The 60,441-nt window shown below is 41.2% G+C and overlaps 4 protein-coding genes across 7 annotated transcripts; 2 read left to right on the forward strand and 2 right to left on the reverse strand.

Annotated features, from left to right (window-relative positions):
* Nucleotides 1-789: 789 nt before the first annotated feature.
* On the forward strand, nt 790-55,587 carry LOC117582173 (dual 3',5'-cyclic-AMP and -GMP phosphodiesterase 11). Of its 3 annotated transcripts, none has more exons than XM_034269775.1 (17): nt 790-1,915; nt 9,442-9,527; nt 43,724-44,183; nt 46,008-46,154; nt 46,218-46,686; nt 47,032-47,171; nt 48,290-48,440; nt 49,694-49,849; nt 50,214-50,735; nt 50,801-50,977; nt 52,020-52,106; nt 52,172-52,339; nt 52,394-52,503; nt 52,563-52,751; nt 52,814-53,030; nt 53,091-53,174; nt 53,245-55,587. In XM_034269775.1, the coding sequence occupies exons 2-17, from the start codon at nt 9,467-9,469 to the stop codon at nt 54,355-54,357; spliced, it is 4,251 nt and encodes a 1,416-aa protein (XP_034125666.1). In that variant the 5' UTR covers nt 790-1,915; nt 9,442-9,466; the 3' UTR covers nt 54,358-55,587. The 3 variants fall into 3 exon arrangements, with proteins under 3 accessions (XP_034125666.1, XP_034125665.1, XP_034125667.1); XM_034269776.1 differs by lacking the exons at nt 790-1,915; nt 9,442-9,527 and adding an exon at nt 39,586-40,035 and having other exon boundaries at nt 53,245-53,472; nt 53,556-53,713; XM_034269774.1 differs by lacking the exons at nt 790-1,915; nt 9,442-9,527 and adding an exon at nt 39,585-40,035.
* On the reverse strand, nt 6,471-7,046 carry LOC117582178 (mitochondrial import receptor subunit TOM20 homolog B-like). Its single transcript, XM_034269781.1, has one exon. The coding sequence runs from the start codon at nt 7,029-7,031 to the stop codon at nt 6,486-6,488; it is 546 nt and encodes a 181-aa protein (XP_034125672.1). The 5' UTR covers nt 7,032-7,046; the 3' UTR covers nt 6,471-6,485.
* Nucleotides 12,586-17,157, reverse strand: LOC117581720 (ATP-binding cassette sub-family A member 3-like). Its single transcript, XM_034269100.1, is given in 8 exon segments — nt 12,586-12,946; nt 13,003-13,068; nt 13,132-13,718; nt 14,424-15,153; nt 15,215-16,142; nt 16,145-16,588; nt 16,925-17,093; nt 17,146-17,157. Coding segments are annotated over 8 exon segments (3,222 nt in total). The 3' UTR covers nt 12,586-12,660.
* A 159-nt stretch (nt 55,588-55,746) lies between the features above and the next one.
* LOC117582175 lies at nt 55,747-59,456 on the forward strand. Of its 2 annotated transcripts, none has more exons than XM_034269778.1 (4): nt 55,747-55,857; nt 55,908-55,983; nt 56,037-57,800; nt 57,854-59,456. In XM_034269778.1, the coding sequence occupies exons 3-4, from the start codon at nt 56,079-56,081 to the stop codon at nt 59,426-59,428; spliced, it is 3,297 nt and encodes a 1,098-aa protein (XP_034125669.1). In that variant the 5' UTR covers nt 55,747-55,857; nt 55,908-55,983; nt 56,037-56,078; the 3' UTR covers nt 59,429-59,456. The 2 variants fall into 2 exon arrangements, with proteins under 2 accessions (XP_034125669.1, XP_034125670.1); XM_034269779.1 differs by having other exon boundaries at nt 55,916-55,983.
* Nucleotides 59,457-60,441: the final 985 nt, after the last annotated feature.

Here is a 60,441-nt window from a genome sequence, read left to right on the forward strand (position 1 = left end):
TTAACCCATTGGCTTTCTATTCCCTCACTCACTAATCTTACCCGTCAAACATCCCGCATGCTGGGGCGGGGAATGGAAATGCAAAGCAGAGTGCGCAATGCGAGAATTAGTTTCAGTTAGCAGCAGCCACCAATGCTTTTGGCCAAGGGGAGGGGCAAAGCGAACTTGTCAAACAAGGCACTGCAGTGGTGCCGGGTGGGGGGGATGACGGCGTGGAGGTGTGAAGGCAAACGGCAAACTGGATGCAATGTGATTGCCACATCCCGAATACCTTTGCTCTTCCCCCTGCCCCGCAGCCCCTGGAAGATTGAGCTCGGGTTGCACTCGTTCAGTGGAAAGTGGACTTTGAACCTTTTACTTGCCAAAAAGACGGGCGGTGGTGGTCCAGTAGGAAGCACTGGCACGGAGAAGGGTTAAGCCTAATAAGAACATTTTACAACGTGGAAGCCAAGTGCTAGAGATAGAGAGGGAATGATCTGCCTCGCTCTTTTCTATAGCGTGGTGCTAGTGCTCTCTGGCAATCACTGGACTGCTCTCTCAATTACTCTCTCTGCAGCTGTCAAGCACAAAGGTGCGTTGATATTAGGTGAGGCTTTCTCTTCGCACTAAAACTACCGTATAGTTTGGTATAAGCATTTGGGACCGTGGTGAGCGCGCTCTCACCTTACACGAGCCTACCCTGCACAGTGCAACAACAACGCTTATGATCCAACGCCGCTGGCGACGCTGCCGACTCTCCACGAGATTCACCAGCCACAAACCGAGCGCCAAACGTTGCCGCCGATCCGCTGTGCTTTCAGTTCTTCGCGCGCACAGTTCAGTTCGGTCGTTTTTTCTCGCCGAAAGTGGAATCCAAAGCAAAAGCAAAGCAAAGCGAGACGAAGAGAGCGAGAAAACAGAATACACAGAATACGGAAAGTCACGTCGCGTCGCCCTCGCCCTCTGCCTTTGGCCTGTCTGGCTGCCTGGATGTGGATTATATATAGTATTCTTGGGATCAAGATAATGATGATCCGATTCGATCAGGCTGAGCAGTGTTTTGCGTGTCGCTGAAAACGAAAGAAATTGTAAATTGTTAAGAGTTTCTTTGCGGACCCTACGAAATAACTGTGAAGTGTCTTGTATTTTATTGTATTGTGGATCAAAGCGAGAGAGCGGAGCCAGATAGAGAGAGAGCAGAGCAGCGAAATAAGCATAAAACGAAGCAGAATTTACCAATTCCAGAGTCTGTGTGATTTATAGCTGCGAAATCTGTGAGTGTGTATGTGTTGGCCCAAATCAAGACCCAAATCCCCCAAAAGAGAATCCAAGAAATAAACAAAATAAAATACAACAAAACATGCTATGCAAAATATACAAAACATACGAAAATAAGTCCTAGAAGTTCGTAAAAGAAACCCAATAAAAGTCACATAAATATACAAAATATACTCAAAAAAGTAGAATCCTAATCAATGCTAAAAATTTACACTTAAAGAATAACATTTAATAAGCAACAAATTATTTCCGTGCATCTTTTAATTTATTATTCCTCATAGTGACAGTTTTTGTTTCTTTATTTCGTGTTTGCTTGAATTTCATTTCGTCTGAGAAAGAGAAAGAGAGCAAGAAGCAAAGGGTAAAAACCACAAAAAAATAAATAAAAAGTTAATCACGCGATTCGATTGTTTCAAATGAAAGTTGAAGCCAGAGTTGAGTGAATTAATGATATATACCATAAAAATATTGTATATACGAATACATAAATAATTACACACACACATGTATGGAATGATACATTAAATAACCTTTCAATAAAAGTAAATTTATTTCAATTCAACAAATCAACAAGTGAAAACAATTGAGGAAAGGTTGTTATTTACAATAACATTTTGGGATTAATTGAGAAACAGCAACGTCAGGCGTTTTAATTGTTGTAAGTTTTCTAGAGCTTAAGTGCGGAAGCTGATAAAAATATTGATTATTACTCAAACTATAATGTTCTCGCATCTGAAAGGTGTACATTTATTAGCTGTTCAGTAGATGGTTTTTCTAGAATTCTTTTGCTTTAAAATTCTTGTAAAAAATAAAATGCATATTTCTCTTGGGCGGCCAACTGATTTCAGCGTTCAATCACCCTTGAATGAATCTATTTATAGTGGTCCCCTGGTCTCTGTATTTACTCCCTCTAGCATCTATCTTCTGCCCTCAGCGTTCATTAGTACTCTGTACTCTGTTTTCGTATAAGTACATCTTTAGTTTTCTTGTCTGTTGGAAATTAAATGTTTTACAGAAGTGTTACAAGTGCTACTAGGAACCATGTGTTCTTGTCTGACAAATAACCAATATAATTAAATAAATAAATTTCTTATTTTAATAAAAAATATACCCTGTTCAATCAATTTTTTCTAACTCACCAAAATAGTTTTACTTTTTCTATTATTTATTTATGGTTTCTCCAATAAATTTCCATTTTCCCCCCATAGCCACTTGCTCTAATTTCTTTTTTCTCTCTTTGCGATCCCTCTTTTAATTGCATTTTATGCTTTCTTAAGCATTTTTGTACTGCTTCTGCTGCCATGAAGTGCCGGTGCTTGAGACTGTCAAAAAAAGCAGCAAAAAACGAGGCAAGAGATTTTTTTCTGCTCGTTTTTTTTGTTGTTTGTTGTGTTTGGCGAAGCTCGTTAGCCGAATAACTGTAAAGGTAAAGATGGCAAAGAGGGGCAAGAGAAGAGATACAATTGGCGGTAGAAAACGGGGTACATTTTGAGGCAAAGCAAATGGTAAAGATACATTTGTGTGGCAGAAGAGCTACCATGTTATATGTATGTGGTCATAAGATAAGACAATTGCCAGACAGCAATTGAGGTTTATGGAGGCATGCCCCTTGCTGCTGAAAAATCAGTTAAAATCTCCTTTACGTTTAATGAATGACAAACCCTGCTTGCTGTCTGCTGTCAGATCATCTTGGTTTTTACAGTTGGCTTGGCTAATTAAAAGGAGTGGAGTGGTTTTTTTTTTTATTTAACTCCCATAAAAAGCACGGACACACACAACAGACCACACACCACACACAACACAGTTTCTGCGATAAGTATGCGTGCACCCTGAATCAAACACTTGGACACACAATAAATCGTGCAATGACTTCCCGACAACTGTTCGCCGGGTTCGCTTCTTCCTGTTCCAAAATCAATCACGGAATCACGCATTAAGGTCTACCGCTTGATATTTTTCCTACTCTTTGCAGTAACCTAAACGTGTTTGGCATTCTAAATGTCTTATTAAATCATGTTTCATTCTAGAATCTAGATATGTACATGTATTCTCTCATTCTTCACATAGAAACGACCTGTAATTAACTTTTAGATGAGAGATATGCAGATACAGATACACAGATACAGATAGATACTCGCATGATGTTGATGTGGATGATGATCATGATGATGTGGGGGAACGTGTGTGGGCTTTATGAACATTTGTCCAGCTGTCAGATAATTAGAGCAGCCGCTTCATTATCTACTGTTTTTCGGAGCCACGTGAATCAGATAAGCGGGAAATATTTGTTACCTTTTTCACCGTTCCTCCGTCTGTTCGTTCATTTGTTTGCTTTTGTTTATCAAATGATGATTGCTTGGAATATACTTGTAAATATTTAAAATTTGTTGCATGAGTAATTAGAGAGTTGCAAGTGTGTTGCATAGAATGCGAGATTTATTTCGTTGTGTATCTTCGCAGTAATTTCCATTCCATGACTCTGATTTCTCTGTAGACAAATTCTCTGTATTCTATGACTATTTTTCACATGAACCATATTTGTACTTATCTAACAATGCTCAATAACCACAAAAACTTTCCAACTACATACGAAATTTGAATGTTAGATTCTACATTTTCTTGGAAAAAATGTGCCATGGAGAGTACCACTTTATTTGTTTACAGTTTCCTCTGCATTCCTCTTTATTTTCATAGCCCTAATACTCGTACGACTATTTTCTGTTTGTGTACTTTACGTATATTTGGTTCTTTTGGTAAATTGTTTGGCTTAAACATAACAAACTTAAACTTGAATCATGGACTGTTGCTCTAACTGAATACCTGCAACTCTCTGGGAGACACTAGAACTTTCATTCTTTCTCAACAAGAGAAACAGACACTCTGCTCCGTCATAAAGGAGTGTTTCTGGGGTGTTTTACTCCATAGGTTTGTGGAGTTTTACCTGCCGTTTAATGCGTCGTTTAAATGCCTGACATGCATGTCATGCGTTAGATAAGATATCATATAGCATATACAATTTATAATATAGTAGATATTCCCATGGTACGAGTACATGTGCGTGTTATTTGAGCAGATTTGTTGCCCCCTACTGCTGATAAGTGTAGAGCGGCTCGCGGTCTACGTTTTGTCCGGATATCAGAAGGTGGCAAAGGGGTGGTATGGCCCGCCGGCACCTGGGAACCCATCAAAAAAATGCTAAAAGCCACGCGTATTTCAAATTAACATTATCGTGCTGATTAGACGAGTCAATTCCCGTGCACCTTTCAACACTTTTGAGGTGGGGTTGTGGGGGTTTCTGAAAGTGGAACTCCCTTTGTTGCCACCTGCTGGAAAAGTGCTCCCAATATTGAAAATGTGACTGTGATTCATCTGCTGGCGACACATCTCGCTCTCTATCACTCAAGTCTTTTGTTAATTAACAATTTCATGCAAAAAAGCCAAATCTTTCCATAACACACGCTCTCCGTGACGTGGTAAGAGCCAGCAGGTGACGCAAACATCAGCTCTGACGCTGTCTTTTGCTTCGATTCGAGTTATTTCTGGTCAGTGTCTGGGTGTACTATATGGGTATGGGCATGTTCTGGCTTGAAGTGATAACCAATGAATGAATGATTGATGCACTTCTGATGTTTGAGTCACAGAAGTGTAATGTACCTCACAGTACAGGCTTTCCATCGAAGTGCAGGGCGTGCGAGTGGTGAAAGATATACAATGTTACATCTAAAGATTGATAAGATTGCAAGTTTGTATCTTTGAGTCTCGCTTTGAAACGATTCACTGCATTCATTCGTAGCATTCTTCCTATTCACCATTAATCGAACATTTATTTAACTGTTCTGCAACATTAATTCTTCATTTATGCAAAGTTATTGAACCTTATAATGTCTGTTCATTAATATTCATGATTTCATCAAACATTTTATTAAATTAAATTATTTAGTTATATTTAACAAAATGATAAATGATCTTTTCTAATTATTATTCTTAATTCTAATTCTAAATTTCGGAATTTCCAACAGATGATAATTAAATAGTTAAATCAAACCATCGGATCATTCTTTCTTTATTGTAGTTTTAATATTAATATTCATATAGTTTTCTGTTGCAATTAACATTTAAATTAATTTACATTGCTAAAAACTGCAATGAACTGGCTGAAACTAAGAAATCTAACCATTTTAACTAGTTAAATGATGGAATGAACTGGTACTAAATTATCTGGAACTGGTGCTTTACTTTGTCACTCGACTTGTTTAAGGGACTTTCCTGAAGTTTAGGGCCTTTATAGGGCCTTTCCCATTGTTCAACTTACACAAAAAAACCAGCAGTAGTGACAGCACTTTATAATATGCAAATTTAAATAGACCGAACTTAGACAGAACTACTTAATTTGGTGGTTATTTTCCTAGAGACAAGTTTATTCCCTACAAAAAACACTGCCCTGACAACTCTACAGAATTTCGCCATAAAGTTCGAATTTAAAATGGCAAAAACATATTTTTTTTTTGGGTCAGTGCAGACAAAATATATAATATTAAATATGCGAAACAGGTCTGCGTTTTTTTGTTATCGCTGATTGATTTGTTGCCTGTCGGATGGAGCCTTGGGTGGAGCCCCAATGATTATGGGTGGGAGTATCTTCGAGGGTGTGTGGGAGTATCTCACCTAGATTTCCATAACGCTTCTCCTTCCAGGTTTTCTGTTGCCTTTTACTGTTTGCCAAAGCAGTTCGTGCCGCTCCAAGCTGTTTCATGACGCTCCCAGACGCTTCAAGCCCTGTTTATGCCGCATAGTTACCCCCACCAACCGACCAGCTGCTTTTTGCAACAATAATTTCTGTTGATGTTTACGGTTTCTGGCGGTATACGAACTCTCTGGCATTGTACGTGAATTGTTATTATTGTTATTTAGATGATTACGCATTTAATAGTCGCACAAACAAAACAACAGCAAAAACCCACAACTTTTCGTGATGTGCGTTTTATATTAATTATGAATTTTTTGCCGATTTTCTGATAGTACTAGTAAAGTGTTTTTTTTGGGGCATTCTGTGGGTCTTTCAATGACAATTGCAAGGGCACTGTTTTAATTGAAGAACAATTTGGGATTTAATGAGAGATTGAAGGCAGGTTGGGGGTAAAGTTTTCGGTTTATTTTACCAAATGCAAAGACAAATTTTGTATCCATCTACAAAGACTCGTTGGCCACTGGGAGAAGCTAGGGTTAGATCACCATGCTTTGCCATTGCTAATCCCCTCGTCAGCATCACTAGAAGAGAACAACTTTAGCATCTCGCGGTACTGTCGATTCTCCTCCAGAAACTCTGACACTCGTATGATCAGCGGCTGGAGCAACGCTTTTGGCATGGTCGCTTGGAGGTTATGCAGAGGGATGGCTGGCTGCCTGCACAGCATAATGGCTTTGGCCAAGTGCGTTAGACCCTTGCTTAGGTGACCTTTATGCATAAGTTGATCCCCCAGCTCCAGCTCCGAATGAAACAACTGCTTGAGGACCGTCGGATGGGCCAGACATTTGACGGCAGGCATCCAAATAAACAGCTCCAACTGGAGACGGTGCTGAACATGCTGCTGCCTCACTGTCTGCTCATGTACCGATATCTGAGAATCCTTCTGTTCTACAACCCTCCGTAGACGACGCTCGTGCAGCTTCCTTTTGTACTGCGGATCGCTCAAACGTTTTCGGTCATAGTAGATGCATAATCCCAATAAGCTCACGCCGGTTGTAATCAATAAAAAGAATTTTGTCGATGACATTTTGCAGGAATTTAATATTTTTACTTGGAAAAAAAAGTTATGCCTTGACGAAAATCAGAAATTTTGAGTGTAATCTTTAAATGTAGAACTGCTCTAAATACGAGTTTTAACAGAAAAATCCAATTGAAATTTTTCCATCTGTTGTCACACTTTTTGTCGCAACTGTTTTGCAGTCCATAAACTATAGAAAATAGTAAAAAGTTACCTAATAATTGTGCCTCCCATGTGCTTGCCAATTCTCTAAACAATTTCCACTCTCTCATCTGGTTTGGGGGTTATCTAATGACTTTTTTTGCCGTGTGTTTGCATTTCATTTTGTTTCAGTTTTTCCATTGTCTTCCACTAATTGCAAATACATTTTGTGCGCAGTTATAATCGGGTGGAACCTAACCCTATCATCAGCCCCCCTCATCAGCCACTATCTGTTGTGGCTGCTCAGCGTGCCTCAGCAAAAGATTAACCTCTTGGACAGCAACGCAATTGACATGGCGCCCTGCAGTCGACGAAGGGGATTCCATGGCGTCAAAAATGACAGCCCAATAAATAAGAAATAAAATAAAATGTTGCTAAATATTTAATATATTTTCAATACCCTCTGGGAGTAAAGAAAAAGGGGTCTGCTCTTTTTGTAGAAATTTCTATTCTATCTTATGCTTTTCAAATTCCAAGTTTCTATACTTTCCTCTATGAAACGTTTGCAATATTAATAGGGAAAATTCAGTTGCAAATCTGTGTACATAGCTGGGTAATATTTAATTCTCATTTAATTTTCTTTCAGCAGGCACTTTATGTGTTATGGATTTTCATGAAATTTTAAAGCAAAAAGCGTGCCCCTTAATTAGGTTTAATGGAATTCTGCTGCGGCTGTGCTCTTGAATTTTATTAGGAATCAAAAACTGAAATCTGAATAAAAAAACGAGACCTTCTAGAGAGCCGAGCTGCTGCTATACAATTGTTCTGTGCTTCTTGTGGTTCATTGACTCCTATGGCCACGGTCCGCGTTTTGAGTGGAAATGAAAAGAAGATTGAAAGGCGCCTACCACTAATTTTTGAGATATAAAGTCAAGGTCGGTCCCTGATAAGACGACAATCGCTGAAGGCAGCAGCAGTAGCAGCAACAGCTGATAAGAAACATGAGGCAGCAGTGAGAGAGAAAGAAAGAGAGAGCGAGAGAGCGGGAGAGTACCCATAAAAGTGAACAATCTAAAAGTTTATAATGATGAAAGCTCTGGGCATTATAGAGGTGCCGAATTATTTATTATTGTTTGTTTTTTTCCTTGGGAGATATAAAATCTATTCGTTTATTGAGGAATTTCATTCAACAAATGTTTGTAGATTATGCCTACTGGCTGGAATATTATTATTGTTCTCCAACTTTGTTTATGGCCAAATTTGCCCAAGGCTTATGGCCATTTGTTAGTTTATCAACTTCCTTTCAAGATTTTTCTGTGTGCCTTTTGTTTATTTAGTGAATAATTATTGATTACTGTCAGGGGTTTCCATAATCCGCTTAGCAATAAAAATATGCAAAAACTTTAAGAAGATATTGTGGAAAATTACTCAATATTTCATGGGGGACTCAATCGAATTCGAATTTGAATTCTCTGAATATATTCAGAGCTTATTGGAATGAAAGAAAGATTGATATTGATAAGATCGTTGCAAGTGCGAGACCATTTGACGTCTCAATTTTTATTTTATCCTTGAGGCCTTGAAAACATTCTTTGAGGAACAAAGAATTTTGGCCAAGATATCCATTGTCTGTCTAGACTTCAGGGCTTTCCCAGCTTATCAGTTGAGTGTGACTATTCGTGCCCATCTCTCCAACAATCTATCAGCTAGCTCTCGGTCGATGAGAGTCACACTTGAAATAAGTATCTCCCTCACCAAAAATCTCCTTTGAAAGTTGAAATTCAATTGCCAAGCATCAGTAAACGTTCACTCATTTCGCAACATAATTTTTCCTCCCCAGACACATGTGTCACGATATTATTTATGACGGAAAAATACTTGTACTTGACCAAAAAAAAAGGCACACTTTTTTCATATTTTGGCGCAAAAAACCAAGATTCATAAATAGTCTAATGATGTTGCTGCTCTGCGAATCGCGACTCCATTAATCAAAGCTTGTCATTCAGTCATTCACCCAAGCATTCATTCATTCTTAGGCGTTTTTGCTGGCGGATGTATCTTTTGGTATTTTGGCATTATTTGGGGAATTCAATGTTGAATGTTATCTCAAGGTTTGCTCGAGGGTTTTTCCAACAAAATGCGGACCATGTTCCCATTTGGAACGGCGCGGCGACTCAATCAATCAGGCAATTAATAAATTTCTGTGTAAAATAATCTCAGTGGTAGATAATTATATTTTGTCTGCGTTTCTTTAATAGTTGATTTCATACAATTGCAGATTCGATTGAACTTTGAACTGCGGAATGGCTTCGTCACCCAACAATGCGGCTCCGCCTGTCCTGTGGCGTGCTCGGCGAAAGATTGGTAAGTTTCTTCACAGAAATCTGAGCTCCTTTTTCATGGCTCACTTTTGAGAACTCAAACAAAAAGCGTCTCTAAAGTTCAATGCCATTCATTGTTCTGCAATTTGTGGCATGTTTTAGCGTTTATTCATTCTTTCCTTCCCAAGAAACGGAATCTGACTATCTGTCTGTGTCTCATTAGCGCCATGCTTGGACCATCAAATTTTAATGAGACTTGCTTGAGAAATGTTTGCTAAGTGGCAGAAAATTGAAATGTTGTCGAAATCATAAGGCAAGAAATTTGTCTTATGAATTTTTAACGTATCTGAAAGAGAGGTTTCAATTAGGTTATTCATGGGTTATTGATGTGCTAAGGGGTAAATGCACTGCCGCAGATGATAATTCGAAATGTCCTTAAAGAAGGATTCCAATCTAAGAACACCAAATACCCCTTTACACTTTTTACTTACTCCCCCAATCGATGCTAAAATCGATTTGAATATGAAAACAATGTAATCGAAACCCCAAAAAGATGAATGATGAACCCCTCAAGTGGGGTTCCAAGGCTGGTTCGGTTTCCACAGTGAGTGGCGTTTCTATTGAGATTGGTTTATGGTGGTTGTAGTGGGTGCTGGCTGTGGGTGTTCCGAAAACGTGTGGATGGGCTAAAAAACAATCACATAAACTTTTAATTAATTTCAAACAAACGGCACGGACAAACAAACAGCGGGGCAAAGGCAAACAAACAAACCAGAAACAGAACAGAAACAGCAAGAGCAACGAAATGGAGGAGTCAACCAGGCGGACGATGAGAACTAGGAGAGAACTTTACACAATTTATGGCCCAGATCCCCCTACTTTACTTTCGCGGAACCACGCTCTAAGAGTCCCCTATTTCAAGTACAGTAAAGACAGGCTATGGCGGGTTCTATGTTTATCTTTGTAATGGCAACAAGCAGAGGGGGAATGCGAAAGAGAAGGTCCTCTCGCGGGTTGGAAGATGCTTTTTGGCACGCTTTGTCAACACTTTCCCACAAAGGAAGCCAAAGCCAGAAGTGGCGCTGCTGATGTCGTTGCTGGTGTCACGCTCTGCTCCTCCATGTGATGTGGTTTATGGAGGCATAAGTACACACAGACAGAGCCACAAACACCACAGCACACTCACATACTGAGCGGCCGTTACATTTCACTTGTGTGTGCCGTCATTGCCGTTTCCGTTTCAAGAAAACAAAACAGAAACTCTAACAAATAGAGGGGTCCAAAAGAAAAAGACCAATGAACAGAAAAAATATTATCAGCAAAAATAGCGAGTAAAATACAAACAATCTTTGTTCAAGTTTAATATCGAAAGAAACTTATTGAATAATATTTTGTAAGCTATTCTCATTCTTGTCTTTTAATTCTGTTTTGCCTTACTATTTTTGCTTTTGGTTTACTTTATTTCCTTGCTTTTGCTTTGCTCTATTTTCCGCTTTACTCCAATGTTCATAGCCGGCATTTTGGCATTGAGCAGAAGAGACTCAAACAGCAAATTGAATATCGTAAGGGGAAATGAGAGAACAAGCTTTTTGCGCGCAAAGTCAGAGCTTTGGTCGGGGTAAAAGAGTATCGAAAGTTTATCTGAAAAGAGCAAACTTTTGAGTGGGTTTTTTGTGCTGCTGCTACCGCTTTTTGCTGCTCTTTTGGCTCGAGTCTGTTTTCTGTTTCTGGTTTGCTCAAAAAGCCGGTTCTTTTTGGCCAACTGACGTGAGTGCAAACACATACTCTCTTGTGCTTGTATTTTTCCTTATTTTGGACATGAAAGATAACTAACGGTGCATTTCTCGATACGATACATTCGACGCGTTTCGGTCTCTGTCTTGAGTCATGCCACAGAAATGCTTTTTGTTCCTTACTTTTTTGTTTTTCGAAAAGAAGAAGCGAAGGAAAACAGCTGTTGGCTTTGTTTGATTCCAATATTTAACTCAATATCGCCCGAACCAAGAAACAGACTTCCAAAAGCAATTGAGAAACAGAGTTTAAGTAAACTTCAGCTGAAGATTACAACTTTGGTTCTGTTTTCCATTGTCTCCCATGCATTTTAAGCTACTTCATTAAGTGGAGCTTTGTAGTAAATTAGTCATAACTAGTTCAGATGGTCAGAATAAGAATTTTATGCATTTGTTAGTTTTTTAATTCGAACACAAAAATTAAGAAAAGTCTACCTAATATGTCTTGACACTATTAAAAAATTATTTGTTGCTTTGCTATCTCTAAGATAAGTAGCTTATGACGGTAAAGTAATGTACTGTAGATGCCATTTTGTGTCATGTGAACTGCATGTAACTGCAGGCGCATGCCCTCTTTTTCTATTGCACCCGTAAGCCTCTTGGAGCAGAAACTTTGACGCTTCATGTGGCGCTACTGTCGCCACTGCCGTTGCCACTGCCGAAACTGTTGCTGTTGCTGTTGCGTCGGCTGCTGCTGCTGCTGTTCCATCAATTCATTAGGCTATCGGCAGCAGGCAGGCGGCAATCAATTACGGCCATGGTCACGTTAGCGTTAACAGCAGCAGCAGCAGCAGCAGCAGCTACAGTAACGCAACCGACACCTAACGGCAAGCAAAAGTCGGCCATTTCCCAGGTCACAGACACACACCGACACAGTGGCGCACACACATCGAGAGACACAATTTATTTACGCCTGATAAGAAAAATCTGACAAAAGCATAGCAAAAGAAAAACGAAAAGCAGCAAGAGGAAAGAGGGTGAAAGAAAAATTGTGAGCTATCAACAAGTTGAATGCGAATGCCTGGGTGAAGGCAACCAAGAGCGAGAGAGAACGAATGGAAAAACTACAAAAGACAACAAACAGCAAAGACAAAGACAGGAGGCAGACGCAGAGAGAGGTATATAGATGGTAGAGAGAGAGAGAGAGAGAGAGAGAGCAACCCATTGAGAGTGAGAGTATAGTAGAGCAAAGCCAAGCTAAAGTTCATTAGTCGCTCGCAACAAACTAAAAAAAAAGAAGAGCGGACGACACTAGCACAATGGCAGAGAGGCCTCACAAGAAATCACTCCAACAAAAACACTCGTGTATCATACATTTGGAGTGGAATTTCTTCGCTTTGTTTATTTTAGGCGAATTCGCATCTCACCCACTGAATTGCTACAGGCCTATGGCTTGGTCAACCTAGTGGCGCGGCCATTATCCTTACTTGATTTGGCGGATTCCTTCTTGGTAGGACGACTCTTTGGTTGGCTGTTTTGAATATTTTGTTGTGTTTTTTCCTGCGCGCTCTTCTTTGCAATGTCCAGAAAGACATCTTCCACCGACGGCTGCGACAGAGAGTAGTCCAATAACTTCCAAGGGCTGCGATTCCTCTCAACGTATGAGAATACCCGCGACCATCTCAGTTTGGCAGTGGGTATGTGGTAGGTGAGCCTTCCTCCAAACTCTTCCCTAAGTGATCATTCATTTCGAGTGAGTGTGTTTGGTGGGTCAAGAATGCAACTTACTGTAGCGATGACTTGGGAAAGTCCGATGCCATTTGATTCTTTACTTTCTCCACAGTGTACGCTAGGCTGTGTGGGTGGGTGGGTTAGAGGGTTTCAGGGTTTATCTCTGTACGTCTGGGATGGTCTCACCTTTCCAGATTTCCGGTCTCTACATGTAACTTGAGCACCAGACTCTCGGCAAATTTATTCTTGATGCGCTGCTGCGATCCGAGGCAATGAATTTTCCCATCCACAATAATTTCCAATTGCGAGCAGAGGGCCTCCACCTCCTCCATGCTGTGAGAGCTAAGCAGCACCGCCTTGCCCTTGTCACGCAGCGAGGAGAGGACAGTCCACACGTGGCGCCGGGACGCCGGATCGACCCCGGAGCTGGGCTCGTCCAGACAAAGGAGCGATGAGCCCTCGGCAGCCACCGCTGCGTTTAACTTTCGCTTAGTGCCGCCACTGTAGGCCTTGACCTTTTTGTCGAGGTGCGCAAGAAAGCCTAAGTCGGTGGCCAGCTTTTCGGACATTTCTCTGAGGAGATTCCGGCGTGTGCCGCGCAGCAAAAGGAAGATCCTGAGTGTTTGACGGCCAGTGCAAAAGTCGAAGAGCGTGTCGTGCTGGGGGCAGTAGCCGAGCTGCTTCCTCGCTGCCCTGGGACGGAATTGTAGGCTCCAGCCTCTGACATGAATTTTGCCTGCCGTCAGTAGACCAGTAGACCAAAGCACACGCCCCTGCATTAAATTGGTGTTTTAGTTACAGTCATTAATGCACATTAATCACTACTCACGGTTTGACAGCGAAAGATATGCCACCCACGGCGGAAAAGGTGCAGAATCTTTTCGAGACATTGTTCAGGACCAAAGCTTGCTCCTTGCGATCCGCGCTCGACATTTTGCTAACCCTACGGACATTCTTATCCTATCTTCAAAATGGCGCATACACCAGATTTTCGACCTTTTGTGGGGGCGTGGCGCAATTTTGAAATACACTTTTAACAGTGTGATGTCACAGCAGTATCGATGCAATATTTGGATGCTGTAGCTTTTGTGGCCTCTGAGATCGAGGCGCTCATCAAGACGGACAGACGGATGGACGGACAGACCTTCTGTACCCTATTTTCATACATACCCCGGCAAGGGCACACTTGTGGGAGACTTGATGATAGTCCTGGGGTTAGTCCAGGAGTACAATGCAATTTAAATAAATCTTCCATTTCTTCAAGTAGATATTTGCAATATTTAATCCTTATAAAACAGTTTGTTACCCCAAATGTGCCAGTAAATATAGGATAAAGGTAAAATATGTTAATCAGCGGACTGATAGCACCCCTATGTGTCATGGACCATATGCCCATCATCATAAAGGCAACGACCGTACCTACGTGAGAAGGAGAAACGGGTGGAGTTACATTTAAATGTTTCAGTTTGAAAACTGACGTTGAAAATACTACCGACTATAATGTGAATGTTGATAATTACAGCCAAGGCTGAGCCAGCACTTCGGAAACAGCATGCCAATATATAGGTAAAGGGAAGCCCCGCCGCTCCGATGATCATGAGTATTGACAGCATGTCCCAGGGATTGCACAAATCGTGCACCGCCAGTGTCAGTGCCAGGGAAAACACAAAGTAGAGGGTCAAATCCACGATATAATGGGTCAGCCAGTAGGTGGCCAGGTTCACACCGGACACCTGCTGCTGCATCCGTATCTGCGATACCTTCTCCTGCACCACTGAGATGGCGAATATCGGCAGGACAATGGCCAGATAAATCATTATGCACATGCACACGGTCACATATACCGTTAAGTTTTGCTCAAGGGAGGACGATTTTTCGTAGGGGGCATTGGTTACCTCTATGCTCGCCTCGGGACCGACCATCGCTTTCGCCATGGCGTTGAACGCTAGGTTGAGCGAAAGAGGATCGCTATGAATGAAGTGTAGAGATCTACACCAGACGATCGTCTCTTTGTCGAAGGTGGCTGCTGCTAAAAGACGGCGCTTCATTTCGTATAATCTCGCTGGCGTGTCTTGCACCGATGGGCCGACGAAGTCCTTAAAATTCTGGCTAAGTCTTTGGACGGTGCAGTGCTGCTTTGCCAATTCTTGGTAGGCATTGGCTATATCACGCGCAGGGCGAGTGTCCGATGTCGATTGCAGTATTACTCTCACGTCATCGCTTTTATAATCAGCCAGTGTTATCGGTAGCCTGGACAGAAGTGGGCTACCTGAAAGACATATGAATAAGAACTACCACGTAGGCGATAATGGGCAGCAGCAGGATGAACAGAAACAACCACTTCGTATCATATATGTGGAGGAGCTTCTTCAGCATCATGGCCTCGCACTGGGCCAGGTAGCGCTGGAACAAGTTAAGATAACGGCTCTGTTCTTGGCTTTGTCTCTGACTTTGACTTTGACTCTGTACCGGCCTCTGCTGATCCGATCCGCCGCCGCCGCCGCCGCTGCTAGTGCGACCCCGACCACCACCACCACCGAGATCTTCCGCACCGTGCGACATAAATATTTCTGTAAGACTCGTGGAGCTAAGGCCAAATCCGACCACATCCAGCTGATCCTGCTGTTGTTCCAAGTCGTTGAAGAGTGAGCCAAAGGAACCCAAAAAGCGGTGCGGCAATCGATAGGACACGTCTGATCCAATGTTACTATGAGGACGCGTAATGGGCACGTGGCTCGCGATCAGTTGGGTCAACCTGGACACATTGCAGTTGGGGCCCTTCTCGCAGGTGAGCAGGTAGCTGGTTTCGTTCTGTTTCTTGAGGAACGCCAATGTGCCTAGGCACCGGAGCCGTCCATCGCTTATGATGGCAATGCGGTCGGCCAACACCTCGCCCTCGTCCATATGGTGGGTGGTAAGCAGAATGGTGCGTCCCCGCTTCTCATCCAGCAACAGCTTCCACAGGTCGTGCCGTGAGCTGGGATACAGACCCGTACTGGGCTCGTCGCAGAACAGGACCTTGACGTGGCCGCACAGGGCACAGGCCAACGCAAGCCGACGCTGTGTCCCCCCAGAGAGACGACGGGCCGAGGTGCCCGCCTTTTCTTTGAGGTTCAGCTTCTGCAAGTATTTATTCACTTCCTGCTTGACCGCTGCCCCCTTTAGACCCCTGAGGCGGCTGTAGAATCGAAGAGACCAGCCACACTTAAACCAGAGAAGAAGACGCTTTTCTGTGGACAAAAGCCCAAGGATCGACGGGCATGGAGGTGTTCGGTTTGTATGTCGTAGCCGTTGATGATCGCTGTGCCGGAGCTGGGTTGAATGGTGCCCGTCAACATTTGTATGGTCGTGGTCTTGCCTGCTCCATTGTGTCCCAGGAGCACCATGATCTCGTTCTCATACATATCGAATCTGAGGCCATCGACCACCTGTCGCTTGCCAAAGCTTTTGCTGAGATTCTGTATCTGTACACCAGCGCTTTTACCTTTGGCTCTGGCATCCACATACTTGGAGGTCTTACGGTCCGAAGAATTATCCGAAGGTCGCTCCTCGTCGCTGGGTCGGACAGGGAACAGCCTGTGTGGGGATAGTGACTTGGTCGGACACCAGAAGCGCTTGGTGCACGGGAAATTCCTGTCCCGGGCTCACGACGTCTCAAAAAGATTGCTCCATTGCAGGCCCAAACCCGCATCTTCCCATACGACAATTCGATCCATGACCATGCTCATGGCTGACACAACGAAAATGCTGCACAGGATGTTCAACAGTGTCCCAGTATTGTCCTTGTCCGTGACATAATTGGGCAGAGAGCTCGCAATGAACAGAATAATGGCAATGATGGCACACCAATTGCTGCGAGCGCAGAAGGAGCTGACCAAGAAGCCAAAACATATGAGAGAGTGGCTGCACACAAGCAAGTATAACAGAAAGACCGACCAGTCAGTGTAAGGGAAGACCGGCTTACCGCCAAGGCACCTACCATTCCCGCGAGGCATACTGACCACCGTCCAAAGTATTGTAATAATCAGCGATAGTATGAATAGAATTATCATGGACTTGACATACCAGGCCAGCCATTGGAGAGAGTTGCTAACGTCGGAGATGTTCAACAGATCCTTCAGCTGAAGCTCCTTTTCCTCGACAATGCTCTGAAAAATGCAATTCTTTAATAACTGCAACAAGAGCAAGCCTTTGTCTTACCTTAACATCCATTGTAAAGGGAAACAAAAAAAGTAACATTAAAAGTACTCCAGAAGCCTTGAAAAAAATCATGAAAATGTACTGATCATAGAGTAATTCGAGTTTTGGTCTAACAAAAGTATGGGTCGAATTCTTTTTCTGCAGATACTTCAAGCTGATTTCCGTCTGAAGAATCAGAAACCCACTTATCCGGTAATATGATACTTTTGCGCTCTGCGACATCAGGTGATTGGTTGAAAAATGGGTTTCTCTGTTGACGGGAAACCGCAAAGCAAATCGAAATTTATTCGGCAATTCGGATATGTCGGACCACTCGTCGGGAAACTCTATGCCGATCCCACCTCTGTACGAACTATTTTTTGTAAGCGCTTTCTCCAGCCCATTGGCATCGACAAAGCCCTGAACATGATATATACGTTCACCAGATACATATTCAGATTCAGAAAAGGATACACCCTTAATAAGTAACTCTAAAATTGCATTTTGAGGTGAGTAACATAAGATAATTTCTCTGTGGGTGGACCACACATAATTAACACAATATTATTTACTTAGAAGTGGCTTTTCGACTTACTTTTCTGGTAGCCCTGGGCTCAAAGTCTGGGTGTGAGTCGTGTAGTACCAAGAATCTTAATGCCGACAGCAAAAGGGGGATCAACGTCATTAGAAAAGATAATAAGAAGCAAGCCAACTGGCACTTGTGTCCCAAGAGCACACTTAAGTTTTTCCATAAAATCAATAGAAACTTCCGTGGGCAGGATAAGATTTCCGGCGCTTCCTCTTCATTTGGCATATTTTATTCATGTGCGTAAATTTCTTGGAATATTTTTTGGATGTACGAGATCTGTAACCAGTGTAACAAATAAAGTTAGACTGAGACTGAGGAATTGATTGGTTCCACAAAAATCACTAGATTTACACAAAGGAAGTCTGAAAATGAGTATCTAGATTGTGTTTTAGGGATAAGTAATAGAAAAGTAAAAGAAAATCTTAGTCTAAATTTTAAGTTTGTGTTTTACTTGCGATAATTATTGACAAATATATTATCTTTAACCTCTACATCCGCCATCGCAATTGCATCCGAAAATATTACAGGGGCCTCTACCACAATACGCTCCCGTGATACTTCCATCATGGCATGTCTGTACACCAGACCATGAAAAGTGTTTGGGGTGGCAACACTTACTAGCCACACCGCTAATGAGAACGAGGAACAGTAGTGCAGTCATTAGATTCATTGTTCTGTCTGTTCGATGTGTATGGTTGGACTGCAGAATTTTAAATGATCAAATTCTGTCGCAAATCGTTTTTAAACCAATAAATAAAAAATGTATTGGATATGGTACCAATCTGATTTGGTATGCTTTGCTTTTAATGTGGTGTGTCCGTTAAATTGGTTATTGCATTTTCTACTTAAAATACTTGAAAAAGGTTAATTACACATCTTGCTTTAATAGTTTCGAGTACTGGGTATCAAAAAAACAAAAGAGCGAACACACTAACTCATTCGCAAAGACTCAACACAAATAATTACTCCAACAAAAACGTCGGACGCCACTCACTTGCATATTTTGAGTGGCGTTTTTCGCTTTGTTTATTTTACGTGAATTCGCAGCAAACGTTCATGAGCGTGTTTTTTGCTGCTCTCTTGCTGTCTGCACAGGCCAAAGTCACTCGTTTTTGAGTGTGAATCGAAAGAGAGCCAGCTTCGGCAGGCTTCGGCATATACAACCGGTTTCTGTTCGTACGCTGCTCAGAATCATTGAAACGACTTTTCAAATTTCAAAACATTTTCATTCGCCCCGTTAGCATTGCACGTACGAAGCGCGCGCGTCTTTGTTGCGCACGTTTGTTGATCGACCACGGGAACGGAACGCCACACTGCCACACAAAAGCAGCCCGAAAAGAAATCCAAACTCAATTTAAATATACAAAAACTTAAATATTTCAATTGATTTTGCGTTCGGGCCAGAGTTTTGTACCAGTGCGTGTGTAAAAATATATATATATAAAAGGAAAGAAGGAAAAGTAAAAGAATTTACAGAAGAGGAGGCAATGAAACGTTTTTCTGTGCGATCCAACGGTCGTGTCGGTCGCGTGCTCAATTCTTCTGCTTCTCTTCGCTGTCTGAGCATTCGTGTGTGTTTGTGTGTGTCCCCAAGGTGTGAAAAAAGTATATACATAATAGATCTAGTGGCACACCACCCCTGTGCCACCTCTCGGCCATATAGTAGCGCAGTTCCTTCGTGTGTTCGAGTGCTCGTGTTACAATTAACAGCAAAAATTCAACAAATTCAAATAAAAAAGGAGTAAAATTATGCCCCACAGCAGAACGTTAATTGGAAAAGTCAAGAAAATTAAACCAGAAAAGTGAGGAAAAAAAAAGTAGTAAAGAGTATTTCCGCAGAGTTTCTCAATTGAGAGAGGGTTTCTTGGTATTCTTTTTTTTTTTTTTGTTGCCAATTGCAGCTGATCGTAGACTTCACTCCCCTTCCACCCGATTACACCTTTCAGTGCGTTCTCTTCTTGAAGCGGACAGCGTTGCCAGCTTTGCATTTTGTTCGCTGCTTATCGCTCTCTGTTCTCCTCTCCATCTCTCTGTGTGTGTTTTTTAGTGCCTTTTACTATTTGTTGTTTAATATTTATTGTTGCAGTGGTTGCTTTTGTTGTAGGGGTTGTATCTCGCGGCGAATTTATAGAAGCGTCCAAGCGTGCACAAAATTGTAACGAAATTAAATTAAACAAGAAAATATGAAGGCCTGCTTTCGACGCTTTTGTTACCCTTTGAGATCAGATCGGTTATTTGAAGATAGATCTAAATTTAAGATCATTTCTGAATATAAAGCTAACATTTGTGGAGCTCTCCGGCGAACTGACTCGGGTGTTATTGTCTTTCGGGAATTGACGAGTGGATATACATTTGCATTCTTTGTGGAAACGAAAATGCTTTACCTTCTGCGTTGAAAACGTTTGTGGCACATCGTAATACGGTTTGCAAAATCGTAATAAAGTTCTTGGACTCCCTCCGCCTCACTCTGAACATTTATTAGCCTTATTTATGGTCTTATTATATTGTGATTTGTGATGGTCACTCGGTTTTTGTTGTTACAATTTACTTGTTGGCGGAAACTGCGCGTTTTCCTAAAAAAGTAAACCATTGAGTGGGTGTAAAAGAGAGGTCGGCAGAGGTTGTGCGAGCGGGAGGGAGAACTTGCGCAGTCTGTCCAGCGATAAGCTGTCTGGGCAGGCAGCCAGCCAGCCAGCCAGCCCTTTGCCTCTATCTCTCTCCTTCACCCACTCACCCACTCTTGCTTGCTCGAGAGTTCTCTCTGTCCACCTGCCCCTCTCTTATCTCCTCCCTCGGACAGGTGCGTTCTGCTCTGTTGTCATTTTGCTGTTCTGTCGCCCATGGGGGGGGGGGGGGGGGGGGGGGGGGGGGGGGGGGTGCTCTCTCACAGAACAATGCTCTCACATATGTGACATGCTCTCTGGTGTGCATAAAGAGAGTGTGCTTGTGTGTGTTGCGTAGCTGCATATGTGTGTGTATTAAAAGTTTAGTCATTAAAATCTTTTTAAGGTTGTTTTTAGTTGTTGTTGCTTTTACTGTTTTGTTTGTTGCTTTTGCTGTAACGGAAATGGTTTTGTCGCTGTTTTTGTTTTGTTTTTTTTGCTCTTCTTTGAGAAGTTTTTCATATTTTTTTTGGTCGCATCTTTTTGACCAAAATGTTTGAGAGTGTGAAAAATGCTACCTCTACTCTCTCGGAAGCTGCGAAGCGATAGAGAGATTATGAATTCTTTAGATTTCTTGCATAAACAAAGTGTTAAATGGGAATGTCACAAGATGCCATGGGATGTTAGAAGAACGATGAGAAATGTGAATTAAAAAGGTGAGAAAATGAAAGGAATGAAATGTTCATTAAGAACATTTCAGCACACTTTTAAAACGAGATTTGGAAACTACACTTGCCCAATTTCACAATAAATTGTCATTTCCATACAAACGTTTTTCCCTAACTTGATAAAAAATGTACAAAAACGCAGATAGTTTTGGAAAGCCAAGAACTATGAGTCTCCTGCCTTATAAAATGGGGATCACGCTTTAAAGAAAAGTGAGGAAACACGGCAAATAATATAATAAATAACATAAAGAAACTCTTAAATCACACAAATTTCTTAGACACATTTTCAACAGCATTAAGCTTTGTTGTGCGTTTCTTTTTCACTGATGCCCAAAATGTTATGCCACACGCACACTGCATGGACAGACAGGGACATGGATGGTAGGGTAGTACATGGTCCCAAAAGCCACAACCCCACTGGCACCCCACGTACGACATTGTTGTTTATGATTGTCATTATTAGCAGGAATTACCATTGTTATCCAGCTAAATCTAGTCTTTACTCACTTTGCCTGCCCCTCTGTGGCAGCCTTATCTAAAAGGTAGTAGATGCTGATAGTAACATTTGAAGAGGCCTTAACTGCTTTGGGTCTGCGTGCCTGCCCGGCAGAATATCATTCACATTTTGAATGATTTAGTCAGTTGGCCAAAATAGTCATTGACCGACCATACGCTGACAGAATTATTGCATGGGAAAGCAAAGATTACGAGAGATTGTTTAAAAGTTGAACGAATAGTTGGGGGAAAGTTCCATTATTTACAAACTTGGAAATAAACAATGAATAAGCATTTCCAACACTTGAAATTGTAGCAAACGATAAATATTAAAGAGTGTACCTGTACATTCTACGCTGAGTGAATTCGGTTTCTTTGCTTTCTTGTATTTTTTTTCTATAGAGAATTAATTAATTAAATTTATCTGTGCTATAAATTCTCTTTGAATTTCATTGCATCTATCGTAAAAATCATAGAATTTTCATGAAGCAACAGTAAATAGAAGATAAGAATATTTATACAATTTGTTCTAAAATATTGCACATGATTGAAATTCTGGGTTGGGGACTCAAACGAGTTTTGCAAGCAATACAATCCCCTCCTCATCCGCGTCCCCTCATATGATACGCTCTGCAAAATCTTTGACGAAACGAAACCATAAATTATATGCAAATTGGAAAAATTAACAAGCCAAACGAAAAGAAGAACATAATGATAAAAAAGCGAATGAAGAAACAAATGAAAATAAAATCTTTATCAAAGAGAAGATCGATAAGAAAGAAATTATAACTAATATAAGACAAAATTGGTGCGACGTGCCAAGGATGGGCCACAACAATAATAACAGCTGTTTGGCATTCCCCAATAAACAAATGCAACAACAACAAATTTCATAATATATAAAATTTTATCAATACAAAAAAAAAAAAAGGTGTCGAGCAAAAAGCAACACAATAAGCAAAGAAAAAGTTCAAAGACACTGGAAAAGACACGAAAAAAACAAGAGAAAAATATAAACATAATGGAGATGCGATATAAACATTTATTTAATGGAAAAGAATATAAATAAAATGTATTTATCCATGAAATTATTATTAAAAGTGATCGGTTATGTTTCAGAATATGTATGATCTGGTTACAATTATCTCTTACAAATGATTTATTTGTGGATTACATCAAAATATATAACACATTTATTGATTACTGATTACCCTCTTTTGCGCTGGTGTAATTAATTAAATTAATTAATTATAATTATCTTAATTAAACTAATAATACATTTTGTAATAATCAAAGAATAGGCGTAGGAGGAAGAAACTATAAGTCCCCTTTGTTAAGTTTAGTTGGACACCATCCAAGAATTTTTAACCCGCTTTGAGGAAGGCCTTCTCCGCATCTGCTGTAACGGCACCTCCAGTCCTAGTGCCACGGCTTTGCCTTTGCCAATTCGCATACAATCCAACCAAATATGGGCAGCAGGAAGCAACCAGCAGCCAACAGCCAGTCCCCTCCGGCTACCAATACATGGACAACCTTCTGCATTTGGCCATAATAATAACAGGCAGAGGCAGGGGCAGTCGTAATTACCATATATGAGTATATGTGTGCAACTTTTGCCATTGCAATCAACTTGAGATCTTTTATATCGCAGCATATGCTTTACTTGTACGTGGATATTGGGCCCATTTCCATCGCCACACGAGATCCCACCCTTGAGACATGGATGGGAAGTGAAAGGTGAATGGGGTAGGAGAACCCATTTGTACGGCATGGCGGCAGCAACGAATATAGATTGAATCATTCAAGTACCCTATAGATAGCCCTATGGATAACTGTTTTAAAAATTGCTCAAATTTTGTACTTCAATCTTCCGCACGCTTTAAAGACACAGAGTTCCTGGATTATGATCATCATCCGTAACTATTATAATTTTCGTAGTTTCAATATTAACAATTATTAAACATCTTTGAGAGGGTTTCAAAGGGGAATCACAAGAAAATTTGTATACAATTCTGATATGGAAATTAGTATGAATACCAACCGGTTTTTTTATCTTCCCTTTATATGAAGAGTGGGATAATTTGTTTGGGATAATACTTGAAGATTCGTATGCTTGGTTTTATGGTATTTTTGATTATGTTTCAAGGGGAATTCCCTGGAAATTTGTCTAAATTGCAAACCATTTTATTAATTATTTATATCATGCCCTTGGCAACCAAAGTTCTAGACATTTAATGTATGGAAAATCCCCTCACAATAAAAAATATTGTCTCTGCTGTCATTCTTTATTTTCGTCAAAAATTACTGAGGATAAAGATTGAATTTTTTGGATCTTACACCACAATTCTGGTCAGCTCGTAAAATATAGAATATATTACCCTACAAATATATCTAAAATATATATATTTTATAAATACGTATGTATCTCATTCACAGTTCGATGCCTGAAGGCTACAGACCACCAAAAACATATGTACATACATACAAACATATGTATTTGTGTATGTAAACAATTATTTACCAGGGAAATCGTTAACTTTTTGACAGCATTTTCTAGCCCCGAAAAGTGATTCCATTCATTTGCCTGGAAAAGTGTACGTGTGAATGTTTGTTTCTTGGGAAATCCAATAGAAAATTTGAGTCATTTCTGAGGCATTTCCTCTACACATAGCCAGCGGGAGGAGGTGTGCTTCGCTTCGTGGGGGATCGTCCGACGGGGAGACTTGCGTCACAGATCGCCAAGCGAGAGGCAGCAACAGATTGGAACAAAAGAACAAAATGTGTGCCAAATAAACGATTTAAAAGTCGTATGGTTATATGCATGTACATACATATGTACAAATGTATGCATTGTATTTTTGCATATATAAAATACGATGTGAAGGAAATGAGGCAGCTGCCCACACACTAGAGTCAGTATATACTGTCGTCATACATGTGCACTGACAAAAATAAGTGAAAATTCGGAAAGATAAACAGAAAGGAAATGATAGGTGTAATGAGTGATGTGTCCTACATTTTAATCAATAACCGGAACATTGAATTTTATGCACGAATACAAAGTAGTAACCAGACCGAGGGGCGCTGTTGCATGACACGGGACACATGTAACTGAACCTTCTGAACTGAGGCTTCTGTTTCAGTGTAAAATATACCATCTCTCTCTTCTGATAGTTGTTTTTAATTCTCTCTCCCGTTCACTCTCGCGTTTGCTGTTCTCTACTGCTCTCTTTGTTTGACTTTTGTCCGAATTCGCCGTAAGAGTGAGACGCGCTTTGCCTTTCTGCCCTCCACTCCCCCACGCCACATTCTTATCAGTTGATACTCTGCATGCACTCTCTCTCTATCTCTCTCTCTTTCCGTCTTTTGGTCAGACTTCCTCTCTCTGTATGCTTGCAGATCGTTTTCCCTCTCTCTTTTTGGCAGCCAATTGATGGAAGAAGCAGATCTTAATTAATATGCTTTAATAATACATGGAATGAAATATCTTTTGTGTGTTTAATTGCAATTAATCTTTATTTTGTTTATACAAAAATCAAACACGTTTTTCATTAATTTATATTTCAAAGCAGATTCAGATGCTCTCTCTCTCTCTCTCTATCGCCTATCGCTGTTCCTCTCTTTTCCTATCTTTGCTTTGCTTTGTTTTGTTTTGTTTACTTATTGCTTTTGTTTTTGTTTTTCTTTTTTTTTGTTTTCGTGCCTGTGCCGTGGCGTGCGTCCGTTCTCGACTCTCTGTTTTCCGTTTGCCGTGCTCGTGGAAAATTTTCCAAGCTCTCCATAAGTATATGGAATTATACAGAATTAAAATTGATTCTGAAAAAGCCACAAGCCCTCCACACAGCTGAAAGGGTGATGGGAGGGGGGGGGGGATGGTTAAAGAAGCGAACCTGGCGCCTGCTTAAACGTTTCTGTTGGTGTTGCCCTTTTTACATACCCTTTGTTTTGAAGGTTATAATGGGTTTGAATAGATTTGAAATATTGTCAAAATATTTGTATACTAAAATCAAAAAAGATTTTTTTCCTAAATACGATAAACAAATGTACATCTAGGGTATCGAATAGTTCCACACCCAAAGCTGGCCCATCTTATTTCTCTATGTTTTTCTTTATTTATTTCTCCATTTGTTGTCTACTGTTTTACCATTTTAATTACCCAAAGGGGCAATTTGCAATTGTTGTTTGACCGCAGACTGAATGAGAGAGTAATGCAGAGTGTGAGGAGGGGGGTAGGGTATAAGACAGCGGTATAAGGTATACAATAGAAGGGGGGGACGGGACCTGTTGGAAATCGTAGACATTACTGAACCACCAACGAGATTCGCGATTTTGCGATTGCTTAATCGTGCCACAAAGACGAAAACAGCAAATGAAAACTAGTTTAAAATGCGATTACTTAATTTTTGATTTGCGGGAAAAGGGTAATCACTTTTTGTAATCGTAATACTACCGGGAACTTCCGATTATTTTATGGGAATTATGGGAATCTCTTGGGTAATTATAAATATTTTAGAGGGAATACTTAAACTAGAAATCTGCCTTTACCATAACCTACGACAAATTCCTATCCGTAAGAGTGTTTCTCACCAGAAATGTCCATAAATTCAATTTAATTTCCACTCAAGTCATGATTCCATTAATTCCATGCATTAATTATAATAAATAATTCATTTTAAATCAATTTCAATTAGCAGGGGAATACTTTCTGATGATTGTAATTATTATAATATTAATAATTCCCCACTCTCGAGGCACTACCCTGCCCACTCCCCACAAAAAATATACACGAATTATTTATGATTGCATTAGCCTGCTGCTGGCTCATTAGGGGTATCATGAGTAGCCTTATAATGAGACATGACAGAACAACATTCCAAAATGATCATTTTGCAGTTGCTCTTTGATTTCGCTCTTAACTTTTTTACATTTCATGGAAAAAACCTTGTCCCTTAAGCTCTTTCCCTGCAGCTCTTTCCATAGAAAATCGTATTGTTCCTAACCTTTTCCTGTAGCTCTTTCCATCGTTTCGTTCCTTAAAACGAAAATCGTTTTAAGTTACCAAATTTCCAAGAATCCTCGTACATAAATGTTCATTTGAGTTCTGAGCCAAGTTCTGTTTACTGTTTCTTTTTCTCTTTTGTTTCTACTTATTAATGTGCAATGTCGTGCAATATTTTGATTATTGGATACAATTTTCAACAGACCGCCCAGGGCCAGGGATCGTCTTTCAATTTATGCTGCCTGATGGATAAATAATCAACTCAAACTCCGGTTCCGCTTATCGACAGCCGTTCCACTTTTGAAATTAATATACAAAATACTTTCGATTCAGTTTTTCTGCGTATATTTTCACAAGACAGCAAATTCGTAATAAAAAAATAAAACTGAAAAGAATTGCTCCAGCATTTAGCGATTTAATCTATTCACTAGGTCTGGATTTCTGTGTGGCTAAAAACCAAACAAACAAAATAATTACTAGTGACAAATGAAGAGTACAAAATATCCATAATTTTCCATTCATCTCCCACGCTGTATCAACAATCAACAAACAAATCATAAAATATATCAACAATATCGATATATATAGATATAGATTTCCGATATTTGTTTGGCTTCAAAATATTTATTTATTTATTCATTTGATTTCCTTGAATTAGATGCCATGACAATCGCAAAATTCGTACACAGAAATTCATTTGTAAAAAAGTTTCCGCTTATGGAAATTATGGAATAATATTTGTAAGCGGTTTGTTTTCTTCTCGTGTTTCCCAGTTCGAAAAGTCAATCAATATTGCCACAGACGGCTACGTAATGCCTGGTCTGCGTCTAATTAACACTTGATTAGCACTTGGCTTTTGGTTTGGATGTCAACCTACCGGGATTGACAGCGCCTAGTGGCATATATTTTGGGGTCTTAAAAACACGTGTCAAAGGGAGTGGAAATTGTCATAGGTTAAGGTATTCCGCTCTAAGTTAGACGCTTTTAGAAATTTAACTTTTTCTGGATCTACTATTGGTCAAATTTTGAGGCAAAATTCCCAAAAAATTATCTTAATTTAATCATTGAAGCCGACTCAAAAATTTGTTGAAATTAACGCTTTGGGCATACGTGATAGATAACTTGATTAAAGTGCAACATGAATGTTTTACACACAAATAATGATATATATATATAAGAAATATTATTACATTTCCAAAGGAAACCCTAAATAAAGATATATTCAAATGCTGACACAATTGCCTTAAAATTATGAAAATTAAATCTCTTTATTGCCTGAAATATCTCTCAAGTCTTTGGCCACAACATTTGTTAACCTTCAACCCATTTCATACTACATTTATCTCTTCTAAGCCAAATTGTACCTTTTGGCCCAGAACTTACCTTTCCCACTCGTAAACACTTTTGGCCATTCCTCTTCCGAAATGCGTGTGGCATGGATTGACGTTGCGTTGCTAGCGCCAGCTGGCAAATGTTCAATATTTTGGACACAAACAAAATTTCCATTTATAAAATGTAATTACTAAGACAGCGGCCGATACGTAGAATATCCATAAAGGTTTTATTTCAATTTTATAATTCAACTTTGTGGGCAATTTTTAAATGCTATTTTAATGTGTGGCGGATAGAGGGTGGATGAATCTGAATCGTGTGGAATTTGATTCGATTTTCACACATTTTCGAAGGAGATTTTTCGCATATTACTAATTGTCGGTGGTATGATTTCTATTGACCCCCTGACGTCAGCATTCGGACGCGAATTTTGTTGACTTAGGTTTGGATTCGTTTTAGGGCTGACCAGAGGATCAAATAAGATGAAGCTGCAGATTGGGAGTATTTTTGAACAGTCTAGTTGAAATGTGAAAATATTATTCATGGAGGTAACATGTAACATGCCCCATCCATCAGTCACGTCATATGTTTTCTGAACATTCATAGCCTTGGAATCTCGCAAGAAAAACAATTTGTCACCAGAAAAAAAAGAGAATTCTAAGGGTATATTTCTTATGAGTAATACAACCCCTTGGGTCTAGCTTCTGGGTTTTCGTTCATTCATTTGTATGTTTTATATAGAATTTCCTTTTGTTTTTCCTTGGTTTTTGTATAGATTTTTCACTTTTATTGACAGCTCTTTCGATTGGCTTTAATGGCTTTAACCTTTGAATACGAGTACTCGGACTTTTTGCGTGATTCTGAAGGCAGCTGATGGAATTTTCTTTGGTTTTGCTTGGGTTGATTGCACGCACTGATGCCCAGCCAGCCGGCATCCACAGCAGGACACCACAAAGGTGTGTGTGCCGGTCAAGGAAAATCAAGAGAAAATTGCTTGCGAAAATTTCCACAGAAATGTACTTGGGTTGTTCCATTGAATTGAGTTTGGAAATAGTTTTTAAGTGCCTGCAGGGTTGAATGCTGCCAACAAAAAAATTAAAAATTGAAGTTAAATATTTATTGATTATTTTTCACATTTGTTCTGAAATAAATGAGGAATTTCCTTTAAAACAAATTCAGAATTAAATTGAAGCAGCTTACGCACTGCCTACAAACATTAAATAAATGTCAGAGAAGCGCGACTAATTGGACAGACAACATTTTGCATGATTTTTATAGAAGATTTTCACCCTTTTAAATGTTGCACATTCCCATGATTGAATTTCTTGTTAATTGCTGCATTTTATGGCTTAATTTCGTTGTATGCATGAAACGCACCTTTTAAAATTGGTAATTCACAATTTATGTGCGCGCTGCAGCAGCAACAAAAACAAAAATTAGCAATTCATTTGACAGATTAATTAAAAATAAAAAAACTCCAAGCACCAGCAGACATCCTCCTGGAGGAGAGACAGAGAGAGAGAGAGATTGATAGTGCTAGTGAGCGGTGTAGGCAGAGCTTTGAAGAGAAGAAGGTTGAAGTAAGAGCAGGAGGAGGAGTGTGTGTGGGTGTCGGATGGGTGTGTGCGTGTGTGCAATCAGGCGGTTAATTGAACTGCACCCAGTGCCCCAGCTAGAGTGGCATGAAGGCACCTAAGGCATACGCTCTCCAGCAATGGAAGATTATTATGGATTAAAAAAAGCAAAGAAAATTAAAGAGGGTACTTAATTATCATTGAAAATACACCTATAAAAGCCATAATTTTCCTTATTAATATTCTTTTAAAAAACAATTTTTAGCAACGCTTTGAAGTAAGACCTCCCCTGCAGATATGCAGATATGTTACATTCATTACATTATAATGATAATACCCCTCTTCTGTACAGGGTATACAGCAAATATAAAGTTGGCTGGCTCCTCGCTGGCGACTTGCTTGGCGGCTATGAAGGCGGGTCCCAGAGACACGGCATGGTACCCAACGAAGTCCAAGAGTCATTCACAGAAATTGCTTTAGGTGGCGTCACAATTGTTGTAGTTGTTTTTGCTGTTTTTTCCTGGCAATTATAAGTGCAACAACAACAGCATTTAGTACGGGGCCGGCAGGCACACATATTTTTTTTTTCTTATTATTGTCTTAGAGCTGCCGCTGCTGCTGCTGGCAGCACGGCGTTTGCTCAATGAATGAATGCATTGAAAGAGTGAGGGAGTGAGTGAGCGAATGAAGGAGTGAATGAATGAATGAGTATTTGAAATACAAAAAAAAAAGTAGAAAGAAATGAAACGATAAGCAACAACAACAACAGAGACAGCACCAGCAAAAAAAAAAGAAACAACAACACCAACACCAACGGACAGGCAATGACAACTCCTGATAGTCTTTGACTTTTGCCTTTCCTTTCCTCCCGCTTTACTCTTTCTTTTTTTTTGTTGCCTTAATTTTATGTTGAGTTTTTTTCTAGTCTTCTCTCTCTTTGGTGTTGGTTTTTGCAGCGCTTCTCTTACTTGCTGTTGGTTTTTCTCCCCACTTTCTTTTAAGCTTTAGTTTTTGTACCCCTCTGCCGTCTATCTGTTGGGTGCTTTTTTCACCCCTTTTTGTTGCTCCCCTACTCAGTGCACTGCCTTTGACTCTTTCGCTGTTTCTGTCTCATTGACGCGTGAGAAGAGGTTCATTGACTGTTTTGTTGATTTTTATGGTTGGCTTCATTCTGGAAAATCTAATGAAATGATAGTCCCGAGTGCGCGAGAGTAGTACATGGCGCTGGTGCTTAAGTATTTAGTGGACAGCAGATTATAGCAGAAAGAAATGCTTTAGAATTTCTAGATGTTGCTGTTGCAACTGGATTTGTAGTTGCTGCTAGTGCTGTATCTGTTAATCGTTCTATTGGCTCTGTAACTTTTTTTTCGAAAATATTAATCTACCAACGTTTCCTACACATACTTATTTATGTTTATATTCCCATTTCTACTGCGGAGTGTGCCAATATTGTTACCCAAAAATCTGGGCACTTTTGTTGAAGATATGTGTGGTGGCTGTTGCTCTTGCACTTTTTGTGACTCTAAAAACTTCTTTTAACTTATGCCTCCACTGATGTTGCTTCTTATTTTTATTCAGCAATTGTTGCTGTTCCTAAGTTCACGTTGCTGCTGTGCTTTTCTGCCACTAATGTCTCCTGCTGCTCCTACTTTTCCGCCTGCTGCTGTCATGTTTGCAGAAGTTTTTCCCACATTCTCGTTTAATTGCTGGTAAAAACTTGGCCCCACACAGACAGCTCTTAGCCGGCTCCTCTCAAATGTTTAGCCAAGCTGCAGGACACATTTCAAGAGTTGTGCTTCTTCAGGTGCAACCACTTTTAGGCTTCATGTGTGTGTTAGTCTTGTTTTTCTTTGGGTTTTCCTCGGAAAAACTTGCTGCTGCTTGAGGCAGCAGCCCCCATCCTTATGTTGACTGCTAGCATTTTGTCTTAATTAGAGCTTCGTCGTCTGATACGCTCGGCTTTGACGTCATGGAAATGCAACAGACACTGAATTTCCCTTTGCGGTCAACTAATTTTAGCCGAAAAAGCAAACAAAAAAAGCAAAGAGAAACCAATGAACATTGAACTTCCTTTGTTTCCTGCTGCCACAAATTGGTTAATTTCCACACTAAAAATAGCCAAAAAAAAACAGAAGACAAGACACGAAAAGAGTTTGTTTACTCGGCTAATTAATTGTTGCCCTTGCCCTCTGCCTTCCACTTTCTCCACAAAAACGAAACACAGGAAACGGCCATCAGTTCTTTTGGTTGGCACTTAAATTCATATCTTTTTCTTTGCTTTTTTTTTGTTTTTTTCTTATTTTGGGTTTCCATTTGTGGGTGGGCCCGTCCCATTCATAATTTCTGCTCCTAATACATTTTGATATAGTTTTACTCTTTTATTGTCAAGTAATTTAATGAATGATTCGAATGCTTGAATTGTTTAAATATTTGCTCATTGAGTGCGTGCCTGGAAACAGGCACAGAGATATCACACAATATTATCGTGGCGATACGTGCCATAAGGAAGGGATTGTCTGATGGATGATTGCAAGTGTCGCCAACAACACTACCGAGGGGGTCTGTGGGTCTGTCTGTCGAAAAGTGTCTCACCGGAAAGATAAAGATATTTGACGGCCTCAGATGATTTATATGATTTATGGGTTCATTTGCGTTAAAGCGGAAAGGTCTATGAAACCCTAAACAATTTGAGGAGTTCCTTAAAGCACCTGCAACTATAACTGCTGCAAAGATTGCTTCTGCTTCGAACACTCCAGGCTAGAAGTAAGAAAAATCTAGACATGTTCCAACCAAACTGATAAGAACTTGCATTTAAATAAATCATATTTAATCTCCAACATCAGTTTTAATCCCAGACTATGGATTCGACATTTTTTCGGTCAATTTCGTTTCATTTTTCACATAAAAACTACTAAAATATGGCATATGTATTTATATATGTAGTTTTGGTTAACTGTAGCATACAGTTCTCATGCAAAAATATGTAAATGTCAAGCAAAATATTCCACAAGAGCCATAGAAGTTATACCTTTTATATAGGCAAAAATCCATTTAACAAAATCCCGACAATAAGTCGGAAAAGCCCAAAACGAATCCCTCCTTCCCATGGAAGCCAAAACCGCATGGCGTATACTTGATCTCCTGTGTGGTATCATGATTTCCTGCTCTCTGTTTTCTGTTTGCTGGCTGGCAGATGAAAATAGTTTCATCATAATCTTAAATGGAGCATTTAAATTCTTGGCAAAGCTCTCGACTTCCTGACTGAGAGAGGGGTCTGCTGCCGTCTCTTATCTTCCTGCCCCTCCGCTTTCGATAGACAAACAAACAAACTAATTTCGGGCCCCCGCTGGAGTCATGCTGCTGCTGCAGCACTGGACCATGGCTCTGACTCCTGGGACAGCATTTTACTCTAGGGGAAACGGGGCAACAAACCGAACATTTCGGCGACAAGCGCAATCAGCGTAATAACACTGCCTGGAAGAGGGGAAGAGAGGGAGCAGCAGCCTTCTGAATGTTGACCTTCAAGGGGTAGAATGAGTAGGGATGAGACCTCGTAGAAGATTCAGGGTGGAATCTACGGATGAGGTGTGGTGGGAGAGTGAGAGAGAGGAGAGCACGGAATTGTTATTTGTGCAGTCGGAGCACGTTTGTCATTGGTAATTTTGGAGCATGTCATAATGATAACTCAAACAAGCAAACGAACATGTGAGTGGGAATGAGCGTGGGAGGAGCGTCCACGATGGGGCGGATAAATGGCTGGGGAGATTGCCGAATGTTTGCTTATAATTTTGTATATTTTTGGACTCCTCTTCAGGGATTGGCATGTCTAGAGAGACCTTTGCTAATATTTCGACAGCGTCTCACGTACTTTATTTCGCATGTAATTGATAAAGGGACAATCCAGCAGGAAAGGACAAAAAAACAAACCACAGAGAAGAAAGTGCAGGAGAATGAAAAGGCACAGCCCTGCGGCGGCTCTGAAATCAAACAAATTCGTGGAAAAAGTAGCTTTGAAGTGAATGTTCACTTTGGTTAAAAAACGTTCACTTTCGCTTGTCATAAAGCATTTGTGAAATATTTTTTATGAAAAATTGCAGACAGAGTGGCGTTTGGAAAGCATGGGACTAGAGCTAGACTCAAAGAAGCAACTTTCTTTGGTTATTTTGGTATAAAAATTAATTATTTTGAAGAAGTTTCCATGAGACTGCTTTTTAAAACGCATTAAATGTTCAGTTTAAAAGCTTGAACTTTCCAGAGAATGCGTTTTGAAACGATTAAGAATTCAATTTTGACACATTTTAGCATTCAATCAGAGACCACCATTGGAATTTAATTAAATGAAACACATTCAGTTCTCGGAATATACCCAAATGCAATTTTTTAACGAAAAAATCGTACTCCGTTCTCGGAAAATGTTTATTACAAAATTGTATCCCTGCTGCAAAGTTCGTGAAATAACAGTAATCCACCGGTAAAGGGATTTTCAATCAAATTAAATGCAGTTTATTAAACATCCAATAATTAGAATGATTCATACAAAAGTCTTCAATCTACTCTGAAGATTTGCCGACGAATGATAACTTCGTTCAACTGGAAACATTTCAATTTCCTCAAAGAATTGGTTTCAAAATGAAACCACTAGGGTCCTCTCACTCATAAAGTTCTCCTCTTTCCAGAGAGAATGAAAAAGAGAAAGATCTAATAAGTAACGCGACAAAGGAGAGATTTATGATAAAAACTGAGAACTGGCGACGCCTTTTCATAGGCACACAATTTCAATATTTCTTCATCAACAGCGAACAGTGTGAGAAGGGTGTAAAAGGAGTGATGGGGTGTGGCATGGGGCTGGCAGGGGTTTCCCTTGTGGCAAGTAAATTGAAAGAAAGTCTTACTCAAGTGGCTGACAGCGTTTTGTATCCTGCTGCCTCAGCATCATTTTCCTTACTTTTTCCAACAGTCTTTTCCCTTTTCGTTTTTCCTTTTCTGCGGATGTCTGCGGATGCGCTTTTAAATTGGAAATGCGATATGGCAGCAGCAGCAGCATCAGCATCAGCGCCAGCAAAATTCTATGGGGAATAGAAAATTACTCATACGCGCCATGGTCCGAGTTATTTAATGTTGCGCAAAAAGCCATTACAAAAGAAGAAACAGCCAGCTCTAAAGAGATATAAACTCTTTTAACACTTGCATACAAGTCATAAAAGGCGGCTATAATTTTGAGTAATTTCTGCGTACAAAACATGCAATTAGATGGTGCCAGGAAGGGGGGAAGAGAGGGTAGTTTGCATGCAATTTTCATTGACCCTGAATTCAATTTCCTCAATTACATTTTATGAACTTTAACTAGAGGATAAGTGTGATTTTGTGGCGTGAAAATGTTTGCTAGTTTGGAGTTGGTTTTAATGGTTAAAATTTATGTATTTTGTGTCCGCTTTTCCACGATGCGCTTAATTTGTTTTAATTCCAATGGCGGTCACTTTTCTAGCTAATTTTCATAAAACTATAATTTTCAAGCGATTAAAAACGCAACTTCTTAATATTTAATTTAATATAATACTCCCATAAAACAATTCCATTATAATAAATCTTATGATTTTGCAATATTCTCCCTCAGAATATGTCGCCTTTTGCCGCCGCCAGACAAATGAGAGTCGTTTATGGACTGCCATTTGGATACTTTTTTTTGTATGCTCCCCTCCCTCGCTCTCGCTGACCTTGAAAGCATCGTGCCATCGTGTAGTTACAGTATGCATACAGATAGATATGTATCTATATATTCTGTAGATATCGTGTAGATATATAGTTGTATGTAATGGTTGTCTATATTAAAATATTGAATGCCAACAATAAAACAGAGCCATAATGCACACAGAAATACACAGACACGGACTGAGTATCTGCGTATGTGCGAGATATATAATTCCGTTTGATAGTTAACTGTCGAAAGCAGCACTGGGCCATTAGCTGTCTGCCTGGCCAATGCTATTGGGCAACCGAATGAGTAGCATGCTTGCTTTTAATGGCCTTATGGCTCTTTAAGCACCCGTTCTTTCCCACTTTTGTGAAAATTTCTGCGAAATTACTGTACTTCAATTTGCATGTTAAAGGTTTTCCGTATCTCGTTTGCTGCTGCAGTTTATAGAGAAATATGAGAAGTTATTTTCTGTATTTAATTAGCATTCCAAGTTTCTGTGTTTTGTTTTCTGTTTAAAAACTAGAATATATTCATTTTCTTATTTATTAACCACTTTTTGAATGACTTGGGTATCCAAAGCAGTCCATAAAACGTATCTCTTATGCATTTAACTACACTTTTAAATGGCTTAAATACGAGTATTACCCAACAACAAATAAATGTGTTTTACGGGGAGCTAAAGCCCGCAGCTGTTGCAGGTGCTGGCTCTGTTTTTGATAAGAAAGACGTGTGTGTGTGATAATTGTGGTGTTGCTCGAGTGCGTGGGGGTGCGCAACCCCATCAATCCTTGTTCTTCTCTTTTTAACACTTTTACATCTCCTTCTTCACGCTGTTCTCCCTGATTCTCGTCTTTCTTGATAATATAATTGAATGCACGCGCCTCGATAATGTGATAATCAGTATTTATTTATTTATTTTATTTCAATTTTGTTTAAAGAAAAGAGCAACAGAAAGAAAGGCAACAGTTTTCTCTTCAGTAATTTGTGTAGAGAGTGATATGGCTATCATCTCTTAATGCGGCAATGATTATGGCTTCTAAGTAGGAGAAGATACGGGTCTTACGTTTCTATTATTCTCTTAAGAAATTTTACTAGATTAAGATACATGCACAGAAAGCAATGGTGGAAAGATACACTTATCTGTCTCAATGGAAAAAATGTTTTAAGCAAAGTTGCTCTTGCCATTTGATAATGTATCCATCTAGATTGTTGCATATCTTATTCTCTGGCAATCTGTCGCTCTTAATCTTGTGTCATTGCTTGCGTATGTGGGACACAGTTTTCTGCACTCTTTCTACTCTCTACCTTTACTTTGTTTCTTCATAATTCACAAATGAATGCTAAAAAGAAAAGAAGGCCATGCGTGCCTCTACCTCCCCCACTTTATGTCTTGCAACAGCTACAGGTTATTGATCCAAGCAGAAAATTAAGTTGTTTTTGTTTTTATTTCTAGAATGCAAATAGCATTTTGTTCTTCTATTTCTTTTATTTTATTCCTAGTTGTGTTTCGTTCTTTTTGGAAGTCCTTTTTGGGCTCTAATCGACTTTGGCTAGTGTCGTGACGCGGCTGTCGTCCACGTCTAATGACTCTGTTGTCCGTCTTCAGCTACCCCCTGGCCTTTTGGCCATGGCTTATGCTTACGCCATCTCTTGGCTGGCCTGACCAGCGGCAAGTGCTTGTGCCCGTGCCAGTGCCTGTGCCTGTTTTTGTTGGTGTTTTGGCCCTTGTTTGCATTGCCAGGGAATATATATCTACAATATGTGTGTGCAGTTACGATACAGCTACAGATAGAGCTACAGGCTATAGTTATAGATATAGATACAGCTACAGCTATGTGCGTGTATGTACATACATATGTTTATATATGGTATATGGCTTTGTTATCTGTTATCTGTTGGCCTCAGTCTTTTGTGTACTATCAAACGGTGTCCAAACCGAATTGAGTTTTGCACAAGTGCTGTGTGTGTGTGTGTGTGTGTGTGTGTGCTTAGAGCTGTCACTGTGTTTGTGTCTGTGGCGTGCGCCATTAATGAACATCGTTTGCTTATCCCCCAGACGGACTCCACGCCACACTCACCTTTCCCCCCAACTGGTGCCCCCTGCTCCACGTAGTTTTACCTATGCTATTGACATAATGTAAGCGTATTTGTCTCTCTCTCTCTCTCTCTCTCTGTCTCTCTCTGTCTTCCCCTCTGCTTCTCTGTTTCTCTTATTCTCTATTTTGTGGTTGCGAATAAAAATAGTTTTTGCTGTTTTTTTTTTGTTTTGCTGTAGTCTATTCTGTGTTTTCTCTCCCTGCGTCTGTCTGTTGCTCTGTCACCAGTTGCTAGGTGTACAAAAAAATATACAAAGATAGAAATGTAGCAAAGGAGGCAAGGAGAAAGGAGAAAGGCAGGAGAAGGCGAAGAGAATGCTGCAAAAAAGTAACAGAAATAATAACAGCCAGGGAGGCACCACAGAGCGTATGGTTAATGGCCGCCATATATATTGCATATGCAACATATGTGGCAGATGAGAGGGCAAGCCACAGAATAACATTGAACGACAAAAGTGGCTTGGGTTACCATAGAGTTTTCAGGGCCTATAAGGTCTGAAAATGTAATTTTTGAGTCATTTGTTAATGGACGAAAGAATTTCTACATGAAAAAACAATCCTTAAATCCTTTTGTTGCACAAAGTATGAGTACGATTTTGTCATTGAATTTATGGTTTAATATCTAAATAGATCTTCACTTCACTGGTTAACATTCAATCCTAAACTCTCTCAGCTCTCACTCTCACTCTCACTGTGCCACTCGTCACTTGACAGCTGCTCTGACAGACAGCTGGTTGCATGTTGCCGCTGACCGCCCTGCTGGAGGCCCTGGCCGAGCGACACTTGACAGCAAAAATGATTTCATTTCCGTTCAACGACCATAGAAATAATTTTGCAGCAGCTTTTTGCCCTTCCCCCTACACTCCCCCACTCCCTTTTGGTGGGAAATGAAATGAGGCAGATTGAAAGCTGTCAAAAGATTGCACAACTTGCAACTGTCAGTGCATTTCATTTGGTACTTTTGCTCTTTGTTTCCCATTTAAAATAGATAGAATGATGATGCTGGTGCTGATGAGTGTTGAAACGCGTTGATTGAGGGGTGCAAAAGCTGCAGTAAATAACAGACATTATGTGGGGAATCTCTCCAGAGTTAGATTTGATAGCTAAATGATTCCCAAATGCATAAGAAATATCCAAAATATTTCACAGCTTATGTGGATTTATATCACGAAATATTTGTATATTTATAGACACCAATTAATCATTTTAAAGGTATTTCCATGCATCTCTTTCTGTTACCATCCCAATTGCTTCTTTCCTCCCAGCATACCCAATATTCTGCTCCACTCTCTTGTCCATTGTTTGCTTTTGAGGCTTTCGAGTATTATTGACGTTTCAACGATGAGCGGGGAGGAGGAAGGTCGATTGTTGATTTTACTTAACTGACATTTTCCTATGAATGGAATGGGCATTGGCATGGGCCTACTGCAGGCAGTGTGTCTGCCACAGTCACAGTCAAGTTACGACAGCCTCCGCTTCCTCCCTGCCTCACGCACTGCCCCTTCAGCGACAATGTTCCAGCGACATTTTGGAGTCTTGTTTATTTATCAATTGGCGGCCTGTCTGCTGCTGTCCCTCCAATATCTCTCTCTCTCTCTCTCTCATCTCGGTTCTCCGTCCCCCTCTGTCTGTTTCAATGAGTGTCTCGGCCAACGGTTGACTGTTGGCGACCCCAAAAATCGTTAATTGAATTGCCTCTCAGCATATGGCAAAATGGCAGCAGCAGCAGCGACTACAGCAGCGAACCTTTAACCTGAACTGAACCTGAAAAATAATACACAAAATGCTAAAGAAGGAAGAAAAAACAGCACTGAAATATTAATTTAAATATATTTTCTGACAAATTGAATTTCTTAAATTTATTTTAAAATATTTTAATAGCAATATTCGTTGCACCTTTGCTTTAAATGGCTTCTCCCTGCTCTTTATACATCTAATAGCAACCCTGAAGCTACATGAATCCATAAAAAACAGCACTAAGATATGCAGGAAACTCTCTTGAGAAACTCTCGGGAAATAGTTTTGCGGTGAAAACTTTTGCAGCGGCCATCAACTGTCTGCAAAGTTTTTTGGGCACGGGTCAGATCAGGCTTATATAGAGATGAAGCACAGCAGGGTCTCCATATCCTCTCTGTCTCTGTCTCCCTTGGAAAATATAAATTTATTCCAACTTCAACAGGTCTTCCCCTCTCCCTCTCTATTGAATAACTGAATAATTTGTTAAGTAAATAAACAAAACGCAGAAACAACAAAAACAGCAGTTATTATGAAAGTTCAACAAAGTGAAAGACCAAAAAACAACAACAATAGCCGCAGCAGCAACAGCAGCCGTAAAGTTAATAATAATACAATTATAACAAAGATAAACACAAGTGATCGAAACCAAAGTCTACAAATTAAACGAGTAAAATTGGATTATTTGAAACCATCCTCCAAAACATTCTGCGGTCGTGGCTGCCACTCTGCGGTGGCAAGAAATTCAACAAAATTGATTCCACAATTCCATCATCCACAACAACTGCAACAACAAAGAAATATAATTTACGTTTTGCTGCCGAATTGCTCAAATTTGATAAAATTCAATTCATTAAAACGGAGGGTCTAACATTTGCATTGCTGGCGGGCCCCATGGGCCAAGCGGCAAGTATGTGTCGATTTCGTGGTTGTCGCTACAAAAATAAGAATAAGAACAGCAACAAGCAGCAGCAGCAACAACAACAGCAACAAAAAGAGCAACAACAACAACAGACACCTTTACCCAGTCCCCAATTGCCGCATCAGTCGGAAGCGGCAGCAACAGGTGAGGTCTCAAGGGTGAAAAATGTTCCTGAGGTCAAAAGAGTTCAGTGAAAAAAATATAATAATTATATATACATTTTAATTGTTGGATATTATATTTTAACCTCTATTCCTAGTACTATTAAATGCTCTTTTTAGTCCCAGTAAAGGAAAACTTTTGAGACTCGTGGTTCAGTCTTGAAGTGGAAAATGTGTTACATCTGCACAGTTTCGAGTAGTTTGCCATGTAATAACTCGCTCTCGCGTCCTCACATATTCTTAAATTTCAAGTAAATAATACATTAGGAAGCCTCCTTGGAAACACAGCAACACACAACAGGTGACAGGCGTCAGAGGTGGAGAGCTACAGCTGCAGAGTTGTTACAAGCAAAAAACCTTGGCCCGCGTCTTGGGAGATTTTTCATAAATATTTTCTCACAAAACTTCAACACTTCAGAGTTGACTTCAACGCCAAAAAGCAAACAACAATCATAAAGGAAAGGAAGCGGAAGCAGGAGAAGGCGAATGATGTGGATGTGTGGCAGTGGCAGTGGCAGTGTCATATACAGCTTATTTCATATACAGCAGCTTCAGTATCCGTCGCTCCTTGCAGCATTGATCCAAGCCTCAGAGGCAACTGAGGGGAAAAAATTGTTCTCTTTTGCACATTTTACCATTTGCCAACATTCAATTTGCATTCTGGTTTCACTACTCGAGAGAAAGAGAGCAACAACAATGCACAAAATACACTACATTGCCATGCATCCATAGAAACATACAGGACATGTATGTTATGTACCATTGTGTATGTGTAGCTAATACCCTGGATAAGGAGAGCCCTAACTTTGAGAAAAGTTTGCTATTGGGTAGTAGCTGAGGGAAGTATCAGGTAGCCATATCAATGCAGATATGTCCAGAAAGTCAGCAAACTAACTTTTACAAAGAGCTTTAAGGAATAGGTTAAAGTTAAGGGGAACTTCCGAGTGGCTTCTTGGAATGATTAGTTTAGCAAAGGATAAGTTAGCACTCGCTTGATTGCATTCTATGTGAAGAAATTCTGTTTTAAAATTGTTATGAAATCGGTAATACATATATAAATATATCATGTTGCGCTCCAAAGTGTATTCCATTCTTCAGTTTGCGAACTCACAAGAGTCCCCCCTGTACTTTCCTTTCTGTGGTATTTTTCTGCTAAAAGTAAAATTCCATTGCAAATGTTGTATAAAAATAATGCTATTTTCCAAGAGATAGAGAGAGGGGTTCAGGAGGGGCAGGAGGGTAGAACAGGGTGTAATACACTCCAACGACCGGCAGGAGGCAGCAGCAGTCAAAGGGGAGTGGGCGAAAAGTAGGTGGGGCCATATGAATGTCTTACATAAAGCTGACGCATCAAACCGCAGCAAAGTGTCGGCGACAGTGGGTGCTGCACCACCACCCACTCGGCACACACACAAACCACCACTGTCGACTTGTCATTTGACTTCGAGAGCAGGAAATAGCCAAAGGAATTCTTCAGATACAAATACATGTGGGTGTAGGGTGTGAGTGAGGCTGCGTGTTTAAGATGTGTGTGTGTGGGAGGTAGTTGGGGAGGCAGGGAGGAGTGCCTGCCAAATGTTTTGCAGCAGCTTAAGCATGTTGCATGTTGGATGTGCGGCAAGGCAACTGCAGCTTAAAAGATTAAATTCTCTCTCTCCCTCTCGAACTCAAGGAAGTATCTGCTGCTGCTGCTGCTGCTGCTGCTGCCCCTCTGCTGGTGCATAACACATGTGGCATGTAAGTGCTGCAGCAGCAGCATCTCTCCCTTGCCACCCAAAGGGATATGGATACATGCTCTCCCCACTTGCAGCACTAAGTAGCCAACTTTCCAACTTATCGGCAAAGCTTAAAAGCAAAAGAAATACAAGAAATATAAAAAGTATCTTTCTGCCCGTACCCCAACAAGTATCTGTGGGCTGCTCATCTGTGAGATAAATTCCTGGGGAAAGCACAAATCATGGCAGCTGAAAAGCTGAAATTAACGTCAAAGAGAATCGCAAATGGAATTGCAAGTAAGAAAGACAAAATTATGAGTATTTTTTTATCAAATGTTTTTGCTTCGTTTTTAATTTCTGGGGGAAGAGGAGATATAAATTCCAGAGACATTGCATATTATTTAATTGTACATCCCTCAATTAGTGCACATAAAATAGCTTACAAAATTATTTTTGATGGAAAGAAAAAATGCCACAAACAATTACACTTAAGAGATAACACAGTAAAACCCTACAAAATATTTTCTTATCTAAAATTAAGTCAAAAACTTTAAGCTATAAAAATCCTTAAATAAAAGACCTTGACTTTTATTAAGCTGTAGCTTAAGGGAAAAGTCAAATTGTCAAGTGACATTAACACAAGTCGTTTGTTTGCTTCTTTTTTTGGTGGATTCCCCATCCACCCGCTGACTGTCGTTTGTGTTGTAGAACATAAATCATATTTTTCCATGGAATAAATAAACCAGCCACCTAGACACTAGAAAGAGGAGTAGGAAAATGTAGAAAATTAGGTGGAGCAGCGAAGGTTTCCACAGCTTGAGTCTTGTTAAGGGGTTTCCTGTGGCAGCCATTCTCCAGACATTCATCAGTTACTGGGATGCTGGCTGCTGCTTGTCGTTTGTTACTTTGTATCTATTTTTAGCACTTAATCAGTCGCTCAAAGGCAGATATTACACACACACACCAGTACTCTTGTCGTGCTACAGATACTTATGTTGCAAGGAGTCAATAATTCAAGGAAATTGCCAATATTTCCGGTTAATGTTGAACTTGAAATACTTTTTGGGGGAAAGCGGCAGCTGTCCTGCCCCGCTGGCATTGTCGAATGTTATTTATGGAGCATTACGTATGGTCGCACGAGGCATGGGAGTATCCTTAAAAGTTGTACGACACTTAATTGTTGCAAGAGAAAAGAATGAAGGAGAAAAGGAATCATTGCTCTAGAGAAAGCGACAAATTGATGAGCTTCCCCAAAAAGCAATTGAACAAATTTATGTGATTTTTCGCACGAACCCCGAAAATTGTGGAAATTGAAAGAGGAAATTGCGACAAAAATGGGAAATAAAAGAAGGGAACTTAAAGTGGAAAAAGCGAGAGTTTGGATACTCTTTGAGATAATTTTTATGGTTTTTTGCGATGGTAGAGAGTGAGTCTCAGACAGGGCTTATGTGAAACAAATAAATCTTTATTTTTGTGGCAAACTTACTGACAAATTAAGACTGTTTTCATGTGCTAAAGGGTAACCAGAAATGGTGCCAGTATTCTCTGCGACAATGAGAGGATGTGGGAGAGAGGGAGAGACATCACTGCTGGTCACGTGCCGAGTGGCGGACATATCCTTAAAGGATATGTATGACCCATTTGCAATGCAAATGTGGCATCAATCGAGACGCAAGAAGGAGAGAGCGAGCATCACCATGCCAGTGTGTGAAAAAGAGAGATATGTGTGGCCGAAGGAATGCTCATAAAACTGTCAGCACACACACACACATGGCTTGGAGCGAACAAATTACCCCAAAGGGGGGCAGAATTCGGAGCGGAAACCCCATACAAAAAGAGAGAGAAAGAGTGGAAAAAAAATTCCTATTTAATTTGAATTAAAAATATTCATGAATCCATTTATATGTATTTACCCTGCCCCACTCACACTCCTTTTTCCTGCTCTTCCCATTGCAGGTCTGCATTTGCGGAGCATTGAGGAGCCACCGACGACCCCGTTGCAGCTTGGGGCCAGCGGCCGAATGAATGCGGAGCAGGGGGGCACAGGGTACGGCTATGGCGATCATTCGCTTCTCCTTGCCTCACGCACCGGTGTCCCCCTGCCGCCAGCCTCACACCAGCCATCACCCGCCCACCACTATCAGCCGCTGAGCAGCAATCAGAATAATATTGGATCTGCATCAGGATCCCCCAACTCCTCCGCCTATCCACAGCTGCAGCTGTATGCCACACAGCAGCCCATGCAGCAGCAGCAGCAGTCGCAGCATCTTTCTTCCTACCAGCATCACTATCATCATCAGTCGTCGGCGTCGTCGTCGTCGCCACAGCACACTAGACCGCCATACGATCCAGAGCATGCGCGAATGGAGGCCTGGCTGGATGAGAATCAGGAATTTGTACAGGATTATTTTATAAGGTAAGGCAACAAATATGTAGGAAGTGGCTGTAAGAATATGTAGATAAATGGGTGAGAGAAATCAATAATTCAAAGAAATTTATGAGGTATAAGTAGATGGAATAATTAATGGACGAATTTTTAAAATATTATGTCAATGAAAAGACTAAGAAATTAGCGCTTTAAAGTATTTATAGATGCGGCCAAAAATTATGAAAAATATAATAAATTTTAGTGGAAAAATGCGACAATCAAACTGCAACTGCAAACTGCGAACGCAGAATGATTTTACACATAAAATAGGCGGGTCAAGAAATGAAATAATAAATGAATGTCTCCTTATATGGATGTCATGTCGTGGTTGAGTGATCAAACTAAAATATAGAAAAAATTGATTGAAGAAGACAGACAGATATGCAAAGAGCTCTAGCAAAGTCCAGAAAATATGTCAAATCGGATTCAAAATCAACCTTCCATTATGTCAATCCATACTCAATTTCCTACCATTTCTTAGTGCAACTTTAGGAGCCGCAATCAATCAATATGAAAACTCAAATTAAACATCTTCCCAAAATGAAATACGATTACCCATCGATCCCCATCCAATTCCGATTACAAACATAAATTGCAGCTGCTACTGAAAGGGCTGCTTCATAAATATGTACATGGAGCACATGTACGAGTATTCCCATCAATGCCATGCAAATAATCTAGGAGAAATTTCCACTGATAAATTCTTAAATTTACAACTGCAACTGCCACACACACACACACACACACACGTGTGGCTAACCCTCTCTATGGCCACATGGCAAACAATCGGCCATATTTATGGTAAAGCCAACGGCATGGGGCATCATAGTGCCGTGGGTCTTGTGGTGTTTGACCATGAACCGAGGGCTAGCTCGTTTCCGCTATAAACCGGAAATTGCCTTTCCCCACACAGCAGGGAACATTCACCAGAGAGAGAGAGAGAGAGAGAGAGAGAGAGAGGGTTGCCCAGGGCAAGGGATAGAGCGACAGTGGCCGGTTGGGAGGAGTTGTCTATGACACATAATAAAAATCACTGACAACTAAAAACATAAATTGGGCTTTATTTTCATGGTCGAGCAGACCAGGCCAGGACAGGACAGCAGAACTGTTCCGTTTAGCTCCTCGCTCGCTGCGGGACAGGACATTAAATGGGAGGCTGACAAAAAGGGGTGTGCTGGCTGGAGTGTGTACTTTGCATAAGAATATGCCGCATGTCCTCTCTTTAACAGTTTCTCCTCTTTCCCTCACTCTCTCTTGTTGCTCCTTCCACAGAGTTGTCCGCTGTGATTGCTGCTGTTGTGGGCTCTGGCCGAGTCTGGGTCTTCTGTCTGGTTGGTGGTTTTTATGCCAAAAGCGCGTGCTTATAAGGCCACATGCTGAGTGGCGAAAGACTTGTGGGTCGTGGAGGGATATCCTTCTCGCTGTCTGAATATTTATGAGTTGGGTCTTTTATTAGACAATTTTATGCGGCACGCATGCATATCCTAAGAGAAGCGAGTGAGTGTCGAGAGAGTGTCCAGCAGCAGCAGCAACAGCAGAGATTCATTTAGTGATTTTTTGTAATAAGATTTTAATGTGGAGGGAGTTAGAGGAGATAACTCGGAATAAAGAGGGTATAGCATCTGGAGAAGTGAAGAGGAAGGGTTGCAAGAATCAGACTGATGGAAGAAAGGGTTAAAAGATGTTCTTTGTTCTGGGAGAACCGACCAGCAGCTGACTTTAAATCAATTTCAACTACACCCAAAAAATTATCAATAAATCCCATATTTTCCACACATTTTAAACCTTTTTCTCCCTCCCTAACCCTTGTAGAAAAGCCACACGTCAAACGGTGGATGCCTGGCTGGTCTCGCATGCCACCACAGCGGGCAATGATGTGGTCTCCAGCAGCTCACCCACACATCCCAATGGACAGACGAGCTCGTCGCGTGGCGGTTCCGGAGCCACCACACCAGTGCGGTAAGTGTGCGGACTATGGAAACTATGGAAAGAATTTCCGTTGCTAATGCTCTTTATTTACAGAAAAATCTCTGCTCATGAGTTTGAGCGCGGGGGTCTGCTCAAGCCGATTGTGAACACCATCGATGGGACACCGACATTCTTGAGCATTGGGCCGCCCATGGATAATGGAGGTGTCGGCGGATCCTGTTCGAATCTACAGAATGTGGGTGGTGTGGTGGCGGGACAGTATCAGTATCACAGCCACCACCACTCGCACCACCATCATCCGCATTTGCACCACAGTCAGCACAGCCATTACCAGGCAGGCGGGGCAGTGGGCAGCAGCAGTTTGGGCAGCATCAACAGTGTGGCAGCAGGAGTCGGCACAGCCGGTGGCGCCTCCCCAGGCAGTACTGGAGCTGGTGGATCCTCGTCCGCGGGCAGTGGAAATGTACATCAATATCAGTTCTATCATTGCATTCAGCGACCACAGCGACTGTCCCGCAATGAGCTCAAGCAACTCGATGAAAAGGAAATCATTTTCGAACTGGTGAGCTGATTTTTTTTTCTGTGGAAAAACTTGTGCAATCTGTTCTATTGTTTAACTGGCAATGCAATTGCTGTGTAGTGCTCCAAATGTGTTTATTTATAGAGCTTACAACGCGGCTGACGTATTTGTTTGCTGGTTTGCTTGACTCTTTGTTTGGCTTTCTATCGTGTTGCCTCCTCCATTGACGTTGTTCTCGGCAAACATTCAAAATACGTCAGTCATTGCCGCTCTATCTATAGCCACAGTTCGCTACATCTATTGGCAGCAATTGCACATTCCGTTAGTTTACCTAAGTATCTAAATAATTAAAACATTTTGTCTTTATCCATATTTATTTTCGTGCAGGTAAAGGACATTTGCAATGAGCTGGAAGTGCGCACGCTGTGCCACAAGATACTGCAGAATGTCTCCATTTTGCTGAATGCGGATCGCGGTTCGTTGTTTCTGGTGCAGGGACGCTGCAATGGACCCGATGGACTCAAGAAGTACGTAACAGTAAGGGGAAATTGTTTTTTGGGAGGGAAGTCAAAGGAAGCAATAGCCAGCAAAAAGTGCAAAAAATCTTAGTAAACGAAAGGAAAGGGCGGGAGAATGTATTTACGAGGAATATATAGGAGTATATAATAATTGAATTTAATTTATTCTGAAAGTAATTACCAATGAAATAGTTCCCAGAATAATTGGAAGCTTAAATGTTCCACAGATTGCAACTAAAATGTAATTTTAATTGAATTTATAGGCCAAAAAATGCCACAGAATTCTGATGAATATTCAACACAATTAAAACATTTATTTTACAGCTTTAGCTGCCACTTTAACAACTGATTGAAACACTATTTTAATCCCTGATTTACATATGTAATTCTTGCCCTAATGCCGCTTCACTTTCCTTTTTAAATTTTTTACTTAAAGCAACTAATTTATGTTATAGTTTTATATACAGAATTAATAATAGATAAACATTTACCATAAATCAAAAACATTTTGTGGAACTATCATGCCCTGCTCCCTTCAAGAAAAACTTTTGCAGCAGCAATCAGGCGAGTGGTTTTGCTTTTTTCATACAATTTGTGGATGACTTCATTTTTGGGGTGCACTGCACTGCACTGGCAGCTTCAACTTCAACTTTGTCTTTGGCAACAATCTTTATAGCATTTATTTTTGGAATTTTATGATTTTGAATGCGTGGAGCTGCTCCCTTCTTAAATGCCATACAGACAGCGGTGGGAATGGAGTGGCAGTGGAAGCAGTAGGGTGGCATACAGCATTCAGCATGCGGTGTGGGGTTTAGTAGTGCATGCAGCAGCCATTTTGTATGCATCGTATGACGCCATTTTGCTGGCAACGCTAATTGCAATTGTCTGCACGCGCATTTGGCAAATACTCGACTCCGCTTCCACCGCCTTCCACCGCTTTTTAAAGCGAGAACAGCAAAAGGATAAGTAAAAAGGATACGAGAAACAAGAACAGGAAGGAAGCTCGCAGACTAGAAAGAGCTCAAAGTTTGCATTGTATTTAAAATGGACAGAGAGGAAGGGAACTGGTCTTAGCAGTTTGCAACACAATTTATAATTCCCTCGACTTTCTTTGTTCCTCCTTGCAGATGCCTCGTCTCGAAGCTGTTCGATGTGTGCCCCCGCAGCACCGTGGAGGAGATGGAACAGCAGGAGGAGGTTCGTGTGGCCTGGGGCACAGGCATTGCTGGACATGTGGCCGAAAGTGGAGAACCCGTCAATATACCAGACGCTTACCAGGTCAGTAGTTGGGAGAGAAAATGTTTTTTTGGCAAATGCTTTTCCGCATGTCTAACTTTAAGAATGAAAATTGACAAATTTGAATGCCAAGCAGAGGCCATAAATCAAGTTGAAGACAAAAGAGAGCCAGCCAGGAGAACCTCAGCCGCAGTAGATGTCTTCCATTCGATTGTGAGATTTATGGGAGCATGGGGTACAGTCCCGTCCCGTGCCCACACATGTCTTCCTCTGCTCCTTTAATTTTTCAATATTGCTCACTGAACACTTTTCACATTTTTCCTTTCATTCTTTACTCCACTCCACGCTCTCTTCTCGCTCCTCTATCTTTTTTGGCAGTTTTTCTTCTGCCTGTCTGCCAATTGGAGCGTAATTAATCTTGTGGCAAAGACAAAGCCGTGTTAGGCAATGTTATATCACAGCCACAGATAATAATACTCTTTTTTTGTCTCTCTTATTTCGCAAGTTAAAGCTTTAAGCCTTGGAATGTTTCTGTTTCTTTTTCTGTTACTCTTCGCTTAAGTCAACTTAAGCTGCCGCAAAAATGTGTTTGCAGATATCGCGCACTCGCACTCGTAGATAAACTGCCAAGCAAATATGACGCACAACCAAATCGGACTGGGGACTGGCACTGGGATAGAAAGATCTTCTTGCTGGCTGATTGTTGGTGCAATTAATCAAGGCACAACAATATTTGACACCGGCTACCAGACAGCGCGACCAGCGTGCAGATAAATCGCGCCAAATACTGACAGACACCAATCGCAGAGAGCCTCAAACGATTTTTGGTGTGAATGAAAGGCATTATTCGGTTTATTCGTATTGTTAGACATTTGGGTTATGCTCGAGTGCACAGATCTTGGCCTAAGTGGCACCACAAACAAATGTCAGTCAACAGTCGTCTGGGGCGTCTACCGAAGCCAACAACATGATAACCCCCAGAAGCGTACTTTTTACGGGTAAAGAGGAAGCGTACAAAGAAGATAAACCTTTGGGCCGAAGTGTGTCAATGACGCGCCGAAATAGTCATAGAAATTTGCTCAAAAAATAAACAATATTTCAAGGGAAGTTTAGATATGAAAGAATATATTCAAAAATAATTATTTAACGGCTGAAAATATTCTATTATCTGCTTGAAATATTACCAAATATTTGCTCCACAGAAAGAGCCATTTCTTGGTAGTTTTTAGTATATTACAACTCCCTTAAGTAACCATAGAAGAACAAATTAATTCTCTAATCCCTCCCATCTACAGGATGAACGTTTCAATTGTGAAATCGATTCGCTGACCGGCTACCGGACAAAGGCGCTGCTCTGCATGCCCATCAAGGACTCCTCTGGGGATGTGATTGGCGTTGCTCAGGTCATCAACAAAGTGAATGGCGAGTGCTTCACCGAAATCGATGAAAAGGTGAGTGCAGTAGCAGCAGGAAGTGAATGACTGAATGGATGGGTGAATGAATGGACAGGAGGCGGAGAGGTCTCTTGGCGTTTCTTTTGTTTCGGCCATAAGCCACATAAGAGCTGCAGAGCAGACTCCTTCCTCGGCCCCCGTTGGCAAATTGCATTCATTATTCAACACAAAGGAACAAAAAAGAGTGTAGGGGGAAAACTTGTTAAGAAAGCTTAGCAGAATGTCTGACAAAATGCCATTGGGGATTATCCATCTTTTGTGTGTGGATTTATGGAATTTTTCAACCTCAACGTTGTGTGTGTGTGTGTCTCGTGGCTTCCCGTGTTAATCCTTTCGTCATGATTCTCTTTTTTCCGTACAGGTCTTTGCCTCGTATCTGCAGTTCTGTGGCATTGGACTGCGCAATGCGCAACTCTATGAGAAATCTCAGCTGGAAATTAAGCGGAATCAAGTGCTGCTGGATCTGGCACGCATGATCTTCGAGGAGCAGAGCACCATCGAGCACATGGTCTTCCGCATTCTCACCCACATGCAGAGTCTCATTCAGTGTCAGCGAGTGCAGATTCTGCTCGTCCACGAGGCGGACAAGGGCAGCTTCTCGCGCGTCTTTGACTTTGAGGCGAATGACCTCAGTGAGGAGGAGGCCACCTCACGCACCAGCCCCTACGAGTCGCGTTTCCCCATCAACATTGGCATCACGGGACATGTGGCCACCACCGGGGAGACTGTCATGGTGCCCAATGCCTACGAGGATGATCGTTTCGATTCGAAAGTGGATGAGAATTCCAGCTTCAAGCATCGCTCGATCCTGTGCATGGCCATCAAGAACTCCTTGGGACAGATCATAGGAGTAATACAGCTGATAAATAAATTTAATGAACTGGTAAGCGAGGAGTTTCCTAGAAAGAGATCTTTCCTGTAACTAATGCTTCTCTCTGTTCTATTCAGGACTTTACCAAAAACGATGAAAACTTTGTGGAGGCTTTTGCCATCTTCTGTGGCATGGGCATACACAACACACACATGTATGAGAAGGCAATTGTGGCCATGGCCAAGCAGAGTGTCACCCTGGAGGTGCTCAGTTATCATGCCTCGGCCACCATGGATGAGGCACATCGCTTGCGTGTAAGTTTCAGCTCCGACTCTCGGCGGAGCACTTGCTTTTGGTTAATTTTTATTTGCGCTCTCACTTAATTTGTAGATAGGGCCAAAAGGTCACTTCAGGCCGCTCTTAATTTTTATGCCAGGCCATAAATAAAGGTGTCCTACTGCTGCCTCCATTGTCCTGTATCCTGTGGGGTATTTTTTATTGCTGCTGTGACAGCAACAGAAACAGAGACAGCGGCAACAAGCTGTCGTGTTGTCGCTGGCAACTTTCCCCCTTAACCCAACGACCAACTGGCGTGTTGACAGTTGTAATTAGTTTGTTCGCACAAAAGTATGACAAAAGGAAAGTTTGCTAGGAGCCAGAAGGCAGTGGCGAGTGGCACACTCCTTCTTCATTTGTCTTCCCAGTGGGACACTTGCTGTAATTATGCTCGAGGAAAATTATGACCGCCTGTCGACTTGTCAGCCAGCCAGCGACAATGAAGTTGGGGTTATTAATTTTAATTAAAATTATGCCATACTAGGCTTTATTTATACCACACGAACACACATAGAGAGAGAGAGAGAGCGATGCGATTACCGCATCAAGGAATAAAACCCTTTTGTGCGCGGACTTCTGGACAGTGGCTGCTGGCACCCTGCGGTCCACGCTGCAGGGTTTTTTTTCTTCCTTTGTGCGGGGTGTCATGTCAGCGAGAGTGCCTTGATGGAGTTCCTTTTCCTTTGCTTTGGTGGCTAATATAGCGCCATTTACATTGCCCTGACAGCACAGCCCAGCCAAGAGATGAGGGACATCTTTTGGTTTTTATTTGCTTTCGGTCGACACGTGCTGGCAAAAGAGTTTTTCTGTTATAATATGAGCTGCTTAAGAAAAGTGTGGGCGTTTATTATTCAAGCAGAGAACTGTTTTGAGGGTTTTAAAAGATTTGAACATTTGTTGAGATTTAATGGTTCATGGTTTTTAATGGATCTAAAAGAAATGTAATAAATTGTTATATTTTGTATATTTTCATACCAACAGAAACTAATTTCTTGCACATTTTTGTTGCTCTTCCTACAGCGCCTGCGTGTACCCTCGGCCGTGCACTTCCGTCTGCACGACTTTAAGTTCGATGACATACACTTTGAAGATGATGATACACTGAAGGTAAAAGTCACTTAATACCCAACTAGAATCCAACCAAACTGGTGCTAATTAAACTCTCTTTTTAGGCCTGTTTGCGCATGTTTCTGGATCTCGATTTTGTTGAGCGTTTTCACATTGACTACGAAGTGCTTTGCCGTTGGCTGTTGAGCGTCAAGAAAAACTATCGCAATGTGACATACCACAATTGGCGGCATGCTTTCAATGTGGCACAAATGATGTTTGCCATACTGACAGTAAGTCTAAGAAAATTATAAATTTAATAAGAAATATAATTAAATTTATTACAGACCACACAATGGTGGAAAATCTTTGGTGAAATTGAATGTTTGGCTCTCATTATTGGCTGCCTTTGCCATGATCTCGATCATCGAGGGACTAACAACTCATTTCAAATCAAGTAAGTAGAGAAAAGGCCATAAAGTTGTAGCAAAAACTAACGAAAAACACTTCTTTTAGAGCCTCATCGCCTTTGGCGCAACTGTACTCCACATCCACCATGGAGCATCATCACTTTGATCAGTGTTTAATGATTCTGAATAGTCCTGGAAATCAAATATTGGCCAATCTTTCCTCCGATGATTATTGTCGGGTTATACGTGTGCTGGAAGATGCCATTTTATCCACCGATTTGGCAGTGTATTTCAAGTAAGTTTTGCACAGAAAAGACATATCAAAGTTGAGGTTTAATTGTTGTTTTGTACCTCTAGAAAACGTGGACCCTTTTTGGAGAGCGTGGAGCAGCCATTGAGCCATTGGGTGGACGAGGAGCCGCGCGCTTTGCTGCGTGCCATGAGCATGACTGTCTGTGATTTGTCGGCCATCACGAAGCCGTGGGAGATTGAGAAGCGTGTGGCCGATTTGGTTAGCTCCGAGTTCTTTGAACAAGGCGATATGGAGAAGCAGGAGCTGAATATAACTCCGATTGTAAGACAACTTCAATAATGATTATTGTGGGAGTTTAAGCATCTTTCTTTTCCCTTAAAGGACATAATGAATCGCGAAAAGGAGGATGAGCTGCCCATGATGCAAGTGAACTTTATTGATTCCATTTGCTTGCCCATCTATGAGGTAAGTCTGCACTCTTGCTCTCTCCTTTTAAATGTTTATTAAATGCATATTTTCTTGGTTCTTTCTGCAGGCCTTTGCCACACTTTCGGACAAGCTGGAACCTCTTGTTGAGGGCGTTCGCGATAATCGTGGGCATTGGATCGATCTGGCCGATGGCACCAAAACTAGTCAGCAGGAGGAAGAGGAGAAGCGTAAGGAGCAGCAAATTGTGATATCGAATGGTGACTGCAAGGCGTTGATGAGTGAAGATGATGATGATGTGGCAGGAGAAGCCGTTGCTGCAGCAGGAAACCAAAGCGTAAATGGCACACACACAGCAGTTGCCGACAGCAGCAACACAACTAATAACCACATTGCCGTCGTTGCTTCTCGTCCCACCAGCACCCAGTCCAGTGATGATGATGATGATGCTGTTAATGATGTGGTTGCCATCGCACCAAAGGAGCAGCAGCTAGAGGAGGAGCATGAGCGGAGCAATGGCCATGCCGATGTGGAGTCAATTAGCAGCTGCCTGTCCTCGGCCTCGTCATCGACAGCCTCAAGTCGTGCATCCACTCCACCGCCCACGGGCGAAGATGACAGCACTCCCGGTTCGCCCTCAAAGACGCTGCAGGCGCGACTCGTGGCAGCCAATTTGAATGCGTTGCAACGTCAGAGTCCAGCCGCACAGAAGCAGCGCTGCAGGAGCTGCGAGCAGACACAGCGCAGTGGCCTGCAGGTGCGCAAGACGAGCTCCCTGAAGGGACCGCAGGATCTAGAGTGCAGGAATGGCACGGCAGCTCTGTGCAAGAGCACGCCCATGATTAACAACCACAACAACCATCATCATCATCATCATCATCACAGTCATAGTCATGGACACAGTCATCATCATCATCATCATCACTCGCATCAGAATCATCATCCCATAATCGGTGGAGGCATTGGCTGTGCCAGCATCGGTGGCAGTGGTTTGATCAGCTTGAATGCTGCCTCAACGGATAGTGATAGGATACCAAAAATTGTGGGCAAACTTGGAAATCTCGATGGTCTGCCCTTTGGCAATGGGACTGGATGCACACCGAATGGTCATGGCTTGCCGTACGGCAGCTATCAAATTCATCATCCACATCATATACTGGCGCGTCGTCATTCGGAGACAAACAGCAATGGGGGGGCCACCGCCTTGGCAGCTGATAAATAAATTCGAAATGAAAATGAAAATAAAAATACATCCCAATACAATAAATCTTCAATAATGTACATACATACATTTTACATATACTCTCTCTGTCATCTTGTACATAACATTTTCATTTTCCATGGAGCAACAGTATCGCAGTGCAGTAGAGGAAAAAAAAGCAAAGATAAAGGAAAAAGGAAATACATACATACCATAAGCATAAAACATATTAAAACAAAAACACTATAAAAAGATTCCTATATCCATATATATATATCTGTGTGTGTATATTTTTTGAGATCTATGTGTATGTTTGTGTTTCTTCGATTTTAGTCTGTACGTTAAAATAAATCATATAAATGATACAAAAATGATAAAGCAAAGAAGTCAAATTCTCTAGATATTTAAGCACAAAAAATAAAACAACTAGATATTTAAGCACAAAAAACAAAACAAAAATTGTACCAAAAAAGGCAGAATAGTAGATTCTTTATAGCGCATAAGCATGGCAAATGGAAAGCAAAAAAAGTATTGTAATAACCCCACATAAACATTAAGCATAAACATATGATTATGATATGATATACTATGATATGATAATGATTGTATAACTTCTACATATGTAAAACCTAAACGTTAGTTGAATTATCTCTATGGGTACCAAAAGTCTAACTTTAGTAGCATTAACCAACCAACCAAGCAAGCAACCATCCGTCGCTTTGTCGTTGAAGAATAGTTTATAAATAATAACCTCTCTCCGGACGCACACAAAAAACACAGGAGAAGAACAGAAGAAAAATAAAACAAAACAAAAAACTAAGCGCTTTGATTTAACGCCTCTCAACTCTCTGCGCTCTTTTCGAATTTAAATAATTGTAATATTACGCGATAATAAGATATGTATATGTATGTGTATTTGTATCTACTCGATGGCATACTGTGTACCACCATCTAAACCCTTAAACCGAACCCCAACCCAGCACGTCTAACGTTCTGTGTGCGCGTTACTTGGGCTAATTGCCATTCAAATATTTGTGTGCAGTTCAGTGCAGGATGCAGTATGCAGATCTACGATACCTACAATATATAGAATACATATGTATAATCCTTTATTTAGAATTTAATTGTACTTTGTGAGTTTTGTTATTTATTGTCGGCATTATAGAGAATCCTCCTCCTATCGAAAAATATTTGCTGTAATGGAACCCTGTTCAACAAGGAAAAACTAAATAAAGCAACAAAATATCTAAATATTTCTTTATTTATTCATACTAGAAAGAAAGAAAGATTATTTTATATATACAAAGCTAATTTCTGATTTTCCAATAAGCCTAAAAGTATGGCTTGCCGGAAAAGCATTCCAGTTGGCTGTGCCCTCAAATTTTAAAGCCGTTTGACACTGGCAGCTGAGCTATTGATTTAGTGTTAGCTCACAGTCCAACTAAAACTAAATCTAAAATTTAAAGTACAAATATTTATTCTTGCAAAAAGAAAGTGCAGCTAGCGACAGCAGAAACAGATGTAATATAAGGTAGAGAAAACTCAACAGAAATGAATCAGTTCTCCAACAGGTACGAAGTGAAACAACCCACCAAGAACTGAACTGATCCTCAGGGATCAACCTCAGGGGATTGGAACTATCAAAAAGTAAGTCAACGAAATGGAAGCAAATCTTAGATAATTCATAAGTGTTCTTCCAGCAACCGCTCCGACCCGTGATAAATGATAAATGTTAATCAACAATGTCTCACAAGAAGAAAATGCTGAAGCTTTTGCTGTCAAACACGCTCTCCACTCATTTAGAGATAAAACAAAAAGCCTTTGAGGAACTGGAGACTGAATTCTGCGATAATGAGAGCACTCTGGCTCTGTGCGAACTTCTTGGCTTACAGCACCCTGCAGAGCTGCGTCTGTGCGCTGCAGAAATGTTAAGCAAGCGACTGTCTCCATTCGAACAGTGGAAAGAACTCTCAACGGACAAGCAGGGCAATGTACAGACAATGCTCTTCCAGGCACTGCAGTCACTGAGCGACTACGAAGACTTGGCTGTTCAGCAGCTGATTGTGCACAATGTCAGCATTCTGATGGAACACGAACGAACCAACAGCAGTGACGGCAATGAGGGCAGATGGACGGATGCCGTGTTTCAGTACGTGGAGGCGATTTGTCTCTCCAGCGAGATTGAGCTGCGGAAATTGGGTGTCACGGTGCTGGGCCTGATGGCCGATGTGTCGCCTGATGTTTTCATTCAACAAATCGATCGAGCTCAGCGGATTGTCGTGAATGGCCTGCGGTTGGCTGACGAAAGGAATTTGCTGGGCACAACAATATCAGAATGTCTGTGCAAAGTGTGGAGCAGATCACTGTCCTTAGGTCACACGCATTTGACGGATCGGACTGCACTGTCAGCCTCGCTGCCATTCGTCATGAAAACACTGAGAGTGGTAGCCGCTCAGGAGCCACCAGATCGGGGGCATGGCATTTTTGAATTGCTCCAAACTCTATTGGAATTCACACCCGAAGTGGTACAGTCCCAGTTGTCAGTCGTGCTGGAGGATCTGCTACCCATGATCGAGGACATCACTCTGAGCAAAGCACTTCGCGTATATTCCATTGAGTTGCTGGGTTGCCTCTTACTCCTCTCGCGACGCGACATAATCCGTCGAGGCTGGATGAACAGAATTCTCATTTCACTGCACAGTTTGTTTGTGGAGCGAGTTTTAGAATTGGAAAGCGAGTTTGATGAGGAAACACCAGATGTACTCGCTCCTGGTATTCATGTGCTGCTGGAGCTACTCCAGCAATCATCCACCGCCAAAATGGCATCCCGAGCACTCCAACTCATTGAGCCCATAATGCAAGAGCAGGAGCAACATTCCGAGACACAACGCAGTGGCACACAATACTTTCTGGCGGTGCTGGTCGAGGGATTCGTTCATCAATTAGATCAACCAACTATGAATCGTTCCATGGCCATTGTGCAGAGCGGACATTCGGACTCAAGTTTAGTTGTGAGTCGGGCCTCATATTTTGCAATGGCAAAAATGGTCGAGTGTCTGCAACCGAAAATCACACAGCAGGCCGATGCAGTATTCCCTATTTTCTTCAACTATCTGGAGACGAACACAGGATCGGAGAATAAGCGACTCTCGAAGGGGGAATTGATTAAAAATTCCGACATTTTCTACGCCCTGGAAACCTTCATCGAGAGCCTGAGACCAAGAGCACTTGGGGCGCACTTACCCGGCCTTATTTCTCTGCTTCTGCCTTACGTTCAAGCGGCAAAGAATTCCTTGTGGATGCAACACCTGGCGCTGCGTTGTATTGCGGCTCTGGCACGGAAAACCAAGACTTCATTTGAACCATACTTTGATGCAGTTTGCGATGTTGCTCGAGCATTAACTAATACAGCGGCTAATAGGAATGATGAGCTGAGAACTATACTCAGAGCTCAATCTTTGAAGGTAAGAAGGGATAACAGATACGATCACAATAATAAGGATTTTTTCCCCTCCAGCTCATTGCCACATTGGCTCGTGTGAGTCGAGAGAAATTCGCTATACTCTCCCCCCAGTTAATGGACTTATCCATGGCACTCATGCAGGACATGGACACTGCCGAGGATATAATCTTTATGTACCCACTGATGGCCGAACTGTCTGCAGTGGTGCCCGAACAGTTTCAAGAGCCCTTCCCTGTTATAATCCGTAATCTGTTTCAAACTATTGATCGTCTGAACGCAGACGGAGGCAGCACTCACAGCTTCAGCAACACTTTCACGGACATCGATGACTCAGATGAGCGCGAGGAAGCTCTTCGCTGCATTCAGAGCTTTGCTGTCCACTTGCCGGATCTGCTATTTCCCTATAGATCGAAGGCCCTGCGATGTGCACTTAAGTGCGTCTCACATAGAAAGAAACTCGTTCAGAGAGCCGCCTTCGAAGTGCTCTCTAAGATCCTGCAGCTGGAGTGGAAAAGTTGGAATCTCCGCAGAGCCAAGAAGCTGTGCCGGAAAGTGTTTCCACCTCTGCTGGAGTTCATGGAGTCGTCCAGTGATGCTGCCAATGCCAATGCCGTACTATCCGTCGTTCGCCTACTGCTGGATAACCCAAAGATCCAATGCCGAGCGCTCAAAAGCTACGCGAGTGAGCTGCTCAGCCTTATGCAGAAGATCCTGCAACGTCAACTCCGTTGCCAGGCTGTCAACGATGATACTCAGCGCATAGAAACCTGCAGTGAGATTGTTTGCCAGGAGAAACAGTTGCTGGAACTGGTGGGCGATGTGTTGCCCATTCTTGGCTACACAGTGGGACCGAAGGAGTTTGACGTTTACTTTCGGCGGCTGGTCATGCACTGCGAACGGAGGTGCCTGAGGCAACTAGAGAAGGGAAATATTACCAGTCATCAGTCTCTCATCGTGAATGTCCTCTCACGTTGCTTCGTTCAGCTGGGCAACAAGGGCAGGCCCTACTACAATATCCTTTGCAATGGCATCATCGCAGGACTGCTCGATGATCAGCAGGAGGTGCGACGGCGAAGCTTGTTCTCCCTGAAAGTGATGATCCTCAATGCCGAGAATATGCTGAAACACATCATAAATGCAGTCTCGAACGCAATGATCACCGCTCTAAAGCCAGACACGTTGCTCTCGCTGGAAGAGCAGGATCATGTCTGCGGTTTGCTCTGCCTCATGATCATCATCGATCACCGGCATTGCCCCGTTGAGCAGTTTGTTGAAGCGATCAGCCGCCATATTCCCTTTGCCGTGGTCCGTACTGAATACGTTACTGTGAGTCGTTGTCTGATGGTGCTCTTTGAGCATTACTATGGGTACATCCGACCACACTTGTCCAAGGTCCTTCAATTGATCAACTCGCTGCTGGATAGAAGGGAAAGATCGTATCAATGGTACCTCAAGTGGTCCAAGCTGCTACTTTTGATACGCAAGAAAAATTCTGAATCTCGTATCAACGACAAAAAGCAGACTGAACTCGTAAGCAACGAGATGGAGCAGACTGACCTCTGTTGCAACGAAGAGGAGCAGCTTGAGCTGTTCATCTGCCCTACCTACAAACATAAAAACATTTGTTAAATTTTCAAATTTTCAAATTTTTTTCTTTCTTTAATTTTGCCTTAAAGTCAACAAAAAAACAATTCAAAAAATGCCAACCAAAGTTTTTTATACTCTTGGAAGGTTTTTTGAGAATTAAATAAAAATTTTCCAGAGCGAAATAAGTGAACTTATAATTTCAATAGAACTTTATTTTTTGTAATTTACTTAAATTTAAAATTCGCAATTTTTATTTAATTGCTTTAATATGATCTCCTTTGCTATTTAAAATGTATATTATGGGTTTTGGCATTTACTATATGTATCATTCTTAGAAGTAAACATGTATCCAAAAGCGCCCATTCCTTGACAATATCTTTATTAACTCTTTTAATGTGGTAGAGTGTCTTCCGTGCATGTGCACTTTGATGGAAAGTATGCACCAAAGGTATTCAATTGTGGGTAAAATCTGGAACCAGGGCTGGCCACTTCAAAATCTGAACTTTTCTCTCTGCAAAAAATGATTTTGTGTACATAAACACATGAATCGCGGCATTATCCTGTTGAAATGTCTAGGAATCTCCATAATGCGTTCCCCAAAAATTAAGAAGATCTTCGTCCAATGGTTGAACATATGTTTCCGAGCTTTTTTTGTGAGTAACAAAACATATTACACAGTTTCCAGCAACACCAAATACAGGCCACACTATAAGGGACCCTCCTTGGAAATTGCGAGACATTTTCACATGTTTTGGAGCCTGTATATACTTACAAGGATCCGCCTACACTCTTCAGGCTCGACAAGGAACAATCAGAACTCTTATGCGACGACAGGGAGCAGCCCAACTATTTACTGACAATGAAAAAAATAATCAGCACGCATAAATGCATGTAACTATTGGTATAATTGAAATGTTTGCAAAATTTATAACTTAGTTTATGAGATAAATCCACAAACTTTGGATCGCTTCAAGGCTGAGGGATTGTCTGCAGCTGGAGATCACACGGAAGTCCGATGCAGTGTTTCCGATTTGCTACGACTATATTGACACGGA

The sequence above is a fragment of the Drosophila guanche genome, unplaced genomic scaffold (assembly GCF_900245975.1).
Source record: "Drosophila guanche unplaced genomic scaffold, DGUA_6, whole genome shotgun sequence".
In the NCBI taxonomy this organism is placed as follows: Eukaryota; Metazoa; Arthropoda; class Insecta; order Diptera; family Drosophilidae; genus Drosophila; species Drosophila guanche.

Excerpts from the sequence above, each read along its gene's own strand:
- LOC117582178 (XM_034269781.1), bottom strand. The coding sequence starts at position 7,031 with ATGTCATCGACAAAATTCTTTTTATTGATTACAACCGGCGTGAGCTTA.
- LOC117582173 (XM_034269774.1), top strand. The coding sequence starts at position 39,864 with ATGGGCCAAGCGGCAAGTATGTGTCGATTTCGTGGTTGTCGCTACAAA. Across the intron at positions 40,036-43,723 it reads GTCGGAAGCGGCAGCAACAG|GTCTGCATTTGCGGAGCATT; the intron begins GTGAGGTCTCAA and ends TTCCCATTGCAG. Across the intron at positions 46,687-47,031 it reads AGGAAATCATTTTCGAACTG|GTAAAGGACATTTGCAATGA; the intron begins GTGAGCTGATTT and ends ATTTTCGTGCAG.
- LOC117582175 (XM_034269778.1), top strand. The coding sequence starts at position 56,079 with ATGTCTCACAAGAAGAAAATGCTGAAGCTTTTGCTGTCAAACACGCTC. Across the intron at positions 57,801-57,853 it reads TCAGAGCTCAATCTTTGAAG|CTCATTGCCACATTGGCTCG; the intron begins GTAAGAAGGGAT and ends TTTCCCCTCCAG.